At 47.0% G+C, this 71634-nt stretch overlaps 2 protein-coding genes across 2 annotated transcripts; one reads left to right on the top strand and one right to left on the bottom strand.

The window, feature by feature from the left end:
- Nucleotides 1–16608: 16608 nt before the first annotated feature.
- LOC120849498 (heat shock 70 kDa protein cognate 2-like) lies at nt 16609–18217 on the bottom strand. Its single transcript, XM_040221736.1, has 4 exons — nt 18066–18217; nt 17762–17963; nt 17213–17599; nt 16609–17061 (listed from the first exon to the last, which is right to left on the bottom strand). The coding sequence occupies exons 1-4, from the start codon at nt 18215–18217 to the stop codon at nt 16609–16611; spliced, it is 1194 nt and encodes a 397-aa protein (XP_040077670.1).
- A 26643-nt stretch (nt 18218–44860) lies between these two features.
- On the top strand, nt 44861–54826 carry LOC8051791 (U-scoloptoxin(01)-Cw1a). The gene is made up of 4 exons (XM_002434531.5): nt 44861–44889; nt 45681–45725; nt 45788–45825; nt 54144–54826. The coding sequence occupies exons 2-4, from the start codon at nt 45704–45706 to the stop codon at nt 54528–54530; spliced, it is 447 nt and encodes a 148-aa protein (XP_002434576.1). The 5' UTR covers nt 44861–44889; nt 45681–45703; the 3' UTR covers nt 54531–54826.
- The last annotated feature ends 16808 nt before the right edge of the window (nt 54827–71634 follow it).

Raw genomic sequence — 71634 nt, 5'->3', positions numbered from 1 at the left:
CCCCTGAGGCGCGTGCCAGGGCCCAGGACCCATGGAAAACGACAACGCGCGTGCAAAAAGCAAATTGGGTTATTGGGATATTTATACAGCGTGTACTTGGTCAGCCATTGAAAGTTGCGACGAGTCACTCGATGTAGATGAGCAATCTAGCCAGTGCAGCACAACCGCTAGCCTGGGGTCTTTAACGTGCACCACGTAGTAGTGATACAAAATGCAAGAATTGCACTATTCGATTCGTTCTAGACGCTCCGTTCCTAGTCGCAAATTAAACCCGTAACAATATTTTAAACAAACCAAAATTATAACAAGCACATCTAAAATAAATGATATTCCCAACATGCTTTCAGATTATTTTTTTTTCTTCCGTGTACATTAAGTTTTGTAAATGCCCTCCATAGCGTTATCGATGTGCAATCAATAGCATTTTGAAATACGCAAATTAATGTATAAATATTTAAATTCCTCAACCTCCCAAAAATCAAGTTTTGTTTGCGGCTCTTGAGCACTGTCACCTTGACCACAGTAATTCTGCGGCTGGAGATGGAGCTGCAAAATCTAAAAACGTCGAACAAAACGTGAGTGGTCGACGTTGCCAGCACGTCACGGACAGGACGACAAAGGGACGTCATTTATTAACTTCAGTTCAACGTCAAAGAAACGTGAGCGGTGGACGTTGTGAGAACGTCGTGCATCGACGTCGTGGGAACGTTGACGACGTTTGAGTTGAAATACAACGTCGTCACAACGTCACTGATTGGACTCTAATGAAACGTTATATAAGGACGTCACCTCAACATCGAAAAAACGTGATCGAAGTCATGCGGGACGTCACGGACGTCCGGGACTTTTTCTCGACGTTTCCACGACGTTTTGTGCTGCCTGGGGATGGTCTGGAGCGTGGTGGCACGAACGTCGCTGAGTGACGGGTCGACTCACTGCTTGTAGGGAACTATGTGCATTTATTTACACTTTAGTTACAAGTCCCAACTTGGGAAACCATCCTGCCTCGTCTAAAGTCTCGACCCCCGTCCCCAATTTCTCTCCATCAAATCCAAAGTCCGAATCCCTCAAAATCCTCTCCGCGCTCTTTTTGTAGGTCCGTAGGGGCCTCCTTTCCCCTCAGGAACCGACCAATCTCTTCAAATTCCGCCACTCACAGGTGGTACACTGTTCTCCAATGGTCGGCGAGCTGTCATCCTGGCGCCCTAACGGTCAAACCTAAATTCCTCGTAGAGTTGTTCTCTGCAATTTTCCCAGCCTGACTGGCGCCACCCGCTAAGTTATTGCATCGGGCAAAAAGCGACAATTTTATACAAAGCGGCAAAACCCTCTGCATACACGAACATTCGGCTATAAGCCACAAGCATCTTCCAGCGCGGGCTCTTTCGGTCCCGGTCCGAGCAGACCCCCGAAACCCGAGACGCTTCTTAACGACCGGCGGGGGGACCGCTCCCGCGTCGCGGCCGCTCTGGCCCCGCCGACCCAAACGTAGAAAGCTAAAAAAACACAATGCCGACGCAACTCTGGAAAGATAAACTTTCCTAACCAAAAGAAAACACCTTAATTAATAAGCATGACTCCTAAATACTTAACTGGAGTTACTAGTCTCACTTTTGACGAGGCGTAATTCATATGTTGATTATCCTTTTGGTAACCTGGAGTTATTGTGGCGCACTCGAGTTTATTTTAGCTGAAGGGAGGTTTGGTTTAATCTTTCTATTACTCGACTTATCATTGATAGAATTCAGATGATATAGTACAATTGCAATGTATGATTACACTTTTGATTACTTCCTGTTAATATTGCTCCAAATGATCGATAATGAACTCAGTTGACATTTCTTTTGATTGAGTTACTTTTAACCCAGTGGACTTGAATTCGACCGAAATGACATTCGGATGACTGTTTTGATTATTTTGAGCTTATCTTAATGCAAACTTATTTATTATAAGCCTAATGTACATTATGATTACTCTTTTGATTACTTTTAGTTACATTGATCTATTGGATTTCTCCTGTTTCACAATTTGGTAACTCTTCTGATTACTTTGAGGTCACATTTAACCAATTCGTCTTTTAAACCTCGATTCAAATTTGTATTACTCTTTTGTCCCAACTAATCTTAATTCGGCATAATTGACATTGTGATGACGCTTGATTATTTTTTGTTAATTTTGAACCAGTTGATTTATTGTGAGCATTATTGACATGGTGATTAATATTTTTTTTTCACTATTGACCTAATGGGCTTTAAATCCGCCCAATAAACATATTTGTGACAATTGAGTACTTGGATATGTTATTGCGCCACCAACTTAACTATCTTGAGCTCAATTTTCCTCGATATTCCTCTTGATTAATTCGAGTTACTTTTGACCCAATGAACATTAATTCGACTTAATTGACAGTGTGAGGACTCTTGATTACTTTGAGCTAATATCGAACCAATTGCGCTCTTATGAGCTAAAGTTACATTATGATGATTACCCTTTTGATTGGTTTGAGCTGATATTGACCCAGTAGTCCAGTCTGCTTAATTGGCAGTTTGGCGACTATTTTGATTACTTTGGGTCCTGATACAGCCAATTTAATAATTATTAGCCAAACTGATCGTTTGATTACTTCTTGAGCGCAGCTCTTAGGCGCTCGTTTCCGGCTTGAGCGGCGTCGCCGTCGCCGTCGGCGCAACCGCGCGGTATGGGTAAATTTCCCCGTTAAATCTAGCGGAAAAATGTCCCCGCTAAATCTAGCGGAAAGTTTCCCCGCTAAATCTAGGGAAAAAGTGTCCCCGCTAAATCTAGGGGAAAAGTTTCCCCGGTAAATCTCTCTTCTGCGCTCAGTGGTGTATGCTTCAGCAAGAGACGCTTAGCAACATTGTATGACAAGCAGCGAACCTCCTGGCTGGAGAGTAGGTCCCCTTCATCTCGGCGAGCGGTTCGAGGTTAAGCCGGTATCCCACTTGCAAAGATGTATACAACGAGCGCATACACATACACGGCACATACAAACATCAATACAACAGGACACTAACCCGATTACTACTTCCGAGCTCTGCGCTTCAGCCTTTTATACCCGTCGTTCTGAAGGCATAGATTTTCTCGGTGACCACCTAAGCAATAAATAATATTCCCTAGAGCCACTAAATGAGCTGCACTTAGTGTATCGGCACTCCTTTCCTCGGCGTTGTTGTGGGCGCCGCCATTTTGGCTTGTATGCAGAGCATACGCAACTGCCGATCGTCATGACTCAAAAGTGCGACTTCCTCAGCAATAGATTCAGTGTTAGGAAGGGCATGTAATATTGCTTTGCTCTGTCGCGAGCTGTTTAAACATTTGTGGAGGGCGGAAAAGCGCTTCTTGTGATTTCAGATAAAGCTTCAGATAACTGGAAACCATGATTTTAAGACACAATATGGCAATGTGTCGTTACTCTGAAACGTAGCTTATTTAGTTGCACTAATATAAACAGAATTCTGATATCTTTTTTTCATATGTCACACCTCTGAAAGTATTTTGAATGGCTCAGGGAATGAATTTGCTAGTAAAAAGTGAACGCGCATGCCGTAATTATTTGAAAGCCAATAAAATAAGCCGGTCTACTGCGGTTCCAAGCCATTTGTTGGCTTCCCCGCATGGCACGTCGTAGCCAGTTTTTTTATCATAGTATTTGTTTTTCTATTTATGCTGTCGGTGTGCGGCTGCAATTGTTGTCTTGAATTCATACACTCAGCCGGAAACGATGCTTCACAAGCAGAGGAATAGCTTTTCGATAAACATGAATGCACTCAAAGCCGCGACTTGCGGTTGGTGTTCAGTGCACTGAACTACGTGGTGGTGAGCTCAAAAACTTCTAGCGCTCATCCCAGCGCGCCACTTGGAGGGAAGTTTCTCTAGGAATCGTAGTATATTTAACCAGCAATAAATTGGATAGCTTTTTTTGTTGATTTTACCTACCACCCTCCCTTGCTAAAATTCCAAACTATGAATATACGTACTTTTACTCATATTTCAAGACTGTTCAGTCCTTCCCCCAGAGCGCAACCGCTCTCGGGGTGGAGAAAACGGGACATCGCAGACGACAGTCAACACTGGCCACTGTACGACACGAGCTACGGTTCAGACCAGCGTTCAAACATGACTATCCGCAGATCGATAGGTTGCACCGTAATTCCTCAAACGGTCTTAAACTCTTTAATGTAAAGTAGAATGTCCAACCTACAGCGACACCACGCCCCCTCCGATAAGGGACCGACCAGCGGCATCAATGCCCGACAGTTTGCATCTCATCTTGCTGTTAGACCAATGATACGCGAACATACGGTCACATCGACGATAATTTTAGTCTTCTGTTCACAGCGCACAACACTGCCGTCGCGATGTTGCTTCTTTGTAGCTGACACGCAGCAATACGAAATTACGTTGATTTCCGGCTGGCACTCGGCATCAAAACACAGTACTCAGCACGGAAGACACGGAGGCACCCGGCAGCAAAACCTGCCTGTCTTGGACGCAGTTTTCGCGGTTTCCATGACCGCGTCAACGTCTACACGACGTTCCGCGATCCGGAGGCGGCCATCTTAGCCCAGTGTGCGCTGCTGGAACTTCTCTGGAACTTCGCTGTTTATAGTGGCTTCGTTTGCTCGTTTGGCAAAATTAGTGGTAAAAACGTCAATGCGACCGAGATGTTCTGTACGTTTGGACAGGGAGACGGAATTACAGGCGGCCTTCGCTGCCGCTGAAGCTGAATCGGCTCGACAACGTCTATCAATCAACGCGCGCGACGTGCTCAAAAAACGAAACCGAAAGAGAATGAGGCGAGAGGGCGAAAAGTTTTCCCCCGTCTGCCTGGAGAAGAAAAACGTCTCGTTCCTCCCTTTCTCTCTTCTTCTCGCGTCCGCTTGGTGGCGCGTCAGTAAAGGGGAGGAAAACGGGCCGTTGCTACCCTTTTGCCTCCTTTTTTTTTCTTAAAGTGCGCATCCATCGCTTTAACTACATACACACATTGCAGCCCACGCGCCGCTATAGGGAAACCCATAGCAAAGAACCACCGGCGGCGGCAGAGCGGCAACTGCATGAGCACGCCCGCAATCCACGGCGCCGCGGCGCGCCCTAATGTTCCCATATTCCTATACTATGACTCATCCTACGATGAACTAACTAAAGGCCAAAGCCACGCGCCGCCAGGTTCAATCACGTTCCAAGCTAAACAGCTGACATGCTTAAAGGGACGGTGAACCGAATATTTCAGTGTCTATAATAAGCAGCGTACTATCTTTTCATGAGTCAGCAGCCGCTGGTGTGCGCGAGCACCCGCAACAAAATTTGACGTCATCATATCCCCCATTCAGGCTTAATAAGCTCGCATATGGGGATACGATGACGTCAATTTCGTTGCGTGTGCTCGCGCACACCGGCGGCTGCTGACTCATGGAAAGATACTGCGCCCCTTATTATAGACACTGAAATGTTCTGTTCACCATTCCACATTGATTACGAATGCACGGGTAATGCTCCTAATCGAAGAGCGCTGCATCATCATAGCTGTGCGTCGTGGCTTTCTATGCAATGTAAAAGTTCTGAAGCGCTATTCGATTCGAACCTCTGTCCGCCCATCCCCATCAGTGATCCGAGACGCGGGCACCGATACGTGCGTCGAAGCGAAATACCATGCAATTTCTAAGCGGCACGTGATTGGATATGGCACTCCGTAGCTTTTGCTTTTAGTCCCTCGTTTACGATAAGACGAAGTATAGAAGTAGCGACATTCTTTGAAGCGCCGACGGCGTGACGGTGCAGGTTTTAGCAAGCGAATTGCGGCGCACAGCAGAAGACTGGACTGAATGACGCCATTTTGTTCCAGCGGAATGTACTTTGTTATTTGTACTGGTTGCCGTTACTTGTAAGAATAAGTATCATGGAACTTTAGAGCGTCCTCCTCTCTGGCTCCGCGCCAGCTGTGTGCGTGACTTTGACGAAAACGAAATGGCTCGTTTCCACGAAAACTCGACGATGTCTGTCAGTTTGTCGGCGCCGGGGAGAGAGGGAGAGGTTGATTTGTGCTGACGTCAGCGCTTCGGAACAATGGGAGCGTCACGCGCGTCCCCCTCTCCCCGGCGCTGCCAAGCGAAGGACACCGCCGGGTTTTCGTCAAATCGTTCTAATGCCAACGGATTAAAGGCGTTTGCGACAGGCGGGAATCAAACCCACACCATTTAGAGTATTAAGCGAGTGTCTTTCCTGCATGTTACGACACATCTTTTTTTATCTGTCGTTTTTCTCCAGGCGATGTGTTGTCACGACACACCGGAGTGAGTTGAGACGCTATTTGGCGGGAAAGATCCTGGCGGGCATCCGCTCTGCTTCCGGCAGATAGCTACTTGAGATCCTGCCACACGTTTTAACGCGACAGAGTTAAGGAGCTCGTGTCGTAGATAAGCCAGTGTCGGTGACGTGACGAGAATATCCCGGACTCGAAGATCCTGATCTGTCGACAGGCATGACGGTGCAGCCACATAACCTCGCGCGGGAATTTCAAACAGCGCACAACGCTCACATCAAACGTGACGCCACGCGAGGGGTGAAAGCGATTAGGAAATATGGCATGTAATCCGAATTAAAGGTCGCCGCATTCCTCAAATATTGCGATCGCGTTCCACGCGTAAAAGTGAAACTTAGCCTCCAGGATTTTTTTTTTTTTAATCTCGGGTTAGCGTTGGTACCTCCATTCCAGGAATTGCTATCGGGTGTGCATGTCACCACGCGTTAAGCCAGTCGCTAAAGTAACCGATGAAGAGAGCAGAGCGGATTGATGCCATACGTCTCACGTGCAACACAACTCCCCCGTAATTTGCCGTGCATTTTATTTAGAAGTACATTTTTTATTTATGTTTCTTTATCTCGATGCAACTGTTTAACCGTATTTTGTATTTCTGTATCCGAATGCATTTTTGGGTGTATTGCTAGTATGGCTAAGCTTCAAGTATTTTTTTTTTTTTCAGGCTCCAAAAACGGGGATGTTCTTTACAGTGACTGCTCGTTTGTTGGTTAACAAATATCGCAAAATTGATGTAGATAACGTTTATTTTTTCGTTCCTCGTCTAAACTAGCGGGTGCATCCATCCACTCCTACTGGTTATGAAGACATTTGAAATGACTTCTTGACAAAATGTATTTCCGTACCCGTATTTCTGCAAAATATATTCCTCTGTTCCTGTATTCGTATTTTGAAATACTTTTTTATGTTGCAAATGTACCTAATACGTATCGCGGTACCTTTTGATAAATGTATTTGAGTGTGTGTACTTTAGGCGTCTTTGCCATCTATGCTAGTATTTCTATTTTCCAGCGTTTATTGGCGACGTGAGCGATCGAAAGCGTCGCAGTGGTTGGCCGGCCACGATTGGCCGAATGCTGACTATGACGTCAGCAAAGGATTCCCCATCGACGCAAATTAGAGCAATGTAAGAACTTCAATTTTTCACGCTGTTGGCAGTGTTGGTTTCAGGCCGCAATGATTTCAATCTTCCACCACGCTAATTACAGGCACCATCGAACTTGTTGTTCTCAAGGTAATGACATCATGAGAGGAAACCAAGGGAGGGCACCGCCAAAACATCTCGGCGCCAATAGGGTATTTCTGCCACACCCTGGCGCCCGGAGACTTGGGTCTAATTTTCCGCTACGAAGCCGGGAAAGTGGACAATGGTTCGGGACGCAGACACCGACGCATCTCCCGCGCGCGAGAAGCGTCCTCCCGCGTCGGTCAGCCCAAATGGCCGCCTCGGTCGCGAGAGTCACGACGCGTGGCGCCAACTGTTCCCAGAAGTGTCTCTCCGACGGGGAACCATCTCGACATTCGGGGTCCAGGCTGTGTCACCCGGAACACCCGCGGAAATTCCGGGCCCGTTGGGAATGCAAATGTTTTTTTGTTTTTTTTCTTCCTCCAAAGCGGATAAGTCACACGCACCTTACGTCACCCAGAGCCAGCGGCGTCTTTGGCCCGGACTGCTCGACACGCCGGTCAAGGGCGGGAAGAGGCATTTTGTAACAAACTCTCGCCTCGTGCTCCGAATTTCCAATGGAAGGGGTTCGAGTGTCGGCGGGGGCTGCTCGGAGGGCGATCCGTCGCCCTCTCCCGAGGGTGGCCCAACTCCCCCCCCGCTGCGTCGGCGTCCTTGGGCTGCGCACGTCGAGCACGAGGCTGCCAGCGACCGGGCTGAGCACGCACGAGCCGACACACGAACCTCGCAGCGCTTGTCATGCAGCGCGGTACGAGGAACTTGCCCTTTGCAGTGACCAAGCAACAACTGAGTCACCAGTTAACATAACACACGGAAGGAAACATTAAAGCGCCAGAAATACGCGACGTCTCGGAACACAGCTAGGAGTTTATTCCACGATCGAACCTTGTTATATATACTCCTTAGCCAACGCCGGAAAACTCCGTGTTGCTTTCGGAGAAAACGAGCGCGTACGCATTTGGCTTAATATCTGTCGGATTAACAATGCCTCGTTCTTTTTTGACCATAGAAAGTGTCTTTCTCCGCGATCGGGACGGGGATGCAAAGTTGGGAAGCCGATGCCGCGTAACCTTGGTCATGAAAAGTCAAGAAAACTTGGTCACGGCAGTGACGTCACGCACGTCAAAATAAATTTGAAGTTATTTTGAACGCGGAAATAAGTAAACAAATAAACCTGCGAGCTCTCATACGAGACAACGTACTCCTTGCAACGCGGTACACCTATGACGCGGCGAACATGCTATCGCGCCCACCACGGAGTCGCCGCCGGTTCCTGTGATCCCTGTGTGCTTCTTCTCGAAAAAACAAAATTTGGTATCGTGTGTTTGAAATGGCCCAATAGCGCGTCCCTGTTTAACTTAACTTAATTACCAAAAAAGTAATTCAGTTAAGTTACTGAGTATTGGCCTCAAAGGTAATTTGAGTAGAGTAGAATCACTGACTGAGTAGAAATTACTGACCACCGTAAAAAAGAGCGACTACTGTTAAAGTTACTTTTAGATTTTTTATGTTAACAAAAAAGTACATAGGTTTTGATGCGTTGGCAAAATTCTGCTCGCCAAATATGCTGTATATTTGGCGAGCAGAATTTTGCCAACGCATCAAAACCTATGTACTTTTTTGTTACCATAAAAAATCTAAAAGTAACTTTTGTTTTCACAGAAATGCTTTCATAGCTGGTATCTCCTTTTGCGTGCCTAATTGTTTTGTACTTTTTTTTTGTATTTTGGTCAGTGATGTACTGCGGATGTATCCTTTCTACCTTGAGGTTTAGAGCTGCCCGACCTTGCTTTTGCAGATAGTGTTTGCTTGTTTGCAGTGTTGCTTGAAGTACATATAAAACGTACAAAGTAAATGAGAGGTTATGTTCTTCAAGTGCAGAACTTCTATTACGCCGCGTGCAATGTACTAGAAGTAAAGTATTATAAATACAAGGTACTTTCAAAGTAAAGTGCAAGTACTTTTTAACAATCTTTCATTTTGCCCTTTCGTCCCCTATACAGTGTAGTTTTTCTTTTTTTTTTAACTGGTATGCATTTTTTTCAGGGGTAATCGGAGGGGCGTCAACGCTTTCGGATATAGCAGAAAATATTGGATAAAATCGCCACAAAAAGTTGTTTTACTCTCGCTGACGAACTATTTAACAGAGTCAACTTATAATGCACTTATTACTATGGGTCCTACAGCCGCCATTACTTCACTAAGAGAAATGACAAGATGACGTCTCAAAAGAGCGCGTTTTCACACGACGATACCGCCATTTTTTGTTTTCAAATTCTCTCAGCATGTACTTGTAAGTACATGCTGAGAGGATGTACTTCAACTGAAGTGCAAGTTTTTTAAACCTACTTGAATTAGTATTTTAAGCACACTGTTCTTATAGTACTAACTAACACTGCTTGTTTATTATCATTTTTTATGTAAACACGTTGTGGAAATTACTAAGGTTTCTCGAAAGCTCCTCGTATCTTGGAAGACCTGCATTCTTTGAGTTTTGGGAGGAAAGGCAAAGCAAAGAAGTTACCCTTGCGTTGCCCTTTAGCACGTGATTCTTCGAGTACAGCACAAACTACGGGAGCACCAGATGACGTTCAGAGCGGGTGCTGCATTTTGTGGCCACCCTTGAGTGGGAATGCAGTGTGTACATTTCCTGTAGTGGGCGAAAGTTCCCACTTCGGGGAAAAGTGGGAACAAGCCATTTCTTCAAATGCGTCCAGTCTCCCCGATTTTCGGGACAAAAAGAAACGTCAGCCTTCGGTGCTAATCCCGCAGTTACTCGACCTCACTTGCGACGTGTCTGTCTGCTATCCGCGCTTCATAGCAGGGTTGTTGCAGTGGGCGGTTCGAAAAGGTTAAGGGGGTTTCAGACAATCTAACCCCCCCCCCCCCTCCCTTTGGCTACGCCACATGCTTCCCCCTGTTTGCAAATATCAGAAATGATCTTCCAATATCCTATCTCTTTTTGTGCAGGAATGGTTGTTGATAAACAAACCTACCACTGAAATTTGAAAGTATTTTGCAATTTGAGTAGAAGTTACTGGGAAAAAGGAATCAAACTAAATTACCGATTACCGAAATAAAAATGTAATTGAAAGTTACTAAACTACTTAAAAAAGTAGTTAAACGACACTAACTTGAGTAGAGTAGTTGAACTGCGTACAAGTCTGGCGCTAGTTCACTCGGCCACCGATCCCCCCTTGGGACAAGTCTTTTCATTAAATTTTTATACAAACACTCATGGGCGATCACACCCACCTGTTTTCCTAATGAATATTTTTTTCCATTCAGCACCGTGATGAAAGCGACAATCTTACAGAAAGGAGTGATGAAATTTCATCACTCCAAGATACCCGTGCCTTGGTGCTCAGGTTGGAGCTGGCCTGAAACTGCTCGTAACTAGGTGAACATTTTCTTCGACACGGCTAAATTGGGCCAGCCTAGCTGAGGTAAAGCTCTGTCCTTGACAAGATACCGGTCAATTCACTTTATAAGTAGACAACACTCTTGCTAATTGATAATTTGTTTTATATAGATGAAAGTGATAGTTGATACTCTACCTGACATATGAGCTGCTTACTGGTTTTCTTTCGGTCTTATTGTGTGACACCGAAAATGGCATCGTTCCTCCATGCGCCCCTGTGTATCTTGTTTTCGCGTCCAGCCCACAGGCACGTAAAATTGGTGCCCATTCCATAAAAGAAGTAATAACAGGCTTCTGTGTTTCAAATGTACTTTATATGTCAGGAAAACACATTTGTTTAAATCAACTTCCAAGTAAAAAAAAAAAATGTATTCGTGGCTTTGCAAATTCCGGGTGCACGTGCCCATCCGGGATGAAAACGTCCGAAAACCATTTGGAGCCAATTTTCAGTAATGGGGATAGCCTTCACTTACGATGGACTATTATATTTATATCTAAAAAGGCTCTTTCTTGACGTCGTTACCTCTTGGGCCTGCAATTCAATAAATATTTACCTTTACCGAAGTTTAACTGTATGAAGTTCACATCGAGGCCGACTTGGATGACTCTACTTGAAAATATGGCAGCTGTTGAGCCGATTTTCGGAAACGTGTTTCTTGTTATATATTGGGCGCTCTGAAACACCGGGTCACAGGGTATATAAAGATTAATCATGCGCTCACATGATAGCCCTGAAGTCAAATACGCACAATGTACAATTCTTCGAAAGACTCCAATACACGTTGCCTTACTGCAAAAAGAAGGACATGGAGATGCAATGATATTCCTAATATAGATCACACTTGGGCATCATCATGTCCTAGAAACTTTGCTGAACATTGCCATCGGAGGCTCATATTATATTCGATTTTACGCGCACGTATATCTGGGCCCTCACCCGACAGCTCTGCTTCATCAGTATTGGGCTATAGCTATTCCTTAGCTACCGTACCCGCGAGACTGCTCCAGATTGAAAGACTCTATAATTGGACAGTTAATGCCGACTGCTTCGCTGATATGTTGCGAATACTGGGAGATTTCAGATAAGATCAACCAAAGGGTGGCTGGTCGACATTTCTAAATCATCTGATTTTTTTATATGCCATTGTCGAGTGTCTAGTATAAAGAAACTCACACTTAGTTTTGACCAGAAAAAAAAATTGGGGACTAGAAAAATCGTAAGGCACGAAGGGGTGGACTGTTGCATTAACGCGCACTGATGGAGGGGGCACGTTTGAAAGTGAATAACTAAAAGGATAAAGTTAGAAGAATTATAATACTTTTTAGAAACAAACTATGGGTACAGCTTGCTTGCAATATAAAGTAATAATATTTATTTAAATTTGATTTATTTGTCTAAAAATTCCAAACATGCCCTCTCGAACGACAAATGGCAAAGTTTAGAGGCTTGTATCTCATGAAATAATTTAATCATTATTATATAATTTGCAGGTAGTATTCTACTTAATATGGCTATTATTTAAGATATAAATAAGGTATCTGAGTGGTACGATAGTCGGGATATATTTAGGCAAACATGGGAAAAAATCAAACAACGAAAACGTCTGATGCAAAAACAAAAAAAAAAAAAAACAAAAACAAAACACCACCACCTTCGATTTTTTTTTTTTTAAATTTGGGTACCCTGTCATACTTTATTTCGGCATTCATTTCTTTTAAAGACATGTTGCATTTTTTTATTGAGAAAGAAGACACAACTCCCCAAAGTAGGGACCTTGTTCAAAGCCTACACTTAGCAGCGCCCTATACGAGAAGTGACTCTGAGTTCCAGATTCAGTAAACTAACACACACCTTTCACATATTTTTATTCAGATGAGGTCACTGACAACTAGAGAAATGGGTCACACACTAAAGGTGAGAAGAAACAGTGAAGGTTCGTTTTCTTCTTAGGATTGCGTCAGGGACCCGATGACTGGGAACGCCGATGGTGTGCGGATGTTGATGGTCTAAAAAAATGACTGAAAGGACTCCATCAGTGAGAGAGAAATAAAAAGAAACGTCTATTTACCGTACAGATTGAAAGGTGGCCCGACTGACGTTCTTCCCGGCCCTCGCGCGTCTCCTCTTCCTTTTCTTCTTTTTCCGATGTCTCGCTCGAGCCACAGTCGCGTCGCTCACTTTAAAGTCATCCTGCAGCGAAAAGAAAGACGAAACCGAAACTACAGTCACTGTACCGAAACCCTGCACATGTCGCGCCCCTGGATTTGTGGCTGTCATTTACGTTGACCTTCACACCTCCCCAACAAGTATAATTTTGGGGCCTCAATGTCACAAAATTATCACACAAAACAAAAAACAAAAAATGTCCGCACGTCATACACTGGTCAATTGCGCTCTGGTAAGGTGATTTTGAATGTGCCCGCCAAGGCTCTAAACACCCGTTACTACCAAAAATGCCTTAAGACTTGCATCGTATGAACTGAAACGTGCATATAAATAAAAATCCGCAAAGGCGTATGCGGAATATATGCTATAATTAAAATATGGCAACCAACCAATTCCTAAACATGTAGGGGCCCTACGTTTCGAACCGACTCGGTTCTTCGTCAGGGGCGACTGTGGCCGTTGAGGAGCGACGTTTTTCGATCTTCTTTTTCTTTTCTCAGGGATGTGGCGCATTTCTCGATCTTCTTCTTTCATGAATATGGCGAAGCCCGTTCACATACACTGTTGGTAAAGCACCAAGGCACCTATTTATGTTGCCTGGCGTCGTTTGAATATGCCAGGACTCGACGAAAAGCCTATGTCGGTTGTTAGTCTCTGCGTCGATAATGCTGGTGTTGTCGAAGTCAATCCGGTGGTCTTTGACTTCGCAGTGTCGTTGATGCTGCGGGATGTTTGATAAAATACCGATCACCTTCTGTCGGTATTTTATCAAACATCCCGCAGCATCAACGACACAATCTTTCAAGAGAAGAAGGAAGTGCGCTCCGGGCGCTTCACGATGATGAAAAGATTGTGCTTCTTCCAGCAGATAAGGGCAATTCGACCGTTGTCCTCGACCGGGATGTCTACGACCGGAAGATACACGACCTGCTTGACACCTCTGCTTATGAAAGTCTAAAAAAGGATCCGACACCGCGAATCCAGGCAACACTGAGCAAGATCCTAACTGAAATTTTCAAGAAACATCCAGACTCGAGGAGTCTCCACCTGCACCTCCTTTGTAGGAATGGATCTGCGCCTGGTTTTTACGGCCTTCCCAAGATCCACAAGCCTAGCCTTGCTCTCCGGCCCATTGTGGACTTTAGAACCTCACCACTTCGAGCCGTGTCGAACTATCTTCACCACACCCTCTCTCCTCTCGTCGGAAAAACGACGACTTATATCAGCAACTCCAGCGACTTCGTGGAGCGCATCTCGAAATTGAAGGTGAGCGCTGAGGAAAGCCTAGTCTCTTTTGACGTCATCTCACTTTTCACAAGTGTGCCGGTTCCCCTGGCAGTTACAGCTGCCAGGAAGGCTCTCGAAAAAGACAAAGACCTGCACAACAGGACCGCCCTTAGTGTGGAGGAACTGTGCCGCCTACTTGAGTTCTGCCTCAGCAACACCTACTTTAGCGTCAAGGGAGAGTATTTTAAACAAGCCAGCGGAACCGCCATGGGCGCATCTGTCTCCGTTACCACGGCTAACCTGTGCATGGAAGCCATTGAGGAAGAGGCCCTGCAGTCATTCGCCACTGCGCCCAAAATATTTGTGCGGTATGTGGACGACTGCTTCTGCATCCTTCAAAGATCTGAAGTGGACAGATTCCTCTCACACCTCAACTCCATCGAACCGGCTATCCAATTTACAGCGGAACTTGAAAAAGACAATTCATTGCCTTTTTTGGACGTGCTCGTAAGAGAAAAAGAAAATTTGAAGTTTTCAGTCTACAGGAAGCGCACGCACACTGGACGTTATCTCCAGTTTGATTCCTATCACCCAGCCTGCCACAAAGCATCGGTGGTTAGGACACTGCTGTCTAGGACGAAGGCTATATGCTCCTCTGAGGATGACAGAAGAAAGGAAGAAAAAACCGTCCGTGCTGATCTGAAAAAGAACGGATACACGAGCACCTTCATCCAACGCGTTGCCCGTCGTCAAGCTCGAGGTCAAAGACAACAGCAACCACAAGCCTGTACGCAGCCACGCCCAACCTCGCGCATCTGCGTACCCTACATCAGAGGAACAAGCGAGGCGCTTGCACGCGTGCTAGCCAAAGAAGGAATCCGCGTAGCCCACAAGCCGATGTCCACGCTTGGATTACTCATGCCCCGTCCAAAAGATCGCCCTCCGAAAGAAAAAACGCAGGGCGTGGTTTATAAGATCCCTTGTGCAGATTGTCCAGCCACTTACATAGGCGAGACAAAGAATTTTAATGAAAGAATACGCCAACACAAAAACGACGTTCGCAAGCTCGACCACGAGCGCAGCGCAGTCGCCGAGCACTGCGAAGTCAAAGACCACCGGATTGACTTCGACAACACCAGCATTATCGACGCAGAGACTAACAACCGACATAGGCTTTTCGTCGAGTCCTGGCATATTCAAACGACGCCAGGCAACATAAATAGGTGCCTTGGTGCTTTACCAACAGTGTATGTGAACGGGCTTCGCCATATTCATGAAAGAAGAAGATCGAGAAATGCGCCACATCCCTGAGAAAAGAAAAAGAAGATCGAAAAACGTCGCTCCTCAACGGCCACAGTCGCCCCTGACGAAGAACCGAGTCGGTTCGAAACGTAGGGCCCCTACATGTTTAGGAATTGGTTGGTTGCCATATTTTAATTATTGTATTCCCCAACCAGAGAGATTTCTCTCAAATGTTTAGTTTCAGGAACATATGCTCTCTCTAGGCCAGGCTACTTCCCCAAAGCACGCGACCGCTGTCCACTGTTTGACAAAAAATCCAGTGACAAATCAGTCGCTTCTTTTTTTCTGCGGTCCGTGTGGACCATGTGGACCTCGCGCTCCACAGGCTGGTCCATCTCGAAGGCTCTCAGCTGCGAAACCCGGCCCTCCACCGGGAGCTCTGTGACCTTGGCCTGCTTCTCTTTTGGGCTGGGCCAATCCTCCTCCTTGACAGGTTCGCCCTCGGTCACTTTGTCGGAGTCTCCATCCTGGGTTGGGGGTGCCTCTTCGCCAGTCGCCGCCCCCGCCACCGCTAGGTAGCCATCGTTTGCACACCCAGCACTTGCCTGTCGACCGTCGGGCTTGCGGTCCGAGGCGGACACCACCGAGAAGATGTCCCGCAGGTTCCGACGCACTTTCTCCTTGATCCCAAACGCCTCGCCCCCGGACGCGGAGACAACCTTGTTCACCGTGAAGCTGCCCGGCTGCAGGTCCGCGTGGGTCACCGCCGCCTCCTGCGGGTACTTGGCCTCGAGGTTGAAGGGCTTGCTCCGGTAGAAGGTGAACGTCTTGCTGAAGGGCAGCTGGTGCCAGCGGGAAAACACCTCTGCCCGACTTTCCTCTCCCTTGCCCGGGTCGTACCACAGCTCGATAGGGTAGAGCTGGGCGTCCTCCACCGCAAAGTCTCGCATCTTGAAGATGGGTGACAGCATGGCACACTGCAGGACGCAGCCCCGGACCACCGCCTTGTCCTGGTGCAGTGTCATGGAGGGCTACCGCTGGAACAACTTGCGGACGAGCTGCTTGACCGCCAGCGCCCGGATGCCACTCCCAACCAGCTTCACCGACTTCACGTCCGGCGGCCGCAGCCCGGCCACCGTCAGCGCCCACGCCATCGTGCGCTCGGCTCGCGCTAGCAGATCGGTGCACATGGTCTCAAAGGTCTTCCGCTTCATCTTGCCCGCAACGTCCCGGTCGTTTTTGAAGCACTCGATGTTTAGCGGCCAGTCGTGCGGGTTGGTACCCATCTGCTTCTTGAGCCTCTCGCACTCGGTGATGAGGCGCATGAGGGCGCGCCAGTTGGTGGCCACGTCCAGCATGTAGCGCTCCTTGAACTCCTGGACGAAGTAGCGCAGCAGCACCATGCCGAAGTCGTGGGGCCCGACTCCATCGACGGTGGTGGCCAGCATCTTGAGTCGGTCCTTGTTGAAGACCACCAGCACCACCTGGAGCGCCTATTGGCTCTTGTCCACAAAGGCCACCACGCGCGGTTTGTCCTCGGGCCGATTGACCTTGTAGAAACCGAAGCTGAGCGCCATGGCCGTCGTCTGCGACCTCATTACCTTCGTCAGTAAGCGCGTCTTCAGCTTCACAAACCATCGGTTTCAAGTCAACCCTCCCGCACGCCAACTTTAGGCTGTCGTAGTCATCGGGCGTCAACAGCATGTCTATGCCGTTAACCAATTGTTCAGTGACGGCGCACAAGAGCGGCACCTCTCGAGGGGCATACACAACGTAGCTTGTGGAAAGGGTCATCGGTATATGGCGTAAAACGGCGCTCACGCTGTCCCCGAACGCCCCAGTCAGTGTCACCCTTCCGGCCGACCCCTTCATTTCAGGCGCCACCCCTTTACGCACTACGCTAATCTCCGCTCCGGAATCGATAACCGCCTGCACCATCCTCGGTCCGCATTTCACCTCCACTCTCCGCAAATCAGCGCGCGTACCATTCTGATTGACATTTATGTCCTGGTATATACTCTGCTGGGATGGTGTTAAATTTGTTCAGATGTAACCCACCACGGAGTTATTCTTCAAGTCTCGGTCCCGCGCTTGTTTACTAGGACAGTCACGGGAAAAATGTTCCATACCCTTGCAATTGAAACATTTCACCCTGGATTGGTTCGAAATTGAGCCCGGCCCTACCTTATCATGCTTTTTCCCGACAGGACTGGACCCTCTTTTCTTTTCAGACTCGCGGTTTTTCGCATATGCAGAGTTGTTGCGTTGTTTGCATCGTTCTCCCTCTTCAAAACGGTCAGCCAGCGCAGCCACCTCTGCTGGTTTAAGCCATTTTCCGGTCTCATTTAGCGTAACATAGGTCTGCATGTCGACGGGCAAGGAATCTCTAATGCGGTCAGAAATCATTAATGCTAGCAAGTCCTCAAGAGAGTCGATCGAGCGACTTCGAGCATAATACTCAAAGCAGCTCTCAACCCGTGTCGCAAACTGAGTCCAGGATTCTTTCTCCATTTTAGTGGCTTTGAGAAAAAGCCTCCTGTAGTCAGCCGGCGACAGTTTGAGTTCCAAGAGAACTCGCTCCTTAACCGCACCGTAATCACTCGCTTCGCCGACAGGCAGCTTATTCACCAGCGCCCGCATGCGCTCCGTAAAATAAGGTCGCACGAGCGAACCCCTCAGGCGCTCAGGCACCTCATATGTCGCAAAGACATTTTCGACACCGTCGAACCAGCTTGGTACGAGCAGTTCGGACGACGGGTCAACACACCCTTCATGAGCCTGGAAAAGCTAAGCACCTCCTCCCTCAGGTTGAGTTCTGCGCCGCCTCCACTGGTTCTGGGTCTGTTTTCCGCACGAACTCGCTCTAGTTCAAGCTCTAGACGCACTAGCCGTTCTTTTTCTCTTACGAGGTCAATTTCTCTTTCAATCAGTGAGCTACTCGATTGGCCATCCCGGACCCCTTCCTCGTGCGTCCCCACGGTCGCCGCTGGTCTACTCTGAGGTGACGGTTCACCTCGCTCGTCGACATCGTTATCGTAAGCTCCATCCCGAACCAACGAGGTAACCGGCCTAAGCCGTTCCCCACTGCGTAACTCCATGGCGGGCACCAGTCAAAATAATCACCTTACCCTTGAAGGTCGACAAGTCCCTATGGCAAGCACACGCAGTCTGTCGATCGGGACAGTCCAGCCCGATAACGGTGTCCGAGTCGTGTAGACGCTTCGCAGGGCTTTGGGTCTGCAGCACTTCCGAAGCCGCGTCGACGCGAAGTCTCGGCGATCCAAGTCTTCTTCGTTAAACACGGCTGCCGAGGCCCAGGAACTTGCCGCCTCTCTTCTTGTTGAATGGAGTCGCTGTCCGCTGAATCTGCTGAGTCGTTCCAGCCGGCGGGGCCCGCTGACGCAATCCTGTCGACTGCGCCAGTGAAGGTTCGTTTTCTTCTTAGGATTGCGTCAGGGACCCGATGACTGGGAACGCCGATGGTGTGCGGATGTTTATGGTCTAAAAAAATGACTGAAAGGACTCCATCAGTGAGAGAGAAATAAAAAGAAACGTCTATTTACAGTACAGATTGAAAGGTGGCCCGACTGACGTTCTTCCCGGCCCTCGCGCGTCTCCTCTTCCTTTTCTTCTCTTTCCGATGTCTCGCTCGAGCCACAGTCGCGTCGCTCACTTTAAAGTCATCCTGAGCGAAAAGAAAGACGAAACCGAAACTACAGTCACTGTACCGAAACCCTGCACATGTCGCGCCCCTGGATTTGTGGCTGTCATTTACGTTGACCTTCACAGAAACTATATACAGCATTTTACTGTACAAAGAGATATCATATTAGAGACTAGTGACTCGAGAAAAGATGATGCAGTGTGAAGTTTTACATTCCGGTATAGTTTATATTTAAAACAAAAGAAACAACGTTACTTCAACACACAAAAATAAAGATAGAATACTAAAATTGTTCAGGTTAGTTATGTATTTCCAGGGGCAAACCATTTCAGTTGAGAGGTGCCACCGCGCGGGACTGTAAGAGCTTCGATACTCTCGGTGTACGAATGGAATGTGGCAAGCCGAGATATTTTATCCTACGCGAAGATAACGTTTCGTGATTCTCATATAGTGATCAGGTAACGATTATAAGCTATCACAAAGTAGAATAGTGGGCTAAATACCCCGCGAAGAAAACTGTGATAAGTAAGATAACCCTGCATTCAAAATGAGCAGTCCTTGGGGCATCGAATTCGACACTTTACACTAAGGCTTTCTTTGATGCACCTATTTAATAAAGTTTCTTCTAACCAGATCCGGCTGTTCGTGCTACATATATGTCACAGGCTCCTTCTGTTGATGACTTGCACAGCCGCCAGGCGTGCCAAGACTGAATGCCAGGAAAGGCGCGCACCGTCAGCCACTCTTTTTTTTTTTTTTTTGACGATACCGAACAAGCTTATTTTCGTCCAGATGCGCAAGATGCACCCAGTTTCTCAAATAGAACGCTCACCATTGTCCTGGCCCTTTGAACTGCGTTTATGGAGCGTTCTCTCAGGTTGTTCAGCGTGGCCTGGTGCTTCACGAGTCCGCCAACTCCGTCGCATGCATTTTCCCATGTCCAGATGCAGAAAATAACTACTGGGCTTGTGGGCAATCGTTCTGTGCAAACTGGTGAAGCTGGTAGAGCCAAGCACGTGAGAGCGACGTCATCACACAGGTCCTCACTGATGATAGCAACGCGGTTTGTAGATTTTCTTGTCGTCACTACACATGTAAATATCGTAAATATTTTCTTCAGTGGTATGCTTTAACTATCTCAGGAAGCACGATGGTCCAGTTTTCAGCAAAGTCAAAATGAAGGACAATGCTCCCGCGTTGCATGCAGCTGCTTTTCATCGTAGATCGCTTTATCTTGCGTTTGTCGGATATGGTAGTGAAATATCCAACTTTCAACCGTTACTTGAACGACTTTTAGGAAAGTTTCAAAATCCAATGTTTTTTTTTGTGTTGTTTTTCGTTTTTTTAACAAGGTCGGCCGTACTTCTATGTTGTAAGCACAATCTCTTCATCCTCTGGGACATGAAGTTCCTCGAGTGTAAGAACTGACCTTTTGGGCAGTGATCACAGTCCCCTTAAAGGCACAGACTTGTTAGTGGGTCGCACAGAAATGCCGAGTTCATTTCACCAGTGTTGAATGTAGAGCCTGTAACGTTCTCTATAGCGGCAATACAAATGTAATAATTGGCGCAGCGCACGCAAACGCACACTTCCTGGTGTGGTACACATTTGACGCATCAGGGCGCAAGGAATAAAGCTTCGTTAGCCCAACGCCGGAATCAGGATGCTTGTCTTTGTATACACGAAAGGCCTCTCGGATTGAGCGTGTCAGGAAGTGCTTTGGCACAAACGTTTTTTCCCCGTCGAGCATGACAGAGATCACGTTCTTCTGGTTCGGACCTTGGCGCGAACATTGTAGCTCGTCTTTCGTGAAGTACTCTAGGGCAGCAGGTAAGGTCTCAGGGCTCAGCTTGCACCTCGTGTAAGGATCCGGCTCATACCACGCGCCATGCTTTTCCTCACTTAAAATGTAAACACTGTCGCCATGTTAAGCTTTCCTAGGTTAACATGGTGACCATGTTTACGCTCTATTGTATTTAGGCGGGGCTCGAGTATTTGGGGGTTCTGCTCTCTGTCGGTCTGCCTTTTTGTGTCTGATATTCGCCAGCGAAGTCAGCGAGTGGGATGGCTACAGGCACGACTGCTCAGTAAACAGGCATCGACGGCCATATTTTGCTGGTTGAAGCGAACCCCCTCATCCTTGACAGCGAGCGGGGAAATGCGAAAAAACGATTGTATCGGCCGTTTTGCGAGAACTAGCGACGAGTGTCGTCTGCTACTTCCGTCAACTATTGCGCCATAATCGTGATCTTCGCGAGGAAATTATTGTTGCTAGCCACAGAACACTTCCATGCAGGAAGGGAATGCTTGAATATGTTTTTATTCTAGATATAAGTCAGGGATATTTATAAAAGAGAGAGAGAGAAGGAGATAGAGGGTAAGACAGAGGACCATATAGTGCCGTAGAAAAATAAAGTAACCAAAGTTTCCAGTGGCCGATGGCAGCAGGATCTTTTCTCGCATAACTAGTTCGTAATATGATAGCTCTTCGTACACAGTAGTTTCTCCTCAATTTGAGTGTGTTAACGGTTTCTATAGTTATCAATGGCCTCGTTTGAATAAAAATATATAAAAGTGTGCTGGTGTCATGAAACTGGAACTCAGGGTCACTTCTTGTATAGGGCACTGCTAAGTGTAGGTTTTGAAAAAGGACCCTACTTGGGAAAGCGGTTTCTTCTCTCTCAATAAAATAATACAACATGCTTTTAATAGAAATGAATGCCGAAATAGAGTATAACAGGGTACGCCAATTTAAAAAAAAAATTGAAGGTGGTATTTTTGTTTTATTCGCATCAGAAGTTTTCGTTCTTTGATTTTTTCCCCATGTTTGCCTAAATATATCCCTTTTATCGTATCACTCAGATACCTTATTTATTTTTTAATAGCCATATATAAGTAGAATATTATCTGCAAATTATATGATAATGATTAAATTGTTTCATGAGATACAGGCCTCCAAATTTTGCCATTTGTCGTTCGAGCAAGCATCCCATTTTTTAGACCACCTAAGACTGTGTGGAAGAAACACGACGACGTCTCAAGCATGTTTGGCAAATTTTAGGAAAATAAATAGAATTTCAATCAATATTATTACTTTATATTACAAGCAAGCTGTACCCATAGTTTTTTTTTTTAAAGTAATAAAATTCTTCTAACTTTATCTCTTTAATTATTCACCTTCAAACGCGCCCCTTCCATCAGTGCGCTTTAATGCAACTGTCCACTTGTTTATGCCTTACGATTTTTCCTATCCCAAAATATTTTTTCTGGTTAAAACTAAGTTTGGATTCGTTTATAATAGACACTAGAAAATAGCATATAAAAATATCAGTTGATATAAAAATGTCGACCAGCTACCCTTTGGTCGTTCTTATCTAAAATCACCCTACTGCATTTAACCAAGAAACTGCTTTTTCTTATAAATTGCTTGCACTTGACGTGATCACCTCATGGTGGTGGTCATTGCCGCTTTTTCATGCGGAGAAAAAAAATAATTTGGTGGTGGGAAGTCTATGTCTCGGAAGGCACGCGATCAGCGGCAAGGCCACTAAAATGGCAGCTGATATTAAGTCAGTGGAAGCCATCTTGTTGAGAGAAACAAATTCTTCTTGCTGGGTGCGGCGTTGTGAGGAGCGGCACAAGCTTTTGGCACCATAATAACGCGCTTTCTGGCACGAATGATAAACTAAAAAAAAAAAAAAAAAATAGTGTCAGAAAAGGAAAAGCGAAGGGTGTGCAAACAACGTAGTTTCCGGAGCCACACTATCTGGGGCCCTAATCTGCACACTTGGCGAAAAAGTCGGCGAGAAACTCGGCGGCTATGACTGGCCGGTGCCAAGGTCAAGTGCGGCGTCGGCCAATCAGGGCCGCCAGATTTTTCGCCGCCTTTTTCGCCAGATGTCCAGATTAGGACCCCTAGGCCGTGTTCCGAAATTTACTCGGTCTTACTCCAGGTTTTGTACCCTTGGCGTTCTAAAAACTACCCACGTCCAGCGTTTTCAATCTGTGCTGTCACGTCATACGATCCGCCGGAGTAACTCGGTTTCATTTGGGTAGGATTTGGAACACAGCCCTGGTCTGGGTTATACAGCACGTCCCCCCCCCCCCTCCCCCTCCGCTCAAAAAAATAAATAAATAAAATAAAATGGTAGAGTGTTTTTTTCCACCGCAAAATTACACTAGGCATCGCCGAAAGCTGATTCTCTGCCCAAATGTCGTGCTAGCGGCCCGAAACCTGCAGATGTCAAAGTGAGAGAACTAAACCGTCGTCTAATTCAAGTTATTTTCTGAAGATTTCAATGGGGAATGGGGCGGCCATCTCGGCAAAAGGCGCCATTCAGCTTCATGTACTTGAGGGCTGATCGTCGGCTGTCATTTTCCCCCTAAACATTTCAGGAAATCACTTATAACTTTTGAGTAAGCTTAGGTAAGGGTTACTTCTAACACGTTGACATCTAGCTCGAACCGCTGAGCTACATTTGGGCAAACAATGAGCGTTCGGATATGCATACTTTATTTTTGCGATGTAAGAAACCCTGCACTTTTTTTTTTTTTTTTTTTTTTGGGGGGGGGGGGGGGGGGTGTTTTTTAGAGGTGGTGCTGAAGAACATGTACAACACAGTATGTTTCTAAAACTACCTTTGCCCCTTTTTCTCTGGCCTTTTTCTGCAAATTGGGCAATAATTTTTTAAAGCTGGTAGGAAGAACTTGAGAACGGACCTCTTGTGAGACTCAGAGCACCCGCCAACGTGTCGCTAATGGGCTTAGCTTCGCAGATTTTGAAGACTCTTAGCGAAACGTCGTCTGTCCCTGCTGGGCCAATGGTATTTTCTTTTTTTTTTTCATGTACCCCTCGCCCCACCTCCTTGTACAGAGTTGTAGTTGTATGTAACGTGAGGTCCGGCTAATAAGTCTCATCAAGTCGTTTCAATACGTTTCTATACTGGGTGACAGCATCCTGTAGCAATTCAGAAGTAAAAGACGCATCTTTAGGTGCTTCGGTGCTACGTTCATGTTAAATGGGTCGTGCAATGTTTTTTTATACTTTCAGTACATATTCTGTTTAGAGCTAATCCTTGACGCTGATAACTCGGCAGATTACGCATTAGCTTTTCTCTCCACAAAGTGGCAGTCGCAGAAAAACCGACAACCCAACAGCGTTTTCCCTCAACTTGCAAATAAAACAAGTGGCTACGCGATCTGGCGCTGATTATAGACCTCTCTAAAAAAGGGCTCCTTGCTGATTCAATTTTCATTAGCTTCGTTCGAATTAGCTACCCCTCCTGCACCGCTGCAGAAAAGTGTAAGGCAGTGTACTTCCGGTATGTGTATTAAGATACGACCGGAAGTACACCGCCCTACACTTTTCTGCGCCGGGGCAGAAGGGGCAGCTAATTCGAACGAAGCTGGTGTTTCGTGCGTATGGCGCCTGATGCTCGCTTTCCGAAGCGACGAACATGCACGTACTGGGCTGAGGAGATCGCACGCTGGGCTGAGGACTCGGAAATACTGGAATGTTGAGAACCGCCACTGTCCATCATAGCCACGCGCTGGGAATGGCAAAGCATAATTACGGCAAGGGGTGAGCTTCAGAAATTGTTACTGAGTTTGTTCGGTTCCATATTTGATTGAACGCGACGCACTACTCCTCTTGTTTGCGTTACTCCGATTGTCGTGAGACAGTCAAGTAGGTCATGGCGTCTCTTGACGCACAGTGCGAAGTTGTGACGTCACGTGGAGCTACGCTGCCAACAAAGGTATTGGATGTACACTCGTTTTCACCCCAAGAAAAAAGGAAGTTTTGCACACTGTTCATACGCCGTGCGAAGTCGCTCTTAGAAGACTTGGTTCTCTGACGAAGGCGATATATTTTTGGCGTTTGAAGTGTGTACGTCTTGGTAAGATAAAATATATTTCATCTAAAATACACCTTCATAAATCTTTACTCGACATAAAGGGGGAAATTAGTAATGCTACGCGAGGACCCTAACGAAAAATCTTATATGTATAAGAAATTTCTTTGCCCAATAAACGGATATATGATTAAATAAGATCATATAGGAACAAACGTGAGCATATGATAACGATATAAGATTATATAACAAGTTATAAAAAACTAATATGGAGTTACTTATAACTTTTTATACAATCCTATATTGTTCGTATGCGTTCTTATAATGTTCTGTATGCTCTTATATGATCTTATTTGATAATATGCGTTAATTGGACAACGAAATTTCTTATATAAATAAATGTTTTTAGTTGAGGAGCTGGACTTTTTTTACAATTGTTTTTGAGGTGAAAACGACTATAACGTTGAGTCTAAAGTTGTGGTTTAAAGAGATGTAAAAGCGTAACGCTATGCGACGATTTGGTGCCGTGACGTATACCTTATCACATCGCGTAATATCGCGAGACACGCGTCGTCATATAATTAATTGGTTTGCCGAAATAAGCATGCCATGAAGTTCCACCATTTCTCACTCGTTGCAATGCTGTATACGGCAATTTTCCGATAGATATAAAAATATCGCTGTAAATTATTTTTTCAGCTAAAATCTTCAGTCCGTGGGGAAAAACACACACACACACACACACACACAAAAAAGAAGGCTGAACGGTGTTGCAGCGGTTACCGTTAGTTGGTTATTTCCGTTTCAGTTCCGGTTTAGTTTTAAGATGGTGGAGACGGTTTCGGTTTCGTTCGGTTCGAGTACGACTAAAAATGACGGTTTGGTTCCGCTTCGACACTATGGGACTCTTGACATTCGTTTTGTTCGGTTTATTGTTTACCGTGCAGTAGTTTAAGTTTACCTCGTGTTCAAACATATTTTTTTTGTTCAATTGATGCTGTGACTAACAAATAAATAAGTTTCATATCATACTTTTCGCAGCGAAGTTGTATATGACTCACAGGTCGAATTTCTGAAATGTTTTCGTCCTTACGGAAAAAAAAAAAAAAAAACCTTCAGGGATTGAAGCGAAAAGTGCATACATCACGCATAGAAACTACAGCACACCATTCGTTTCAATGAAGGACAAGCACAGAACAAGCATCCGAACCAAATGATTGCCGATAAGGCGCTCCTGATAACAATGCGAAGCACGTTGCGCTCACCGCATACGTTTCTCGGTAAAGAATACTGTTGCGCAAGCTGCCGCGGCGACGGCACCTTGCGACGTCGGAAGTGACGTCACCAGCCTTTCATATTTAAAAAAAAATTCGGTACAGTGCATTTACTTTTCTTTCGTCAGAATTTGGTGTAGACCCTTTTGCTCTTTACAAGTAAGAAATGCTTCCCGAGTCCCAAACGACTCCCGGTCTCTCCGTCTTTGCAAGCCTGTTGAGCTTGCTTATGTCACCAGTGCTAGAAAGCACCAATGCTACATGGAGAACAAAGTTGGAGATTTAACGAAGGCCTTCGACTGTACAGTATTCCATCTGGGGGGAGGCAGGTTGGTTTACAAGAATACTCGAAACATTTTAACGGATCTCGCACTCCTTCGTTCTTTTGGCGCCCATCTGGAGAAATGGTTGTCATCTACATTTCAAGCAGCGGTGTTAAGGTGGCCTTTGTTCAGTCTTTTTATAAACCGGAAGTTCTCTGGGACGTCAAAGACTAGAGCACCACCTTGCGGCGTTTGCCATAATAAGGGTCTATAGCGCAGTAGGCAATCGTTGCAGGTGGTATATCACAGCTTCGCTGACCAACCACCTTCACAGCGTGGATTGGAGCCCCAATTGTTTTTATTGAAATACAAAACAACTGCCCATAAAAAGCACAAAATAAGTGACAAACGTTGAATAAGAAAACATATCGGGGTTATTTTTGCGGGGAAACTTTGATTTAATTCATCACAATAAGAATTGTCCGATTTATGTCAAGATTTAAGTCATCTTGATTTTTCTTCCCCACCGTAGCGCCGGAACGTATCGATGCTACGATGCCGGCAAGAGTGATCCTTCTTCTCGAACCCGTTGAAGAAAAGTGGGAGCTTTTGAAAGGCAGCTCCTATTTCAAAGAGGGAGGAGAAGAGAAGCCCGCTACCTTGGAGTTAGAGCAACGCGTTCCCTTCACGCCTCTGGAACGAGTAATGTCTACTTTGAAAGCGACTGCTTTACGGGCGGTACTTTGCAGAGATTTCGATTTCGTCGGTTGTCGTCGCAGCGTGCGCGAAGAAAAAGAAAAAAAAAAAAACTTTTTCTTTTTGTTCTTGGAGCGAGGCCAGGGAAGTTGTTTTTTCCCGTCGGTCAAGCACCGCGAAGAGAGAAGAGCGGAAGGCCCCTGCATCCCGCCAGTGGCGACGTGGCGAAGGGAGAGTCTTCCCGTCGTCTGCTCGAAAGACTTGTTTTCAAACATTCTTCGCGTTACGCGAAATCCCACTTTGGCAGTATTCAGTTGCTACGCGTAATGTTGGATTGTTTTAGAAACGTTGCACCGCGCTCACCCACTTACTTGACGCGTCACTGAGTGCTCGGGAGGTCGTCAGTGGCATCCACGACTGCCAACCCCGACGGCTATGAGAATTGAACACGTCGCACATCCGTCACCAGGTGCCTGACGGCACCATTCCACCCGCATTGCGTGACCGCACTTTCGTTTCTTCGCACATTGTGGCCGAAAAATACGACTTTTTTTAAGCAGGAGTAATGGTATTTGGCCGAGCTTTGTTTAGTAAGGCGTACATTTAGGCCATTGGTCTTTCTCTATGTATTTTGGTCGGAAATCAATATGCGAGTGATATTTTGCTCGCGGTTATGCATGCGTTTCCCAGCCGCGGTCCGGCGACGCGCTGCTCCCTGGATTGCGGGACTCGCGAGACTCGAGCGGGAGCCGAGATCCACGGGCAGGGCCGCCGCGCACCCGCCGCGGCCGCCGGCAAGGGTTCGGCCGCGGCGTCTCGCGCGATGGCTGCCTACGTGCGCCCAGAAAGGCTCGGCCGCTTCGAGCGGCTCCGTGGGAGTTGGGCCACGAGGGGGTGCCGTCAAGTTATCGTAGGAAAACACATCTCACAGAGACGACCGACAAACGAGCTCGCTTTGTGCATCGCGCGCACTGAACGCGGTCCGCCTTCCTGCCGAGGCGACGAGCGAAGCGCCCTGTCACCGCACAGGCGACGTTCTCTAGCCAACCCCTGGGAAAAGACGCACCGGAACCTGCTTTTTCCACTGACCATTTGACCGCGAATCACGGAAATGAGCTTTGGCGACAGGGTGGTTCTTGGAATGGAAAGTTGTTAGCGAGTTTTGAGCCGACGCACGTGACCAAGCGCATGGTCTGGCATGCCGTAAGGAATCACCGAGGAGCTAGGACACTGCAAGTGACGTACAGTAGGGAGGCGCTCACACGCTCAGAGTCAGCCTCAGCAGTCCCGATACCTCAAATATCCGTACTCGATAACGATACGATGGAAGCTCAAAGGCATTGGATACAGATGTTGGTGTCATCGGAACGATCTACTAAAACTCATTACATCCGCGGTGTGGAGGACAAGACGAGCGCTAAGCACTCTGCGTTTTACAGCGATAGCTCTTACGGGCTCTTGCCACCACCGGATATGGCGTCCGTTGTTGGTGTTGTAGTGCGCAATGCAGGGCGTCCGTCATCAATGTTGCGAAATCCTTACAGAAAGAGCTCCCACCGCCCGCGGGAATGGGTCCCCTGAGCGCGAAGCGAGGGCTTTCCCACTGATCTACGCCAAAGCGTTAACAACCCGTTTGATACTTAAACCATTTTTTTTTAGTTTTATAGTACCCGATGCCCACTGCACGCTCTCTCCGGAAAAATAAAATTAGCCGATAACAAAATGCAGCCGTAGCACTGTCAATGCCTGGAGCTAGTGCCACTAAATAAGCTACGCTTCAGAGTAACGACACTTGGCCATATTGTGGCTTAAAATCATGGTTGCCAGTTATCTGAAGCTTTATCTGAAATCACAGGAAACGCTTTTCCGTCCTCCACAAATGTTTCAACAGTTCGCGACAAAGCAAAGCAATATTACATGAGCTTCCTAACACCGAATTGAATGCTGAGGAATTCGCACTTTTGAATCATGACGATCTGCAGTTGCGTCTGCTCTGCACAAGCCCCAATATGGCGGCGCCCACAACAATGTCAGGGAACGGAGTGCCGGTACTCTAAGCGCAGCTCATTTAGTGGCTCTACCTGGAGCTTGTACCGTGAGGCTCGCCTTCACGCGCTTTGGAAACAAAAGAACGAAACAAAGGTGTATGAACAAAATGGTCAGATGTCTATTTTGTTTCGAAAGCTTTTGTTCACGTACGGTACGTCCACGCACGGTGCGTGAACATTACCTCAGGACTGCTGATCTTTGCTGGTCAACGCTCGTAAGGCACAGACATGTACAGGTTACCCCAAAAAGTAACTAAATACCTTTACTCGTTACTCGCTCAAAAAGGAACTAGATACGTTACTCGTTACTGAGTCTTACAAAGAGCGCGTTACTACCTGTTACTTTGACGACCGGAATGCACATGTGCCTCTTGAAGTTTTCATCAGTTGCTTCCCCCCTTTCTTGAGAATTCATCCCTGGCGACGCTGATGAGTCGTTCTACTAACGCCCACGAAGGAACGCCAGTGTTGTGCTTCAGGAGGAGCTGAGGGGGATTTGCCTCTTTCTTTGCTTCTCTCGGCTTCTAAAGTTCCAAGTCGACAATGGGTTTTCTGCCCTCACGTGTTGGCAACCTCCGGGTTTACATGCGGTCTGTACACGATCCTAGAAGGTTCAACCAACGAACCGCATTGTGTTCGCTGGGGGAAGGACGTTCCCAGCTGGGTCATTCCATGCCAGACGAGACGCGACATTTTTTTTTTATGCCTGGGATATGTACGAACAAAATAGTTAAAAAAAAAAAAAACTTCTCATTTTCAAGAAATATATTTTTTATGAAAAAAATTAATTTGATGTTTGCTGATATGCTCTCAATTTCGAGAATTTCCGTACAAACAGTATGTAGTTAAGAAAAACATTGTAAAAAGAAAACGGTCGCTTACCACACAAATTTAGGTGGGCGCCTAATTACTTAATAATATTCCCCATCTTACATTAATATAAAACTCCAAAAATAAGACTTTATGAGATTTCTTTATTTTTTTTAGTCAACTTGAATTTGGGTATTAGCTGTGATACTTTTTTTCTTCGTTCTCTTACGGCTAATCACTTAATTGCTCGTATCAAACCTTCAAAGCCTCGTTTTGTTGCGTTCTAATTCAATTCCAAAATCTCCAGTTAATGGAGAAACGGCCATGTTGAGAGCCATCAAATGCAATGTGGGCAGCGGTGCCCGGAACTTTCGAAATAGGCAAAAGTTAAATTCACCTCATCTGTACAACATATCAAAAAATGAGAAAAGTACTTGTTGTTGCTGCTGAGAAATGATGTTTTAAAGATGAGCCTCTCCGACAATGCCTCCAGGCACCCGCGGCCTCGCTGGGACGCACGACAGCGCAGGCCAGCGAGGCGTCAACGACGTGACCAGTGCTGTAGGCGTTACCGAAAAGAAGGTAACGAAATAGGTTACTCGTTACTTGCAAATAAAAGGAAAGCGTTATCGACCTACGCTACCTCAAAATCTAAGGAACGCGTTACCGTTACCGATAAAAAGTAACGCACGTAACGTTAGCGTTACTGTTTAACTATGAGTTAACATGTTTTACTATTTTGACGTTAGAGGTACGCATAAGCGCCATACTTCAAGAAACATTATGTTCATGCAGAAACTGAACATAATTATGTTATATTTTTACGGCTTCACCCGAATACTTATGAGAAAATACACAAAGACACCAAAAACTCACAAATTGACGTGGCATGGCGCCTAGAAACACGCAAAAAAAAAATTGAAGTGTACTTTTTTTGCGTTTTGGGGAGAACACGTGAGGAGTAACGTGACTACGTTACATGTTACTTGAAGTAAGCAATGCATATACGTTACCCGTTACGGGTTTGAAAGCGTTACGAATACGTTACTACGTTACTGAAAAAAGTTACACGTTAGCGGCAACGCCGTTACTTCTAAGGCGTTACCGCCAACACTGGGTGTGAGATGCCGCCGCAAGGTCTCCAACGCACATCTGAAAAGTTAAAACACGTTTGATTCAGTTGAAGTGGGCGTTATCCTGATTTTCATGCATCCGTATCCTCTTTGGGTTACGTAATGATACTGGCGGCTTAAGTTTCCTCTATACTTCTGCCCAGGTAGCACCCGACGAACCCAGACCCGCATCGTCTGCTTCCCGAGTTTCGGAATACGTATAGCGCGTCGACCTCGTCTGTCGTATGTCCAGATATAGAAACAAGTCAGACCGGATAGCTCTTCATCGATGCAAAATGGTAGCGGTGATGTCGCTTCTCCATTAAACTTAAATGTATTTTGATAGAGCATGTAGTGCAACCAAAAGCAGTGTAATGATGAAAAAAACATTTCACTCTTTGCGGCAGACGCCTCACACCCCCGAGGTTCCGAGCATGTGCAGTATTTTCGACTCCGGAATCCACTGGAGGCCAGCAAAACATGTCTCAAATTCTGAACTCACGGGTATTTTGAGAGGCAGTGTGTTTGATAAGAGGTGGGAGTTACACGGGTGCCGTCTTCGCCATCTGAGTGCCAGGCTTGGCGAACATTAGATGAGGTAATAAGCGTCATGGTGAGCCGGTTTATTAAACAAATTTTTGAATAAGTTCTTATTAATGGTGCCATGGCTCCTGTTGCAATTTGTTGTGTTTTAATAGAAAACTAATGAAGGACGAAACACCCAATTCGTTTCATCCTTTTTCTTTTCTCGGTCAAGAGCCGCTCGTGGATACACACAAGACACAACACAATCCCCCCTCGAAGAAAAGCACTTTAAAGGGAGAACCTGTCCGGGGGATTCTTGCTCCTAGTAGACCTTCACAGAGTTGGAAGTGCATGGTTGCCGTGTCTGTATCACCTTCTCTAAGCTCTGCGCTACCTTCGTGCGACTGTGATTTGGCTGAAATATATACTCGCGACAATCGCGATGAATTCCAGTATCCTCATCCAGAAGTAATAAACGTGTTTTGACCGACCGCCTCCTGAACTCGTTCAGGTTGACCAAACGATGGTGTTCCCTTAGGTTGGTGCGTGGGAAGCTTCAGTCGTACATAATTTCCCACACTCTTTGCAAATGGTCTTGATCTCCGCCTATCGTCTCTCTACTGCTTGCTTCGTCGCTGATAATCGGCGATGCGTTGGCGGAACTACTGCATCTCGATTTGAACTGGTCTCTAAAAACTTGGGAAACCGACGATGTCCATTCGCGTCCGCATTCTACATCCATGGAGCATAGTTCAGCCGGGGAGAGTTTTGTCTCCGCATCTGGTGTACTCCGGTTGGCACCCAAAAGCTCCGATAGGCTTACACGACTGTTGCTTTCTTCATGGATGATATTCTAGATGTACCCTTTTATAAGTTGATTGAACATCTTAACCTTCCCGTTTGCCTGTGGATGGTAGATGGCAGACCGATGATGAGAGATTCCTCTTGAGTTCAGGAACTCCCGGAATGTGGAGGATAGAAACTGTGGACGATGACGGGGGAAACAATCGCGTCCGGGTATCCTTCTCGACTGAAAATTGCTCCTAGAAAGTCGAGGACAACTCCAGCCTTCGCTCGAGTATAGAAATCGACCTCCGGCTACTTACTGTAGTAGTCCACCAAATTGTAATTGCAAATCTGAATTCTGAGGGAAGTCTGTAGAATGGTCAACCAATGTCAATTCCTAGCTGTTTCTATGTACCTAATATAAACGGCACTGCTGTCACAGCCGTCTTGTCGGTTGTATGACACGTGTTACTGTCTTTGATGCAATTTTCTACTTCAATGTCTATACTGGGCCACCAGAAGCGCTGACGTACACGCTGCTTGGTTCGCATAAGTCGCATAGGTGGAACCAGCACTTCCCCCCGTAGTAGCAAGCCGTCCACCAAAGAAAGTTCTCGTAGCTTGTAGTGCGGAGGCAGTATTTAGTCCCGTTGTTGTTCGAGTCCCCATCCCGTGCTGATACACTGTATAACTCGAGGCAAATCACGGTCTTACTTTGTTTCCGTTTTGACCTTCTGTATGTCTATTGAGTAGACGTTGCGTACGAGGCAAGTGAAATCTTTTTCATCCTCACGTGTTTCGGAGAGGTCGGGACAATTCGTTGCAGTCAGACGAGAAAATGCGTTCGCCTCGACATTCTCATTTCCCTTGTGATAGTGAATTTCATAGTCATATTTTAGAAGTCGCATGGCCCATCTGGCTGTTCTCGTCGGTTGTTGACCGGTTCCCTGAGTAGAAAGGACGGTAACGAGAGCTGGGTCTTGAGCGTGAAATGGCGACCGAAAAGGAAGACGTGCCATTTCTCGCAGGCCCACAGACAGGCCAGAGCTTTTTTTTTTCTTTTTTTTTTTCTCTCGTGTAGAGTAGTTGCGCTCGGCGCTAGAAAGTGTTCGCGATACGACTGAGGCGGTGTGTATTATATCTGGATGTACTTGTTGCAGAACAGCACCCAGCCTATAACTTGATGCATCCGCTGTGACGACGGTAGGGAGTGTCACGTCAAAAGCGATTAGTGGAACACAGTTCCGAATCAGTTCTTTGACTGAGGTGAATGCTTCCTCTTGCTCTTTTTGCCACTGGAAGGGAACGTCCTTCGACAGGAGGGCATGCAGAGGCTTCATAATGGTTGCAAAGATGGGAATGAATTTCAGGTAGTAAGTCACGAGACCGAGCAAAGATCTCAGTGATGTCACGTCTGTGGGAGCAAAAGCTTGCATGATTGCCTCGACGTTATCTTGGCATGGCTTTATTCCCTGAGAAGTCGGCTCATGTCACAGGAATTGAAGTTGCAGCACTGAAAAAATTATTTTTTTTTTGTTTAGTTGCAGGCCTGCATCTTGTAGGAGGGTTAGAACTTGTCTTAGTCGGGCGTCATGTCATCGAGCACGTCATCGAGGTAGAAGATGGAACCCAGAGTGCCTCTAAGGATGCAGTCGATCATATTTTGGAAAGCAGGGGCAGCGGGAGCCAGCCCGAAACATACCCTGGTGAATCTTAATATACCTTCGTCCATCACGAATGCTCTAAGGTCCATACTTTCCTCAGCCAGGTCCAACTGGTAGTACGCTGAGGAGAGATCTAGCTTGCTGAAGACCTTTGCTCCTGAAATTTGGTGGAAGAGTTCATTGGGACATAAAAGAGGATGAGAATCCAGAACAACTGCAGCATTTGGCTTGCGTAAGTCTAAGCATAGCCGTGTGTCTTCATTCTGCTTCCATGCAACCTGAATGAGGGATACTCACTCATATGCATCGATGCGCTCACTAGCACAGGAGGATTCCAGCTTTGCCAGTCTTCGCAGTTTTTGCAGTACTGGACTGACGGCAGATTTCGTCTTCACCTTGTGGACAAATCCTTTGGCGTGGCCTAGACCTTCTGAGAACAGGTGGTGGAAGCCTTTGACAAGCTCTGGAAGATTTTTCGCGGAAATCGTGGCCACCACCTGTCCCCTGTTCGGAGAACCAAAACCAAAGTTAATGTCCAGAGCTCGTAAGGCGTTCAGCCCAATTACAGCTGCGCCTGTTTGCATGACGTGAAATGTGCACGTGTCATTCCTTCCGGCGAAGTGTACAGGTTAGTCGAATTTTCCCAGAATGTGAATGTCCTCTCGAGAGTAATCAATGAGAGCTGTACTCGATGGTTCCAAAGTATATTCGGTAGACGTTTTCTGGAATTATCGATACCGATGATCCCGCATCGACAAAAAGTCTGATTGGATCGCGGGACAAATGTATCACGCAGGTAATGAACTGTTTGGTGAAGATAGTAAGAACTTTAACTTGTTCTCTACTTCGCACGTGGGATTTGCTTGGAAAACTGTCTGTTCGAGGAGAACTGTCCCGTCTTGTGGCATTTCCTGCACTCTTGATTTTTTGCACGGCATTTAGGGTGATACGCCATAAGTGGCAATGAACCACATTTGTACTTTCAGCTAGATGTAGCTCCCGGAACCTCTGGTTTATTCTTGACTTTAATTTTCGCCACTTGAGTACCGGAAACCACTTTTTTGGTGGGGAGTTTGGCTTCCTTAATCGCCTGCTTAACTTGAGATGTGATAGCTAGAGCTGTTTCTAGCGAAAGCTCAGCCTCCAGGGGTAGGCGGTTTCGGACTTCGGGATGGCTCGTTTTCTCAACGAGTTGATTGCAGATCATTTAATCTGTCATGACCCCAAAGGCCTCGAAGGACCGTCACGTACTCGTGCACTGTCTCGCCGGGTATTTGAGTTAGGGAACGGAAAACAAATCTTTCAGCCGTTTTGTTGATGGCCGGCATCGCAAGCTGTTGGCACAGGTGCCGTCAAAACCAGCTGTCGAGGTAGCTCCCGAGATACTTGCAGGTGCACCAGGGGTGGCTACTGGCGCGTTGGAATGTTCTTGCAGTTTGCGGTAGGTCCGTTGACCCTCAACTCCAAGCGAACTCAGTAGGCTGGCAGTCCTTGTGTCGTCGTTCATCGCCGACCCGCTGAAGTGATCATGCACGCTTCGAAAATTGCGTACCATTCGTCCCATGGAATCGCAGGTTTGCCTGCACTCTTAGAAAAAAGAGTCACCATACTCCTCCCTAAAGGGAGGAACGCTCTTGACACATATGTTCATTCAGAAAGGGAGAAACTTTCGTCCTGAAAGCAGGGGAGCAAAGTTCCTCCGTCGCCTGCATCTCAATATGGCGGCCCCGAATCCAGCAAATCGAGCTCAATAAGGCTGAACGAGGACGCTACGTCTATTGTACGGGGCGAGAGGAGCAGCAAATAAAGGCGTAACACGAGCTTCCTGCCAAGTGTATTTATTTCCGAAGCCGGCTTGCCCCCGCACAGGTACAGAAACTTGCGTTTCGAAAGCAGTCACTCAGTCTTCTCAATGTCAGCACTGCGATGTTAAACGGAGACAGCCCGTACCCAGTTACTTCACCCACTTTACGCCTTACCTTTGCTATTCCTGGAGCCACAATTCCTTGGTTAACTGCACATCATGGAGGAGTGGTAAACCATCCGCGAAACCAAAAGCCGCTTTCAAAAAGAGCAAATTCAAAGCAGCCTAGTTGTACGGTAACCATAAATTACGGCGAAGCGTGAGAGAAAGTTAAATCGCTTGCTACCCGTTGGCAGGGTCAAGCAGAGTAATTGTAAGTAGCTAGGTTAAGTGGCGCTAGGTACCGCTCAATTCATGTGCTACAATAAATATTTAAATTTTCTCACGCCATCAATACACTTTGGGCGTTCCGGGCACATTTATTACACACACATGTAATACATTACGCATACGCCTAGCATCAGCCGAACATATACATTAAGCGCAAACAGATGCACGCACAACAAACATCAATAGAACATCACACTAACCCGATAACTACTTTGTACACTAACCCGATAATTACTTCTGAGCTCTGCGTTTCCGCCTTTTATACTGGTTGTTTTGAAGGTACGGACTTTATCGGTGACCACCCTAAGCAATAAATAATATCCCCAGCATGTTGCCTTTTTTCAGTAATGTCCTACCTCTGAGAGTATTTTGAACGGCTAAGGAGGTGAATCTTTTAGTAAAAAGTAAACGCTTATGGCGTAATCATTTGAAAGCCAATAAATCAAGCCGCTCCACTGCGGTTCCAAGTCACGTGTTTGCTTCCCCGCACGGCACGTCGTAGCCAGTATTTCTATTGTAATATTTGTTTCCATTTGTGCTGTTTGCGTGCGGCTACAATTGTCCTTTTGAATTAATATCTGTAGAGAGGGTATTCACTCAGGTGGAAGCGAAGCGTCACAGGCAGAGAAATCACATTTCGATCAATTTGAATGCAGCCAAAGAGGCGCTCATCCCAGCGCGCCACTTGGAGGGCAGTTTCTCGAGGAATCGTAGTAACGTATATGTAAACAGCAACATAAAGGATAGCTTTTTTTGACGACTGTATACCTACCATTCTCCTTTAATGCTAAAATTCCAAACTGTAAATACGTACTTTCCGTCATATTTCCATGCTGTTCAGTCCTTTACCCACACTCAGGGATGGGCAGTATTTCAAATACAAGTATTTGAAATACGTATTTTAAATACTTTGTGCATTTTCCATTTGTATTTAATTACAAATTGGGTAATGTATTTGACATGTGTATTTAAATACTAAAACGTGGGTATTTCAAATATAATTGTAATTAAATACAATTTTGTGGGCGAAAATACATTCCTCAAATTTATTGTCACTGTCCAGAGCTGGAAGAAAGCTACGTGTTGCACCGAATGCAGTGTCTCTCAATCAAGCACAAGCGTTTAGTGACTTTGTGATTACGGCGCTAGTCCAGGGCAAGAATAGTGACGAAATTGACGTTCATAGGCAGACTGGCTAAATACGTGCCTGTGAAAACTTGTGATGCTTTCCAGCCTGATTTCCATCCATATTTTTGCCTGGAACATTCTAAATGCGCGGGTCGTCCATATTTTCGTAACTGGTGCGAGTTGCAACAATAAAAAAATCTCTAGCTAGTGCTGCGGGTCTCGGTCGTATCGGTTCTTTGTTGGTCTATACCAAAATGTAATCGACAAAAAAAGCTGCTTGAAGCTCCGTACTTTTTTCACCTATTACGTCCAAGCTGATTACATTTTTTTAATTATATTTCTATTACGTTACTAGAGCCTCGCACACTAACTCCTGAGTGTGCGATGCAAAATTAAAATGAGGTACCCAGAAACCCGTTGCAGGTGCCCTGAAGTCGCTGACGCAAATTTTGAGGAATGTATTTGGAAAAGTATTTGGAGGAGACCAAATACATTTGGTTGTATTTGTATCTTGTATTTAAATGCTTTTTGGAAATGTAATTAGATTTGTAATTAAATCCATTTTTGACGAAGTATTTTGTATTTGTATTTCGATACATATTTGCATGTATTTTGCCCATCCCTGCCCATAACGCCAATGCTCTCGGGGAGGGGACAACAGGACATCGCAGACGACAGTTACATTGGCCAATGTACGATAGGAGCTACTCTTCAGACCGGCGTTCCAACATGACTACCCGCACCTCGATATATTGCACCTAATCCCTCAAGTGGTCTTAAACGTTCTAATGTAAAGCGGAATGTCAACCTGCGACACCCCGTCCCCTCCGCTCACGCCCGACCAGCGGCATCAATGCTCGACAGTTTACGTCATGTCATCTTGTTACACCACTGATACGCGAACACACGGTCACATCGGCGACAATTCCAGTCTTCAGTTCACAACGCACAACACTGCCATCACGATGTTGCTGCTATGTTGGTGGCACGCAGAAATACAGAAGCACGTTGATTGTCGGTTGGCACTCGGCATCGGAAAACAGAACCGAATTCAGCCAAACCTGCCTGTCTTGGACGCAGTTTCCGCGGTTTCCATAATTCGTCAACGTCGAAACTAGGTTTGTCGCGAACTTTTGTCGAACCGAATTATTAGGTCGAACAATCGGGGCCGACTGGTTCGACGAACGACCGAACTTTTAACCAGATTCAACTGGTTCGACTTTGTGGACAGTGTTGCCAGACATTGATACAATCATGTCGAGGTTTGTAGAATTTTTTTTTATGCAAAGGGTTATTTTTATTTTATGATCAGTTGCAATTAACAGAAAAATAATTCTAATCACTGAAGAAGTTAATAACGTAGTTTGTTTTTGTACTGTATTAACTGAAAGAACCAATCAGTGATGCCCTTAATTCATCACTTAGCCCTCACCATCCAATCCGAAGCCAACTGGCCAGCCTGTCGCGCACGCGCATGCATAGTAGTCGAACCGGAGTCGACCCTTTGTCGAACTTTTCACAACAAGGTCAAAAAAGTGGAACCTGGCCGAACTCGAACCTCGACCGGTTCGCGACATTCCTACTCGAAACTAGGAGTGTCGCGAACCGGCCGAGGTTCGAGTTTGACCAGGTTTCACTTTTTCGACCTTTTAGTGGAAATTTCGACGAACCTTGTATTGTGGTTTCACTCGTGTGCGCATGCGCGACAGGCTGGCCAGTTGGCTTCGGATTTGATGGTGATGGCCATACATGGGTACATTACTTCCAAAATGTAATTTAATTACAATTACAATTACATTGCTTAAATTGTAGTTTAATTACAATTACAATTACTACTACGTGAAAAGTAATTAATTACAAGTACAAATTAATTTTAAAAATTAAAGTAATTACTTTACAATTACTTATTTCGAAAAGCGGTCTGACTTGGGCCATATAACTTGAAACAAGTTGTATAGAGTGCAACGTATTTATTTGTTAATTCCTTGCCCCAATGTTTGAGGAGGCTTAAGCATCGCTGCATAAATGCCACGTATTGTACTTTGCTTTTATGAATTTTGTTAAATTCACAATAGAACTTGACAGTTTGAGGCAATGAAGTGCTACGTTCTTATATTTTTAATAAATAATAATAAATTAGAAAAAAACGTCAGATCGCTAAAGAAAGAAATCGGATGATAGACTTTCGTTAGCCAGGCAAATAAAAATCCGACAATTAGTCACATAGGAATATTTTACAAGTGTTAACATAAAACAAAAATCCACACGCGCTAATACGACCACATTCACGTACAAACATCATGGTATTGTAAATTATTTACATTGAGTTGAAATTATAAGGGGTCAGAAATATATAAGGACTGAATCGGGGCTCGCGAATCATTGGCGACAATATTCACTGGTGCGAGGTCAATCTCCAAAATGCTTATGCAAATACTATCTGAAGAAAAACCAGCAGGAAATAAACTTGAAAATAATACAAAGATACAAATGTGCGGCAGTACTGGAAGAGGGACGTAAAAAAAAAAACAAAAAATTCATAGACAATTAAAATTTATACCCTCAGCTGAAAGCTGAAGCTCAATTTCTTTCTTTCAATATGGTGGCGTGCTTACGCTATTGTTCTCTGCTCGCACCGCAGACGGCGCTACACGGCGCCGTTGAGGTAGACTCCAAAGAGAATTGTCTCCCAGCCCGCAGTGTAAGCAACAAAACAACAAACAATGCGACGCTTTTATGTTGTGCGTGTGTGTGTGTGTGTGTCTGTGTGCGAGTGTTTCACCGAGAGCTAGGCCGCTTGTACGGGCGCAGAAGCCAGTGTTGTACGGAACGGCGTTCCTGAAACGCGTTCCTTTTACGAGGAACGAAGGAACGCCGCCGTTCCATTTTGCATAGCTGGAACTGGAACGGGAACGCGTTACATTTTTACTGGAACGGAAAGAGTAACGGCGTTCCTTTTTTTTTCGTCCACTGGGGTCATTTTTATTTTGTATCGAACAGGGAAATGTTGAAAGTACAAAAATAATATCTTGACGAAGTGCAGGGTCTCGTTACCTTTTTGGCTACTAATCTTGTAAATTATTTTGTGTGGTCCTCGCTTGCTAACAGTTTCGGGTGCAGGAGAGCTGGTGGACATTGATTCTTTTTTGAGTGCCCGAAACTGCGGTACGAAACGCAAAACGTTTAGTCGTAGGAAAAGACAAAGAAAGAGGGGTGTTTCAAACTCGCCTACTTTCTTTGGTTCCACAAATCCTCATACACCTAGAAATCTAAAGCCGACTACAGCCACTTGTGAACATCCATAACGAGCCCTACAGTTACAAGATCACAGAGTGCCAGACATCGAACGCACCCTTGTATCCCGAACATTGGTCACCTAAAATATATACACACACAAGACGAAAAGATTATTTCTTCTCTTGTCCCCCCACCTTCAAAATGAACAACAAAGCCAACCTTACAAAGAAGTATTTGTAGTTTTTAAGACTGACCTTCCAGAAGCCCTATTCTCTCCTCGACTTGCTCGTCTTGCGGACGGCAACATCGAGAAGCAACTGTTGTTAAGTTCGAACAAGGGACTTTGTTCAATTGAAACGTGTGAGCTTGGTGTAAAACGCTCGTACAATGTTGGGTAAAAGTACATTCGGCTCGTCTTAATCGTCCACTACAAACATGAATATGGTTAAAAGCTGAGATTTTTAACTTGAATATATCAACAAATGAAACCCTGCTTCCGCTTGTTTTCTTCTCCTGTTGCCCTTCCATGACGACATACAAACTCGTATGTTGACTACTAATGGGATAGACAAAAAAAAAAAAACTCCTTGATTTAACTAAATACAGTAATAAGAAAAATACAAATGTAACGTATACGTAACGGTACGTTCCATTTTTTAAAATGTAACGGGAACGAGTTCCTTTTTCACACATGTAACTTGTAACGGGAACGCGTTCCAAAAATCAGAAGGAACGAGGAACGATCTTTCGTTCCTTTTTTTGAGGAACGTGTACAACACTGGCTGAAGCTTTCAGAAAGTTTCCGTCCAAGCCCCGAAGTTTTTCAAAAGAAATTGTAATTGTGCCTGCAATATTGCAATTACTGACGCTAGAAAGTAATTAAATTACAATTACAATTCCTTTTAGCCGAAAGTAATTAATTACAATTAGAAATTACCAAGAAAAGTAATTAAATTACAGTAATCCATTTACTGTAATTGAATTACTACCCAAGTATGGGGATGGCTAAGGGGTGAATTAAGGGCAGCGTTGATTGGTTATTTTAGTTAATACAGTACAAAACATCAAGTTATTAACTTCTTCAGTGATTAGAATTGGTTTCTTTTAATTGCAACTGTTCTTAAATCAAAAACACCCTTTGTATAAAAAAAAAAAAGAAATACTCCAAATCTAGACGTGCTTCTACCAAGGTCTGGCCACACTGTCCACAAAGTCGAACCGGTCGATTCTGGTTAAAAGTTCGAACGTTTAATAAAATTAGTGGTAAAAACGTCAATGCACCCGAAATGTTCTGCACGGTTGAACTGGGAGACGGAATTACAGGCGGCCAATTCGCTGCCGCTGAGGCTCAATCAACTCAACAACATTTCTTAAACATTGCGCGCGACGTGCTCGAAAAACGAAACCGAAAGAAGTTGAGGCTGGAGGGCGGAACCTTTCTCCCGTTTGCCTAAAGAAGGAGAAAAAAACGTCTCGTTCCTGCCTTCTCGTGTCCGCTTGGGGGAGCGTCAGTAGAAGGGAAGAAGACGCGCCGTTAAAACCTTTTTACTCCTTTTTTTCTTAGGCGTCCGTAGAAACGGCGATGGTGTATCGACCTTCATGCTTGAGTTGAGGCTTGGTCGACTGCGCCAATCGTTGTGTCTTAATGGAAAACGCATGGACAGCTGGACGAAACACCAACTCGTTCCATCCTCGTACTCGGCCCGTCCTCCTTTTTTTTTTTCCTAGGCTAGGAGCCGCTGCGAATGGGTAATAGTGCGTTAGATGCTACTTATCGACCAGGTTTCGCATTTTTACTCCCGATTTTAAAATTTCCCGTTAAAAGATTGCCACAAGCCCTGCTCACAATGACTCTTAGAAGAGTGACGTAGTCGTTTTTATGACGTCGCCCCTATCTCGGCAGCGCGTCCTTGGTGGATGTGACAACGAACTTCGATACATCTTAGTTCTATCAAAATATAGTTAAGTTCAATGGAGAAGCGACGTCACTGTTATCATTTTGCATCGAGGAAGAGCTATCTGGTCTGAACTGTTTTTATGTCTGAGCATACGACAGACGGATGTCGACGCGCAGTACGCATTCTCGAACTCGGAAAGCAGACGATGCGGGCCTGGGTTCGTCGGCAGTCGCCTGGGCAGAAGTAAAGTTAAGACGCCAGTATCATTACGTAACGCAAAGAGGATACGGATGCGTGGAAGTCAGGATAACGTCCACGCCAACTGAATAAAACGTGTTTTAAGGAAAGCATTGGAGACCTTGCTGCGGCGTCTCACACCGTTGACGCATCGCCGGCGAACACCGGCGTGCGTCGCCTATGAGGCGGGCGCCTAGAGGAATGGTCGGAGAAGCTCATCTTTGAAAAATCATTTCTCAGGAAGAACAAAGCGTACTTTTTCTAATTTTTCAACGTTTAACATATCAGGTGAATTTAACGTTTGGCAATTTCGAAAGTTTTGGTTTTGATGGCTCTCAATGTGACACATTGCTTTTGATGGCTCTCAATGTGACTGTTTCAGCATAAACTGGAGATTTTGTGATTTCATTAAAACTCAACAAGACGAGACAGAAAATTTACTAAGAGCAATTCAATTATTATTCTTAAAAAGATAACGGAAGAAAGAATTGTAGGTAACACCCACATCCAAGCTGACTAAAAAAACGAAGAAATATATTAAAGTCTCTTCTTATTGGAGCTCCTATCTGGACTCAAAATAGCGTCTTTCAATCTGTGTAGTTTAATGTAAGATGGGGCATATTATTCTGTAATTAGGCGCCCACCTAAATTTCTGTGGTAAGCAACCGTTTTTTTTAAATGTTTTTCTTAACTACATAGGTTTCATGCAAATTCCCGAAATGTAAAACATGATGTCAGCAAAAATACAATTTATTTTGTCACACAAAAAATAATTTTTAGAAGTTCAGAGGCTTCTTTATACGAAATAATTTTTCCGTACATAGTATCCGAGCCATAAAAAAAAAAAAAAAATGCCGCGCCTACTTTGGCATGGAATGACGCAGCTGTAGAATTGGACTGATTGTTCAGGGATAAACTATACTGCCATACTGTTTAGTTGTTTTTTAGGTTGCCCATCTGCTTTTGTCGCAATAGACGCATACTCAGGTTAGAATTAAAACGAGGTTCTTTAAACGGTGTTGTACACGTTACTTCTCAAAGGTAACAAAAACCGTTACTCGTTACTTGACTTCAAAAGTGACTAAGTATGTTATTCCTTCCTTTCCTAAAAAGAAAACAACTAAATAAGTTACTCGTTACCGAAATGAAATAACCACAGTATGAGTAACGCGTGACGCAGGCACGTAGCCAGGATTTTGTTTCGGGGGGAGGGGGGGGGGGCGCCCATGACAAAATGCTTTATGAGGGGAAGGGGGAGAGGAGGTCCCAGGGCTAAATGGAAGATTTCAGGGGGGGGGGGGAAGGCCGGGCCCCATGCCCCCCCCCCCCCCCCCCCCCCCCCCCCCCCCCCGTGGCTACGTGCCTGGCTTGACGTACATGTCTGGTAAGGGAGGTGCCATTTCGGTACATTTAATCCGTTTGGAGACGGAACAAAGGAGAAGCGCCACACTAAACCGAGGTCTTCAAAGTAGCTACACCGGGTTTTCTCCGAAATAAAATTTCCCAATGATTCGAGCTGAACACTTGGCGCGCGAGCGGCAGTTCCAGAAATGCCGGGAGCACGCCGCGCACTCTCCCATGTCCCCAGCATCCCGCCCGAGGCGACTGGTGCTCCGCGCACTTTCGCCGTTTCTGGGAAGGACGTGCGGCGTCGCCCGCGGGGCCGGACCAGAGCCTGGGCGGTGGCGGGGCCCTTTCGGAGGTGTACCGGAGGTGTACCGGAGGCGGGGGTCGCCGGGTCCCCGCGTCCGAAGATTGCGTCATTCCCGATGCGGCACGCTCCTCGGCGCTGGCCGAGGGGGCCGTCCGTCGGAAGGCTAACGCAAACGAGACTGACGACATTTTTGCTCGGCCGGCGGGTATAAAAAGGGCCGCTGCTGGAGTGCAGCCTCACCGAAGCTTTTTCTCGAACTCACACGGCGTGGTGAGTTGCTCGCTCAGTGCGCGGGCTCCGCAGCCCGGGACCGGGGGGCATAGGGGTTCTCGCTCGTGTTCGGACCCTGGGCTCGGAGCTTCCTTTGGAGGCTGCCGCTCCAGACCTCGAGCCGGACCGCTTCACGCAGAGTCGATTCGTGACCCGCGGGTGGGAAACGGGCTCAAATTGCCATCTGTGCTTAGATGGAACAGCCGAATCTTCGAGGGGCCATTGAAAATTTGCTAGTAACCGCCAAACGTCCAGCCAACGCTCTTCTTCGGACCTCAAGCAGAGCTTTGACTGGAAATGCATCCTTCCCTCGGGGCCCGATTCGCGGCTACACTACCGACGCGGGAGTGGTCATCCGCGAAAGGAGTCCCCAAGCACACCGGCACGCGGATGAGTACCCCGTCGAAAACAGTCTGGCAGTTGCTTTCATTGCGATGCCTCGGCGATTCCGAGGCAGCGACCGTTTTCGGACTGTCCAGCGAAGCATTCGATCCCCGCGACGCATATCCCGGAGGATACCGTTCACGCACGCGACGCGCGTTTGGCTCGATGCCTTGGGTGTGCCGTCGATCGCTTTTGGAAGCTGCCGCGCACTTCGGGCCGATACTCGACTCGCGAGGATTGATCGTGGCGGTTCGACTGTGGCGCTGAGCAGCAGCCTAAGATGGGAGGCACTCGGGGCGTCTCGAGCCGCTTTCCAGGCGCACGAGAAGCTCGCGGAGCCCCCGCGACTCTCACGCCGACCCATTGCGGTTGAGTGCTACAGGCGTCCTCTTTCTTTGTGCCCGCAGGAGCTGAGAGCAGAGGAGGGACCATGAAGTACGCCATCATTGTCGGTGAGTGAAAGCGCGCCCCGGTGTGCTGGACTGAGCTCTCACCTCGCTCCTTTTTTGCGCAGTTGTCGGCTGTATCGCCGCCGCCTTGGCCCTGCCGAGGGTGAGTGTCTTCTGCCGTACCCACTCTCGCTCCGCTAGACTCGGCCGTGCGTAGCACAGTGGCAGCCCCCTGAGCATTAGTCGCGTAGAACTGCGCTTAGCAGGGTACCATGTCCAAACGAGTGTCCCTCTTTTTCGAGACTCTGTGGAAGGACAGTTGGACTAGTGCGCTACAACCGTCCCCAGAGTCTGCATCACACGGTGCATGTTCCTCGCACGATGGCACGTCGAAACCGACAGCAACCCCTCGTGCGAAGGGACATCACTTGGCGTTCGAGCTCAGCAGCCGTTTGAAAGAGAGAATTTTTAATGCGCATTTGTTTTGGCAGCCCACCTTCCACGGGTAAAATTCTGCTCTATATCACGAAGCGAATACGCATGCGCGAGAAAGTGGTAGATGGATAATTGACAAGACAGAACAAAACGCCGGAAGTCCTCCAAGGGGAATCGAATCCAGGAACCTAAGATGGTGAACACGACGCCCAAACACTACGCCAACGGGGAGGCTTGTGAAAGGGCAGTTATTAAGTAGAGTATATTCTTGTTCGCCATCAGACACCGCGGTACGAGCAAGAGGGCTCCTCAGCCAAGGCGCTATCGAACTCGAAGAGTTGGTACTTGTGTCCGTTATTGTGCAGAGATCAGACAACAAAGGGCCCAACTTTCGAAGCGGGTTTTTGTATATAGTTCTCATGGCGAACGTCCAAAATACATTGCATGAACTAACTTGGATATGCGGAGAGGAATGGGAGATCTTGAGCATGAGTTTTAAAAGTGACAAGGATTAATGGTGTTTAACGGTGAAAAGAGGAAACCCCTGAAAATACAAGAAATTGTAATATGCAGAAACGTGCTGATATCTGAAGGTATGGCTCAATAAATGAAGGACACATCTAGAGGAACACGAAGGAAACATAAGTAGGAAAGGGAAAGTAATTTAAGGTATTTTAAAACTCAAGGCAGTGGAATTATATTAGGCATAAAGTTGTCGGGGTATAATCTTTTCGCAATGGAGCATGAGGTTGGAAGTTCAATCAAGACATTCGACAAACAAGCGTGGGCAGATTGGCACAGTATGGGAACACACCAGATGACGGGGTACATCGGCGTTTTTTGGGATCCTTAATGAACAAAACTAAATTGAGGATACGAGGTAGGCACGGATACATAAAAACGTTGAAACGCAAATTGAACGAACCGAACCGAAAGTTGGCATGTAAATACCTACAACAGAAAGGAAAACGTGAAAGCGAAGATGGGAGAAAAATCTGCTATAGGAATGTCCAGGCCAGAAAAAAACCAGGGGAAAAAAAGAACGAAAAAGGAACAGGTGTTTGATCATTCACGGTGAAGCTAAGTACTCTTTGACGCGAGACCCTAACTCTTAAGGATAAAGACATATAGGGTTAAATTTTATTAGGTACAGATATATGTGGATATCGAGACGCTAGAACATGTTGTCAAGTGCACGGGGCTTCGTCCTGCACTTTCTAAACGGGCAACAGATTTGGCGGGAATACTGGCTTTTGCTGGCGAGGAATGACGAACGTAGGAACGAACGATCACAACACTAGGTAAGAAGATAGGCAGAGAAGGTATCGCTATAATACGCAATATAATGATGGGGTAGATAATTTAATGAGGTACCTAATTTATAATGAAATCCAAGTGGAGGGACGTAAATATTTCTAGGCAAGGTGGCGCAGCTGATCAGCTCGGCGACGACGACGTCACTTCGGTTCTGCGTAATGACATGCAGCTTACCTAGCCAAGCTATACATTTTAAGAAGTAAGGGAAGCTGCTCCTTTCCTTTGCGTTGTTGATATAGTACAGCGTTTGTACGAAATATCAGTTGGTATTCATAACGCTCGTGGCTAAGAACCAAATTCCGCGCGTACTTAAAGAGCGCGTTCAGTGATGGCCACTGGGAGACTCCGCAAGGCGCGCAGCTTGGCTGCGTTGCTATATTTTTCTATAGTCGGATGCAACCTGAGAACAATCTTTTAGCTCCACCCACAAGCGCATTGCGCCCATCTGAAGTGCCTCCGCCGTCGAGAAAGTAGTTCGCTAGCAACGTTGCTTTTTCTTCCTCCAGGAAACCTGTCTTAAACTACTACAATATTTATTTAATTCATTCAGGACATTTAAATAAGTTAGAATACGTTTTTGTCAACGAAATAGCTGTTTAGTAAAGAAAGAAAGAAAGTCATGTCCAATGTACCGTCTTCACAATTCATTTTCTGTCCAAGATACTTTCTAACATACCGTCTAACATACCTCTCAGCAGTGCTAAGCCTCGCGCCCGCTTCGAAATTTTCGTTGGCGATAGCGTCGCTAGATTCTCACGTTGTCGCGCAAAAACTGCTGCCAACGCAAGCCGATACCATCAAGATTTCGTGGCGTAACCTCGGGCACGTAAAACACGGTGCAAAAAAGCAGAATAATTATCACGAGAAACTATAGCATCGCGTTGCTAAGGCCAGCAGCCATGTCGAGCTTTTTTTTTTCAAAAGGATCGCGATTGGTCCACAGAATCGTGACGTCATGAAAACAATTGGCTGGCGTTTCTCGGCGTAGGATTACATTTTCCTCTGAGAGGAATTTCCGGTTTTTTCTTAGCTTGCAACCGACTATAGTGAAAAACAGCGCGACTGGAACGAGAACAAAGAAAATAGATATAGAGTACAAGCACTTGTACTGTCCAGAGCCGTTTACACTAAGAGGGTCTGGACAATGTGTGAAGCTTGTTGCTCGCTAGAACCAGCGGATTTCGCGACAACGCAAGGTCGCGTTTCTTCTTTACCTCTTTTATTCCTGAGAAATCACATATAATTCTTATAAGTCAGGGCCCCAAAGTGGCGAATGAAAGTAGTCATCCCCCAGTTGTCAGACTATGCTGCAGTGGTTGCCAGACTGTCAAAATCTTCTTAAGGAGGCCAAGCTCTCTCAGTATAAACGGCTCTGGTCCTGTCTATATATCTTCTTTGTCCTTGTCCTAGTCGCGCTCTTTTTCACTAATGACTCCTACCAACTCGCCCAAACGTCCATTCTATATTTTCTTGGTTTTGCTCGAGGAAATGAAAACAGATGCTATACATCGAAGGAGGAAGTTAAAGTAATGGAGCATCATTCATCTAAGCCGCGCTGCAAAGGTTTTGTAGGTGGGTGTCCTCCCGGACTCGTGTAACGATGCTCAAGAGTTTGCGCGGTGGCTAATTAGCTATAAAGCAAGGTTAATTTAAAAACCTACAGTGGACGTTCTTGCATGTCACCTGGTGGAGAGCCTTCATTCTACACTTAGGAGGCGCTACTTTCTGGGACCATAAGTAGCATTTGACTTTTTTTTTTTTTTTCGGTAGCGCAAAACAGCCCAACCTGATTGCATAGTTTACGCACAGGAGCACTAATATACAAAAAAAGAAATACACTGGAGACTCACCGAAACCGCTAAAAAAATTAGAATAAGAAAACGCGCGAAGCAGCTTTAACCACTACTTTACACAACGAAGGAATGGCATAGAAAAGAAGCAAAGCACAGAGGGTACGTCGTAACCCAGTGTTGCTAGAATAAGAGCTACCCCGCTGGCTGCCAGCTTAAGAGCAGCTGGTCGCGTCTTTAATATCGGTTTTAGCGGAGTAGGCGGTTTCATTTTAACCCACTATTTTTGGCTGTCATCATACTTCGTGCCACTGAAGCGATACCAGTCATTTAATTTGATTTGATTTTTGACCGAAGTTGCCCTTTAGGGGGTGAACAGATTTAAGTTTACGTAACCTATCGCAAAGATTAGTTTGTGTAGACTCTTTCACTTTACTCAAAGTTATAACTAGAAGTACACAAATCTACCGTCGCTCTGCCAGTTCTCGTTCCGTCCACACATGATATATAAACGTCGAAAATTGAACCAATTCAGTAATTCACATACAGCTAGCCCCAAAGCGAATTAAGCAGCGTTTTAAAACATCTATTTGGGAAAGCTGCATTTTCTAATAATTGCTAAAGATGCTATTGTAGATTTTCGATCCTCCCCACAGCTGCAATTCACCATTTTAGAAATAAGTGACGCCCCCTGGCAGAAAACGGGGTTCGAGAGTTTCTACGATGAAACAATGCGAGCGTTAGGAAGGGGAGAGGAGATGAGGCTCTGAACAACATTGAGGGCGAAAAGATAAGCCGCAATAGGCACAAAAGGGACCTTAGGGTGGCCCAATTTAGGTCATTGCAGCTGAGCCGCTTTCTTGGTTGATAGAGTGCCCGCGCTCGTTTGTGCACGTGCTCACGGATTTTCAAACCATAACTTTCTGAGCCGACAATTTTACACTTCCGTTCTCGCCTCAGTCAGTAAAGTGCTTTCCCGTGATTGATCGAACTCCAGTCTTTTTGTAATGTCCTGTTTTTTGTGACATGTACAGCGCTTACTTTATCTTGCATTCTTCCTTTTCACATGTTTTATGTTGCTTTTTAAATCTTTTTTTTTTTTTTTGACTGAAGTAGTCTGCTCCGTTCCATCACTAGTGAGTAGGCATTTAAATGTCAGCTTTCGGGTTCTGTTCGTTCTTTTTGTGTTTAAACCTTTTTATACCTAACTGCTCGTATACTTTCCGTGCTTACCGCGTATCCTCCATTTCAATTAAGCTCTATTAAAATTCCAATTCACCAATTGCCTTTCTACTCTCAAAGAACGACCAGACCATGTCCCCTTCTACCCCCTCATTTGCTGTGTACACACACACTCAGAGTCAATCGATGCACGCTTTTTTGTCGAATTTCCAGTCCTGAAAGGGAGGCCGAAAGAAATGTTATTGCGTTTCAAAACATGCACAGAACTGTCCCTTCCGCGATGCCGGCAGAGCACGACCCCTCGAACGCTGGTTGAGTTTGATCGAGTAGTGACCCCTTAAGCCGGAGTCACGCTGCTTATACGTCACACAGAAGACAGTCTGCATGCAGATTCGAACGCGAATCACCGCAACATCAGTTCTCCGAATGCCGCATGGGAATGAGTTCAAGGAGAAAGCTTGGCACGCGTCCTTCAAAGCACGGATATTGGGGTGACTCGGGTTCGCAGACTGTTTTTTGTATGATGTATAATCAGTGTGACAAACTTTTCACAGCGCGCACATGCGCTCTCATGGCGCGCACTCTCCCGTCGGAGCTCTCTCGTTGTGCGCTCTCGAGTTTTACAGCCCGGCTCGCCGCCATGGATCATGTCCGAGTGAGTTAAAGGGGTACGGAAACGAAATGACGTGAGCGCGCAGCTCGCTACCCCTCGCTTCAAAGTCGGCCAGCGAGAAGCGCTATGCGTATCGCGCTCGTGACGTCAATAGTTCTCGCGCGGTCAATCGGGTACTGTAGTTGCGAGCCGTGCCGCTTGGTGGCGTCAACGCGTTACAGTTTCTAAAGCCCCTTAACGTTTTAAAAGTAGCGCAAGGTACTTCGATGCACGAGGCACGGGCAACGTGCAGCACTTGGGAAGATCATGGCGGCACAGCGCAGCACTGAGCTATAGATTTCAGACGCCATGTTCTTCCCAGAAGTGGCGCGCGGCACGTGTCTCGACTCTCGAGCATTTGCACAACAATAAATGGCGCCACTTTTCCCCGGATAGAGGGGCTTTAACGATTTCGCCTAGTGCTAATGTCTGAGGACTGTACGCTTGTCCGTAACATCATTTGCGGCCATGCCGGCATTTTATGTGCCACGAGCGTTTGCTTCAGCGTGTTAGTTTCGCACCGCACAAGTAGTGGCTCGAGGGAACAAGTAAGTAGAAATTACCGTCAGTACCCAGCAATGGCGACAGTTGCAAGCTATGTATACAAGGCACTCACTTAGTGCCATATTTGAGCGCGCAATTCACAGCGCATCCGGGGGAAGGTGGGGGGGGGGGGGGTTATGGTTGGCCTGGCAGAGATCCCCGCATTCTCAGATCAAGCTCCCGCTTAACGTCTGCAAAGAACGGCGATCTTGATTGCGTGGAATGCAGATTCCGGAAGCACCGTGGAAGCTTTAATATATACACCGTATACTTCGTGCACCCGTAAGCTGAGACTGCAGCCAATGCCACGACCACGAGAACTCGAGGTCGCTGCTTTGAAGCGTTCTTCCGCAGAACGAGCGCTCGCGCTAGAAATGCATGTCTCAAAGCCAGGAGCGCAGGATATAGCTCGCGCTTGTAGCTCTGGCTACAGTCTCAGCTTGTCGGTGAACGGAGTGTAGTAAACGCGTTAGCGTTCTCCGCCAAGTCACATTCAGGGCTACGTACAACTCCACGAACGAGCCACACTGCCGCGAACTGGCGCTGCTCCTTAGGAACTCATGACGTGACGGTATTACAGCGGAGCTTCACAGACCGCCACCAGACGCAATTTCGAAATCATTTTATTCGTTTTCAAGTTAGTTTTCTTGACATCTGTGCCTGTAGCCCAGAAACACTAGTCTAGGCTCGTGTTTCTGGGCGGCCGGCACAGCATGAATCAATTCTAAACAAAGAAATAAAAGAGCAATCATTTCGTTTCCGTGCCCCTTTAAGGCTGGTTGACCGATTTAGTAGGTTACCTTATGCTAGGAGAGCTTATGTCTGCTTTCGTCCAGAGTCGTCTGTGCTTCGCCCGAAGCGTTCGCAACCAAGTGAAATAGTTTTGCACGCGCATGCGAAGCGCGTATGTCTCGATGATTCATGACGCAACGTAAGAAAACGTAAACAAGTCCCCCTGTGTGAATAAGCCTTTTCGTATGAGTGACGGAAACATACCTGGTCTCGCATGTCGCGTGCCGGGCTATCTCCATGAACTGGTAGCCACGCTTAATATAAAGCACATATGTCCCGGTGACTTGTGCCGTAAGCAGACGTAAGGTATCGTATCGTAACGTAACGTAGCGTAACGTAAGTAAACGGGGCTGTGCGAACCAGACTTTATTTTGGTACAAGAATTTCGTATGTGCGTTTATGCAAACGGGGCAGCGCACGATCTGTAGAATGGGGACATCCATTGGCGATCCGCGAACAAGATAACGCGGATTTTTTCTTTTTTTGGCTTATGTTGTTGCGTTATGTTTTCTTGTTTTTTTTTTTGTCTTCTACTAAGATGTTGACAGACATCGATCTCTTTGTAGAAAACCAATGGTACGACACTCGTCACGTGAAACCAATGCCTTTGCGAGGTCATTCAAATGCCCATGACGACAGCTGTTTCTGCTCGTCCCCTTAAATCTCGAAGCCATTGGGAGATTTCGTCTCCTCAAGACGGGCGCCGGCAGACGATCGCCAGCGATGCAATTTTCGATGGGCGACGCAGTCAGATGTTCGAGTTTTCCCCGCAGCTCCCGAGTTGTCCACTACAGCCACTTTTGGTCGCAAAACTTGTGTCGGCGACATGTCCAAAAATCTACACAAGCCAAATTTCCCTCTGTACTGGCCCGAGCTGGATTTTTCGGTCTTCGAAATGCATTTCTCCCTTTCTCGCTTTCAAAAGTTCTGTTCCTTGTTGGTTAGCTCCGGGACTTTTGAAACGCTGTTAGTCACTTTTCTCCAAAGTCCAAGTTTTGTCCGATGAAATCATTATTTTGGTACTTTCAGGCGTTCGATGAGCCTGCGCCTTCCGCGCCAAAGCAATATACAGCCAGGTCGCGGTCAAAGGTTAAGGGGGAGCGGCAGATCACGGACAAAACGTTCTGAAGCGTCAGACGATAACCACGCGGTCGTTCGCCGAACCCCCTCTCTTTTTGTTTATTTTTTGCGAGACAAAGCACAGACCGACCCTTCCTACATCCCTTCGACAATGGAGGCCTTGCCGAGAAGCTATATTGGGCGCCGATTGGCTGCTATAGAGGAACACGTCGAAGCTGGGGACGTTGAATGTTTTCACTCAAAAAGCAAGAAAAAAGACGGATAACGACATTGAGACGTTGTCTTTCCTCGTTTATAAACCTCTGCAGTTCTTTTTAGATGCCCCAGTGTTGGGTTAATATCAATATGGTAGACTTGTTGCCCCCGATGGCCTGCACGCAAACTGTTTTTAGTGGGTAGAAAATAATTGCTTGGAAGAGTGTGTAACGCGGGGACCGTTTTTGGCCCTCCCAATCACTCCGCGCTCTCCTTCCTCTTATGCCGTGACGTGCGCTCTCGAAAGCTGAGCCCAGCCAACCCCAATCGTTTAGTCCAAACGAAACCGGAATTAGTATTGCGGCGTTGGCTGCAAAGTAATCAGAATGTTTCTTCCATTCCTCGAGTACTCAGTAGGACTCTTTGAGCGAACCTTGGAACCTGCAGGCAACCCCCGAGCTGTGTCAGACTGCAGTAATTTGTATCTTCCCGCAGGCGAAGCGTGCCGCCTACGAGCTCCCAGACGGCGCCGAGCTAATCGTGGGGTCTATCAAGACATCCTTTACGTGCCCGGCCAAGATCGGCTACTTTGCCGACGTGGACAACAACTGCCAGATCTTCCACGTGTGCAACGTGGTGCCCAAGGACGACGGTAGCGCCGAGGTGCAGCAGTACAGCTTCTTCTGCGGCAACCAGACCGTCTTCAACCAGTTCTCGCTCACCTGCGCCTTCCCGGAAGACGCCGTGGCGTGCAGGAGCTCGCCGGACTTCTTCTACCTGAACGACAGGATCGGCCAGGAGAAGGTGAACCTGCACGACGAGAGCGACGTGCAGCGCGCCCTCCCGCTCATTCCTCGCTACCAGCAGCAGTTCAAGGCCTGAGCCAGAGACTCCCTTCTCCTGCTCGGGCAGCCTTCCTTCGCCGCTTTGCGCGGGCACGCCCTTGGCTCCACTTCTCGGTTTCCCAGCATTCTGTCATGGTTCGACGAACGAACTGCCCCTCTTCATCGTAGATGTACATAAAGCCACCCGGGACCTGTGTATATATTTCAATGGGAGCAAAGCGTGCAGCCCGCTCAGGTCTGCCAGCCCCGTCTTCTGTTTTACTGCGAGCTTCGCCTCCCTTTTGCTTCGTGTGTGTAAACCCTTTTCGGAGCAATAAACGCACAGTACATGCACCGCTTTTCATGTCACGACGCTCGTCGACGCTCGAACAATTGTCCGGAGTCAAGGTTCGACAACATGTTCGCCAGAACGAGAAGAAGCGACTAGCACGAACACGCGACCGCGGTTTGTACTTCCTTAACTTCTCACAGCTGGAACGTGGTTGCAAAAACTGCATGTGGAATGCGTGGGGCACCAGTTGGCGCTGAGCGATGGGTTTTTCCACACTAAACTATAGTAGGGAAATACTCGCCGATATCTTGTTCACGCTAACCACACAGTGCGTGAGTTTCATGTTGCAACCCATGCCTTGATAACGCTATTTGGAGGCAAACAAATTCGTATAAATATCAACGGAGTGTATTGAAACCATACACAAATATTTCTTTGATAGGTGTATCTATCATCCTCAAATATCAAGAGTATGAGTTTGAAACAAAATCTAAGCCTATATGCACAAGGAGGAAAACGGCACAAACCTTCTGGTTGAGCAGAGAAGTGTCTGAATTTTTGTTTTCTCGCTTTTCTCAATGTACGCTAGTATTGTCCGCCGCGATCACGGGCGATGTCTACCGGGTGCGGTGCTTTGTTGTGCCTGAACCGGAGTCCCCTGTTCAAAATCAAAATCTCTTCTATCATCGTCATACCGCGCCAGAAACCCCTCAGGGGTGCGCCGTGTCAGAGCCAAACGCGCCATATGACGCCGTGTTGGTCGGGAACACGCTTCACGCGGTGTTCAGAATCAGGAGGAGCGCCTGCTGAGGACCAAAAACAGAGGTCCCGAGCCCATCCGGAAATGACATGATCCCCCAGAGATGTCTCTGCGCACGTGACTCGGAAGTACTCTATCGCCGATGCACGAGTTGAGAGGCGCCGAAAACTTCAATCTTTGTCATTTTTTAAACTGAAAATTAGTGCACGGAAGCAGAAATGATTTTCTGTTCTTGGGTCTAGCAATGACCGAGACCAACTCCCACAATATTAGGCCAAAGTTCGAAAGCCGTTGCACCACCCCTTTAAACATATTAAAAAACCCAAAATAATCTTAAAACTTCACAATTTTTAGCCGATGTTTATATTCGCAAAACCTGTATAAAGGCTCGACCACACTAGCGACGCGGGGGCTTCCCACCCGCCGCTAGCCGCCGCGGGCTGCCGGCCAAAACCAGTTTTCACCCTCAGCGGCTCCCTGCTCTGCGCCGGCCAGGCGACCCGCCCGCGAGCGGTTGAGGGCTAGCCGTTTCTCGCCGCAAAAGAAAGGAACCAGTGGGAGGTGGCGTAGGTAGTAACGTTGTGATGTCATGACAACGCGCAAGCCGCTATTCCGAGCGTCTTTCACGTTGCAAAGGAGCGTAGCATAATTTCGTTTCGTCTGCAATTCCCATTTTCCCCAATGCTTCTCCCAGCGGAGTGCTTCCTCGAAACTGTGCGACCTTTCTTTTTTGTGTATGACAAGAGGCAGTCAGACTACCTAGATAGGGACGCTAAGAACAACCGCTCAGAAATTATCGGAGATAAATTCGGCATAATAGGTGAGTTTCTCCGTGGCACTTGTTACATGTCGCCTGCGTTGTGACATATGTCGTGTTGATTTGGCGACAATCTCGAAAGTAGCCTTCATCTCTGGCGTGCAGCCGGGGCAGCGAAGTACTGACCTGTCCCTCGGTGTTTCAGTAGCAGCAATTCGACCGGACCCCAACCTGCGCCTCCGTTCCTTCAGAGCGCCGCGACGTCGCGAGTTCAAGGAACAGTCTAGGATGATCACATTCACGCTGATCACCAGGTCGTCATCGATACCTGGCATGTAGGCATGCGAGTGCGGTTTTGACGCTGATTTATGCGAAAGATGAGAGCCCAAAAACGGAAGAACCTAACGAAGAAGACGACGAAAGGACGGGAAATCCTACGGTGGCGCGCGCGCGATCACGAAAACGCGAGAACCAGTGCTCTCACGTGACTGTAACTCCCGAAAAAACGGAGGCCAATGTGGCCTCCTCGCGTTGGGACGCCGGACTCCGGTGCCGCCTAGCGGCGCCGACCGGCGGCGCCGTTGCCGCTAGTGTGGTCAGGCCTTTAGGGTCTCGCGAGGAACGATGTATGCCCGCATTTCCACAATATAGAAGCTTATCCTTGATCATCAGTAGATCCATCTGTGTACACTTAAATTTAACTGGGGTACGGATTGCTGATTGTATACGTGGAAAAGAGTCAGCTGGGCCGCCACCATACTGCGTAGCGAGCTTTTCTTTTTGCATTTCTTGTCACCTGTAGTTTAGGCTTTGTCAACGTTCAGTGGGCAGGTGAGACGAGTGTTTCCAATCCACGATTTGCAAAATAGTGCGTGCCGCCTATCGCGCAACGCCGGAAGCCTCCACATTTTGGGTGCGAGGCTGGGAAGTGGTTGGAATACCACTAGGCTTCGCGATGCATAGTTTGGCTTGATACATGTGGGGCGTAAAGTTCGTGCGCGCAGTCTGTTCCGAGCGTTGCCCCAAGACACAACTGAATACTGTGAAAAATTTCCCCGGGAGCGTACGAAAACGACGTACCCGTGACAAAATGTGCGCTGGAGATCCGTCAGTGCTCGTTCGGTTGCCATTGGTGAGCCGTCCATGTTCCTTCTCCTCACGACAGCTATCCAAGCCTATCTGAGCAGAATACAGCCTGCCGCAGACGGAAATCTAAAAAAAAAAACAAAAAAAAAAAACTTGGCGTTCTCTTTACCATGAAAGTGATTCGCGAAACCATACGAAATACAGTGCGCCGGCATGGCGACAAACAAAAGCGACTCGCGAGCTTTCTTCGTCCTCGCTCACGGTTTCTTCTACAGTGTAGTTTCTTCGCTTCCGCGCCTCTGTCGCAGCCTAGGAATAACCGGCACGCCTATTTGTTTTCCAACCAAACAGGGGGCGCTAGCAACACGCTCTGCTTGCGCATGCGCAGCAGCTTTTTTGCAAATTGTGGATTGAGTATAACCTGGTAGTTGGCGTGGACGTGCTAAGAGCATGTTATGTACTCGTGTGCCTGTTCTCCTTATAATTTTGTGGAAAAGAGGGTGATCGATATGTTGTGTCTTTAAACAAAAAAAAAAAATGGCGACAGGTTTCTTGCATTCGAAGGACTGAGATTGGCGGCTCCCCTGCCTCTGCAAAAGCTAGAACACCTGAGGTTGCGCGAGGCACACCCAGGCAAATTCTTAAGCCGGGGTCACACTGCTCATTCATCATACAACCGACAGTCTGTATGGAGTATGACGCAGTATGCAGTATGACACGAGTCACCACAATATGCGTGGTTCCAATGCCGCGTGCCAAATTTCTCCTTGAACTCACTGCAATGCGCATTCGAAGCACGGATCTCGCGTTGACTCGCGTTCGAATCTGTATGCAGACTGTCTTTTGCATAATATATAAGCAGTGTGACGCCGGCTTTGGGTTGCAAGCCAAGAATAATATAGTCGAGTCTCGGAGTTACGTGAGAGGTCATGGAGCACTGGTATAGAGTAGGCGAGCGTTTGACGCACAGGTGCCACGTGCAATATAGGGATGATGTTGAGCCTTCCCACTTGGTTTCCGCAATGCATAGCAAGGCATCGTAAGGCATCGCAAGGCATTTATGTTCCTGGTAATTTTTTGTTCAATTCTAGACACGTGCATATTTCACCGTAAGGGTCCGATCTATAACTACCCAAAAATAGGTGAGACTTTATATTTTCTACTGGTTCTCCATGTAAAGATAACTTTTAGTATTTTACAGGTGAAATAGAGCACTGCGGATTTGGTCGAAGACATGTCCATTCCATGCTCTTTTAAGAACGAGACAATAAGGTCTAGACCGTTCTGCAATGATGTTTTAACGGTGTCGATAGAAATTGTTGACGCCCAGCTGTGCATATGACGTCTGCGTAGATATAATGCTGTAGTTCTTGTGGAAGGATTAATTGATTCAGAACAGCGTTAAAGGGAAGCTGAAACACTTCTTGAAAAAAATGAGTTAGAGGTGAATTCTGGCGTATTTTTATCCCGTGAATCTGAATATCACTTTTGTTTTCCCCGAAGATGCAACTAAAAGCGAGAAAAAGCGAAAAAACATTCGACCAGTCGTGACGTCATACTATGATCTTCGGGCCTCCAAGCGCGTGTCGCTCGTGTGTTCAGCGCGCGCAACGGCAAGCTTGCCAGGTATATTTCCCCGCACTGACACCAGTGGTGACGTCTCTTTCTGACCTTTCTGAAAATAGCAAGAGTGCGCGTGCAAAGCTTTGACAGGCGCTGAAGATGCGCGAGAGCAGATATTCCGAACGCTCCTAGTTTGACGTCACGCCCCGGGAAGGAGGGGCTTCGGCGGTAATTTAAAAATTAATTTCTGAAGCCTCCGTGCACCAAATTGAAAAATAATCTTGATATTCCTGATCCTGGAGGTAGAATGAAGGCCATTGAAATGTTTTTTCTCAAATAGAGAACCGCTTCAGTTTCCCTTTAAGGGAGTGGGGCTCAGTACGCTGCCCTGAAGAAAAAAATTGGGTTCTGTGTATGTTTATACAGCCTAGAACTTGGTCTGCTTCAACGGGCGACGAGTCTCCCAGCTGGAGATGAGCAATTTAGCCAGTACGGTACAACCGCTAGCCTGGGGTCTTAACGTGCATCACGCAGTAGTGATACACGACCGCACGCCGGTACGATGCTCATCCAGGTCGAAACGGGCAGGGGTGCGAATTGAGCCCAAGAGCCAGGCACGTAGCCAGGGGGGGGGGGGGGGGGGGGGCACGGGGCCCGCCTTCCCCCCCCCCCCCCCCCCCCCCCGAAATCTTCCATTTTGCAGGGACCTCCTCCTCCCCCCTCCTCCTCATACAGCATTTTGTCATAGGCAGGCCCCCCCATCCCTCCCCCCCGAAACAAAATCCTGGCTACGTGCCTGCCAGGAGCCCTGGGTTCTCCAGCACGAGCTTTTTCCGAGCGGGTGTGCGCTAGCCCACTCGGCCACATATCCCCCTTACGCTGCCCTGAGGAACAGGATTAGGGAGTGCATGTTCCTGGCCTCTACCTTCGTTTATGTCGGCAATAATCTTTCATTCCTTGAGAAAATCTGCTAATCAACGCAGAGTACGATCTCAAACACGGAGTTGAAGAAGGCCATGTAAAGCAAAGCACGTTTAATGTCGAGAAATATGGTGGGCTACGGTAATGTTACCTCAGCTAATTCCGTGTTCAACTTGAGGAACGTTTTCATATAGTGAACAAAGTCCTCACATGCTGGCGTTGGGTCTAAATCAAGCGTGCTTTCGGAAGCCTCGTTTAGCGAGCGATTTCGACAGGAAGTAGTTTTTTTCTGGTGTTCCTTAAACAAAACAGTCAAGCTCCCAGTATCTGGGATGCGCTCGACGGAAACCCTTAAACCACGTACGTCGCTATTTCTAATATACAGATTCTTCGTTGTCTGCACCCACCTCGGCGCACTATAAGCCTATTCTTTGTAGTTAAATTCTTAATTTGACAAATTATTATTAAAATAGCGGCAGTAACCGAACCTACCCCATCCTCCAACCCGTCACTCCTTGCGGCGACGATTGAGGTATTTATTTACTGTATTTATTTATATTGTTCACCCCAAGTACGCGGCTTTAACAGCTGTGGGTTATTGGAGAACACTCAAACACTCATCACGACTACAATACAATAGACGTTCAGCGACGTCTACTTATAATAAAGGGACAGAAATAGCACAAACATCCAAAATATTATCTAGCACTGAAAAAAAATTAATGCTCAGCACTCAACATTCAATACTTAGCAAACGTTTTAGAACTACCATTTGTCAGTCCATTTTACACATATTCAGAAGGGCGCTCTCGAATTCATCTAAACAGTTCGACGACAAAATATTTTGTGTAAGATTATTCTGATCTTTTACAGTTCTAGGGAGAAAAGAAAACTTATACGCGTCAATATTACATTTGGGCAGTTCAAACTGATTAGTGCTAGCTTATCTCAGTTCTCTCGATGCGCGAGGCCTTAATCTAGAATCCGGGTCAATGTTATAGAGGTGATGAGAAAACAAAGAAAAACTTTAGTCGAGCGATTTTTCGACGGACAGAAAGTAAGGGGAGATTGAGGCTGTTCAGCATATATGTGACAGAATCAAGTCGCTTGTGTTTGGATAGAATAAACCGTACCGCCCTTCTCTAAACGTTTTCGAGTTCACCAATTTGATTTTTTTCTATAGGCGGGTCCCATACCGACGCAGCGTACTCCAAGGTTAGCCTAATATACGTTGTGTAGGCCATTAACTTCACTTGAGGCGGAGCACAATTCAGATTTCGTCTTAAAAGCCAAAGCCTTTTCATTGCTTTGTGGCATATATCATTTATGTGCTATTTATGGGCTAGGTGGTGCAAGGACGTCACCCGATTCAAACGGTTAAGCCGTTCATTCATCCAGCACAATGCATATCTACACGTGGATGAGTGGACACATCAGTCAGGGGCGTCTCAAATTGGTTAGGGGTATTCACGCGGGGGAGAAATCCCTCCCTTTGGTCCCCGGGATGCGCATCACGTGGGAACAACGTCACGCTTTTGCGAGGAGCCGCGCTGACGTAGACATCCCAGGGGGATGGGGAAGCTTTTGCGCGGGCTGCACAAACGTTCGGAGTCGGTTGTTACTGTTTGTCACTCTGGTGGGACTCGGGCATAAGCCAACAAGAGGCCACGTTTTCTGGAGCCGATTATATGCCTCCAATGTTCATCGTAGCTGGGGTTGGCAAAGCAGAGGTCACGTGATGAGCGGCACGATTCGACACAAGACCCGAATGCTTGTCGAGGCACTGATTGTACATGATGATTGAGAGCTGAGACTGTGGTTTGGAAAAACAGAAACTCGTGAAGTAGGAAGAAAAAGGTATAGACAACGTCTCACTAATTGTCACGAGCCCAAGCCGAGTGTTCACGCAGTGCTCGCGTCCAATCTATCAGCTGCATATGCATATTGTCACGATGAGAAATCCTCGAACGATGCAATACCCATCTCTACTTCATTAAGTTTTGCGAAGGAGAGACCGATGAAATAAGTCCGCTTTTATCCCCGAAGCTACCCCTCCCCAAAGGAGCTTCCTCTCAGTGGTGTTGATGGAGAGTGCAGCTGGGTCACAGTAGTGCCTGTTAGCTTGTGTAAAGTGAGAAACATTGCAACCCAATGTCGTTGCAAGGCCCCATCAAGGGAGATTGACACGCTCGGCTAAAACAGCGGATACGCGGGCCGATGAAGACCACATCACGGGGATCGACTCATTCGAATTGGATTCCGAGGCGAGGAGCCGGGACAGTCCGAAGCGAAACGTGTTTTTCTGGCAGGGATCGCTGATCCAGAAGCGCGAGTGACCTCGACGCCGGCTACGGAAAACAAGCACCCAAAGACGAACGCGAAAGAAAAGGACGCCACCTCACGTGCTTCCTGTCTCGCGTATATTCCTTTTTTATTGAGATAAAACCCTCATTTCTTCGCCGCTCAGTCGTGCAGTGCGGTTGATAAAAACGGATGGATTCACTTGGTATCGTCATTTCTGAAATGACCGACTCCACGCTTGGACCGAATCCAGCTCCGTTCTCTCGAAGGAGCCGAGGTGCCAAGTTGCGAAGGAGTTCGAAGAAGTCGGTGCTGTTGGCGCATGGGCTGTCTGGTACTACTTTAGCCACACGTCCCCCCCCCCCCCCCCCCCCCCCCCGCTTTAAAAGAAAATATGTATATACAACAGCCGTCAGATGGCCAAAACACATACTTTTCGTGTACGGCTCGTCAAAATATTAGGCACTGGATAAAATCTGCCATCTGCGATAAGTCCTTATTTCGAACTCTTTTTGTTCACGTTCCGCCCATTGACAAGCACGGCAAAAGAGCCAAAGTACGCACCTTATCTCGACGCACCCCGTCTCCTGCCACAAGAAAATGTTCTTCTGCAATAGCCACTGAATGTCAATAAAAGCACAGGCTAACGCAGCACTTAAAGCCAGCTACAGCCGCGCCATCTTCTGGATACCATCTGCTACCAACGCGCAACGCTAGATTGCGCTCCAAGCTAGGGTGCCTTAGAGTAACTGTATATGCTCCGCTTGCGGAGCAGAGTACCGCAATGGTGCCATTCTGGAGCCAAGCACTGCGGGAAGCCAAGGTCGGTTTTTGCAGGGGACACGAAGGCGCAGACGCGAGGCGGCGTGCTGTGGCGTGCTGTGGCGTGCTGCGGCGCGCTACGTAAGGAAAATAGTGCGGCTGACGAGAACGCCGTCCCCTCGCTTTTGGACGAGAGCGACGAGAGGGACGAGAGCTCGCCGACTCGCCGAGATGGCCGGATGTGCCGACCGCGTATCACTCCGCGAGAGTTGCAGACGCGAGCTACGCGATCGTCGGCCGTGTCGTCTGCTTCCCATTCCTTGGAAACGGATAACCTAAAACATCACTCGCGTTATAAAAAAAAACAGGATTGTATTGTACCCAGTTGACGCACATAGTGTTCAATGACTTATTAAGCTTTCGGTTCGTTCGATTTTAGTTTAGGATCTATATCTTGCGAACTCAAAGCGGAAAATATGTTCCCCCAAAACTCGACGCTCTGGAAGGCCGCTTTCCCGCACGAATGTGGGATCCAGTTCTGCGCACGTGACCACTCCTCCGCCAATACGGAGATGGCGGCGAAAGGAAAAGGAACGCGATACTCTGGCTCTGCAAGCAGAGTCTATACAGTTACTCTAGAGTGCCTCAATGTCCTTCTGTTTAGGGTGATGCCACCCTTTCTGGTACCCGATGCGGACAGCACGAGCTCCCGGGGAAAATACAAAGAAATCGACGAAAACAAAATGTTGCCATAGTACAGTCAGCGCCACAAACGCGTGCAGGGACACGCTCTTTCACGCCCTTCTGAACAAAAATAAAAAAAAAATAAACGTGTGGGACAAAATGGCCAGATGTCTCCACCCTAAACAAAGCGCACCTGAAGACACCCTACTCCAAGCCCTATAGGGAGTATTCACTGGCGGCCATAGCTGTGTGCGCGAATGCTGCGCGCGTGCTGACGGCGAGCTTCCACAGTTCTTTTGCAACGTGCATTCCGCACCATCAAGACTGTCGGTCTTAGCAGCCTATTGATGTGAGCTCGTTCTGAGCATGCGCTCTAAACCCCACCCACAAATATGGCGTCCGGTGAATACTCCCTATTGGCGGCGAGATGTTTTGGTTGCGCCTCCTATGGTTACCTTTCATGACGTCATTACCTTGTGAACAACAAGTTTGAAGGTGTTTGTAAAGAGCACGGTGGAAGCTTGAAATCATAGCACTCTCAAACTAACACTACCAACACCGTCAAAATTGAAGTTCTTCTATTCCTCTTATTTCCGTCGATGAGGAATCCTTCGCTGACGTCATAGTCAGCATTCGGCCTATCGTGGAAGATTGATCACAGCGACGCTTTCGATCGCTCACGTCGCCAATGGGCTTCCAGACAAATCGCGTGCTCGCCCCTTCCTTCGCTCCGCTCGGGAAGAATTGATGAAGAGAGTTCGAGCAGACCGTGCGCTGGGGAGAGCGGGGCCAGCGGGCGCGTGCTCAATCCATGCTTCAAAGTGACGGCGCGAGCTCACGCTAGCAAAGTGTAGCTCTAGCATACGGCTTACTAAAAGTCTCCAATTACTTTTATTAGATTGGCTAGAAATGGCTACAGATGGTTATTAGTGTTGATAGTTATGAATACAAGTGCACAAATGTCAGTAATAGTGACTGAAAATCATGTATAGCCCTTTCAAGCCAATCTGACCAAAAACATATTCCAATAGCTAATAATATCCACCTGAAGTTAATCACACCCTTGAAAAACCAGTGCCTCAGAAGTGGAAATAACAGTTGCTAATAGTTATTCATTGCCAAGTGAAATTGATCGGGTCAAGAATAGTTCTCAAGAACAATATGAGGTGCTTGAAGCCAATCTCACTAATAAAAACACGAACAACACAATATAGTTTAATTTTAGTTAATTATAACGACTTGAAGGTGACCTAACAGATAAATAGTAAAATAACTAGAAATAATTATTCATGACCTCAAATAGGCATTTAACTAAACAGGGTCCATATGCAAACAAGTTTACTGACCTGCATATAAACTTTCTGGAACACATCAATTAAAACAAAAGTGCCATAACCAAGTGTTTCTCAGTTTTAATCAGTAACTATGTATTTTTTAACAATAGTGTAAGGGGGGAAGACACTGAAGCACGTGACTGATATAAATGTAATTTTCGGCACCGAGTCGACCACTCCTCGCCAAGAGATGGCACCACTTCTGTGTTAGTCTGACGGTATTTGACTTCATTATCGCTCCGCAGCCAATAGAGAATTTAGCGAGTTTTTGTAGACCGTGTTTACCTCTCCGCTACCCGGAACTCTACATCCAAGGCCATCGGCGCGCAGGCGCAGTGGCGGTTTCTTCGCAGCGGAAGGTTAGCGGAAGGGCGCGGTCTACTAAAACTCCCTTTTTAGTAGACCGGTTTCGCTCTCTCGCTCCGCTCTATGGAAAGCGCAGTCACCATTGCGATTGCGCGGCCCGCTCTGAGATTTGAGCGTGGACCGTCAGCTCCGCTTTCCTCGCCGTTTTAGGAAACGTGTTCCAGGCTCAGTAAAGTTGAGTAGATGGGGTTTTTCTGAAAGGGCATTCAAAATGGGAGCTCGCCACTTTAAAGCATGCTAGGGAGCTCGCTTGGCCCGTATTAACCTCGCGGCACTAAGATGACTGCGCGCACTTCGTTTGAAACGGCCTCCTCGAGAAAACGTCTCCCGGTGGTCGAGCACCTCTAGCTGCTTCGGAAAATCGCTGGCCGCAATCCTTTCGCGGCCCCCGAACGGTGAGAATAGGTGCTGCCTTGTCGAAGCCAGCGGGCGCGATTTTTGTATGGGAGCAATCCGCCAACGGAAAGATGCTTTGTTAGGTTACTTCAGGCAGCAAGACACTGCAAATGCGAGAAGGTGAGTACTTAATTCGTATCTCTACTTCTTTATTTTCCCCCCAAAATTAGCGGTTTCTTGTTCGTATACTTCGGTTTTTGATAGGGTACCTTGATGTTTATGTACACTGCGCGACACCGTTAGCGCAAACAATCAGTCCCCTGTTTTGTACGTTTTTATCGAGGGGCTGCCATCAACCTATTCGTGTGGAAGAAAGCGCTCGTTTGGGGCACTGATCTGAGCACCAAAATTTGAGCGCTCTTAAAGGGGCTAGTGTGCAACAATATTTGGTGGGAACGTTTCTCCCTTCGCAACATCTTACTCGCACTGGTGGGCCCTAAGCATACTCAAACGCAACGCCACTGACCAAGAAGCGTTTTCGTTGCGGTGGAATTCCAAGGATAAAAGCGGACCTTTTCTTTCAGTCTCTCCTTCGCAAAACTTGATGACGGAGCTGCGGGGCAATGCAAAATTTGATGACGTAAAGTGGGGATCGGAGCACATTCAAATGACGATATTTCAGTGCGATTCACAGATTGGACCCGAGCACTGCGTGGGCGCTCGATTTGGGCTCGTGATAATCTATAGCTCCAGAAGCATTCGGGTAGTGACCCGTGTCGAATCGCTGCAACGACGACAATAGCCGAGCCATAACAATGTCTGGAACTCAGCGCGTGTCCTGTGCTTTGCCAACCCCAGCGCGTGGCTATGATCAACATTGGCGGCATATAATCGGCTCCGGATCACGTGGCCGCTTGTTCTGGCTGCGAGTTGAGGGGGTGAACGCTGCTCGTTTTTCTTTAATTTTTTTTCTGGGACTCCTATTGCGTGGGGTAAAAGCGAACGCGTGTTTCATAGGTCATTAACGCCAGGGATCCGTTCTAAGCGATATTTGCGCAAAGTACAAAAATTGTTGCATCGCCCCTTTAATAGCCGTCAAATAAATAAACTGCGAATAAAAGCGCCTTTATTGTGTTCGTTTTAACAGTGGCGCGCAGTGCACGGGTCTACCTCGGGGGATGACATGAAACCATTTTGCTTTGCTACACTTCTTTTTCGTTTTCTCTGGTGCATTTGAAAGTGCGTTTTTCGGCTCGAGCTCCTACCTAGTTTCAGCCTCACTTGTGCTTTCGGTGTTTTCTATAGGTGCAATGGAAAGCCACGCAATACAGGCTACTTTCACAACGCTGAAGCCGACGGTAACTCTCTAATTTGATTAGATGCAATATTCACAACCACATCTGAGAAGTAAAATGGCAGTTGTTAGTAAATGTTATTTTATTAAAATTTTTCTAGATGCCTCTCACTATAGTCGGACAGGTATTTCGCTCAGTACAAAAGCTTGGATAGGATCAAATGTATGCCCATTACTTGAAAAATGTAATGGATTACAATTACAAATTGCCGAGCCTCAAATGTAATGGACTACCGTTACAAATTACTTTCACTGAAAAGTAACAGAATACTTTACTTGTTACGTTACAAATTACTTTCCACGTTACTTTTCCCGTAGATTCACCAAGAAAACAATTGAAACAATATTGATGTTTTCAAAAATGTTCTTAAAGAGTACTTTCCAATTCTCATACCATCGCATTACGGTATTCCTTGCAAAAATCAAATATTGTATTTAAGAGAAATAAAACCGTAGGTGCACTTCGTTCACCTGTAAGCTGAAAAGGCAGCGAAAGCTGCAAGCACCACCCGCCATCCCGCTAGCTTATGGGAAATGATCCCTGGAATTCTACAGATAAAGCTAGCGGTGCGAAGGCTCAGTAGCAGCGTCTACCTCCGCTAGGAGATTTGGAGGTGAGGAACCGATCTACGGAAAGCTCCTTTCTAAAACGGGCCTTTCAAGGGTAAGCGCTGCGTCTTAAAGCTGCATGCGCTCTCGTGCCTGTAGCTCTGACGCACATTCAGCTTATGCATTCTTGAGGGCGATGTATAGAGCGCATGCTGAGAACGGAGCTAACATTAATGGGCTACTAAGACCGGCAATCTTGATGGTGCGGAAAGCACGTTGCAGAAGAAATCTGAAAGCTCGACGTCAGTAGGCGCTCAGCAGTCACGCACACAGCCACGGCCGCCAGTGAATCAGCGAGGTGTTTCGTTGGCGCCCTCTTATGGCGAGGGGTTTCGGTGGCGCCCCCTTATGGTTCCCTCTCGTGACGTTATTACCTTGCGAACAACAAGTTGGATGGTGTTTGCATAATGAGCGAGGTGGAAGCTTGAAAACATAGCGCTCTGAAACCAACACTGCCAACACCGTCAAAATTGAAGTTCTTCCATTCCTGGAGGGGAGGAAGCAGCAGCGCTGCTGGAAGTATACCTGGAAAATTGAGTGGCCAGTAGAAAACTAGAGCATGTAACGTAAAGCTGCCGAGCGAAACTTGCTGAGAATCCCAGAAATGAAGGGTGTTATAATTAATTATTTTAAAATTTCCAAGTGAAATGATGAACGTAACAAAAAGGCACGTTACCTTTATGTGCGTCCGCAAGTTGGATGAGGGTGGCGATGTGGGTTAGTTGGTTCATACTGAGGAAAAGGCAAACAGCGCACAGGAAACGGGGACTCAAGGAAGTGGAAACAGGACAAGCGCAGGGCTTGTCCTGTTTCCGCTGTTTGCCCTTTCGTCGCAAATTAGAGTTGGTCGCCCTTGAGCATGAAAGGATCTTGAGTAGTGGCCGACATAGCAGACATTCGAACGTCACATTGATTTTATCTTTCACGCCTTTAAGTGTGAACATAGGTGCAAGCTGAGGCCAGGGAGAATCGAGCCCTCGTTCCTCCACGACGCTATCGCTTCTCATTTATTTCCGAACTGCAGAAATCAGGAGTATATATTTTTTTTTAAATTTTTATAACACCGAGAAGGGCACGTCACCTCCGCCGTGTGCAAAAAAAAAAAAAAAAAATATATGTATATATATATATTGTTAATTGAATACGTCAACTTCCTCCGAAGAGAAGTTGAAACCAAGGCTGTGCTGTGTAGGTGTCACGTGACCTTGGATTGGGGGCACAGCGACGCCCAGAAAGCGTATCACGGGCTACCTCCAAAGAGCCGGATTGGCTAGGATAGCACGAAGGGGGGCGTCCGCTGCGTCCGGGCCTAAGGTGAAACGGAGTATAGAAAACTTCTAAGCGAATATTTTATACAAGAATTAAAAAAAAAAAGTCAATGAGAGGTTAAGAAAAGTCTACGAGGTAGAGAGGAGAAGGCAAACGCAAGCTTGGAGTGGAGAGGAGGTATCTCCTCTCTGTTTCGGTTTAGGTCATTTTGGCAAAAAGAACACAGAGACAACATTTTGTGCCGGAGTCTGGCTGAAGACTGAGGTCTCGTTTCTTAAAGATAGAACAGAAATGAAAGCAAGGCGCCTCGGGAACCAGGCGTTCAGGTTAGGCGCGAAGCGGGGAACGGGTGTCAGGGCTCCGCGCGTACGGCCCTTCTCGGTCGCTCTCAGGGACTTGGGAGCTCGCGAGCGTCGGTCTGCTTCCGTCTGCTTCCTCCTCTCCAGCTCGCAGATTTTCCTTAACTCGTTGACCGGTTTTGCCTAGAAGTGAGTGACTCCAGCACTTCTAAACCCTCTTGCAAAAAAAAAAAAAAAAGAAAGAAATAAAGAAAAATTGTAATGGGTAATTGTGTCATCGATTACTGCCAAGAAAGTAATGGAATTACAAGGATCGTTACTCGTTAAAGGATGTGATTGAAGCGTTACGAAATTACAGTAGCATGTAATCGATTACAAGTAATCCATTACTTGTAACGCGTTACGTACAACTCTGGTATAAACATACACACACCCCAAGGTTTTGAAGGCGAAGCCGATCCACCTCTTCTCCACGCACCCGAAATGCCGAGAGAGGAAACAAGTGAAAAGAAGGTGACTACCCACTACATCGCGTCTTGCGCCGTCAATATTGGTCTAAATTTTTTTTCGCCCAAAATTATTTTTTTAAGACGTGTGTCCCAACCAAGCTGTTAAAAACAAAACGAAAAACATTTTTTAAAAGGGGTTTTAAAGGTACTTTCGTGCGTTTCTTCGTTTCAAATCATGAGCGAGTAGGCTCTCAGTACTCCCCGTTTTCGTCCCGTGTTGTCCCGTGTCGGAGGCTTACGCATTCGCAGAGAAGGGCGCGCCTGAAGCGTGCCCTTGCATGGGCCGACTGAAGCAGGCGTCCGCACATGCCGCCTTTCCCAGTCGCGGTCACCTCGCTCGCCAAGAGCACCCAAAAAAGGCCGAGTGGCGCGGCAAGTGCGAAGGTCGGCAGCGAGAGCGCGGATGATGTACGCGGGATATCGGCCGCTGGTCAAGGGTCAAGGGGAGCAACGGGGCTGATGCGGGGAGGGGGCGGTCAGACGGGTTGTCCGGCCGAGCGTCTTGGGCGATGGCCCAACGGAGCCTTTGTCAAGCCGGGGAGACGCTTGCCGTCGTCGACGGAGGCTCGCTCGGATGGCCGAGGAGAGCGCCACTTAGAACGTTTCCAAGCCCGCTTCCAAGCGCTCATTTGTGCAGGTGGCACGAGGTGGGGCTCCGAGTCACATCTCGTGTCCACGAGAAAAGTGGGTCTCTTCCTACGGGGAAACTGGCGACTCGGCAGGGGGCGATCGAGAAGCGGTTAAACGTACTGCAACAAAGTGGCGGATCCAGTGCACTTTTGATCGACGGAGAAGGGCTTACGTGCGCCAAATATGCCCCAAAGCGTTTGCGGAAAAATGTCCCTCCCCGGGTTTGGGGAGGGTCATTTTGCGCTTCGTTCGCGAAATGCACATGTGGTGAAGTCTGACGAGCAGGAATTAAGCTCATTGAACCTTCGGACATTGTGTGTGCCACTGTTAGTGTATTCGCACGCCACATCTTTTATCTTCAGAGAAAACCCAGTTCATCATAGAGCTGTCAGGAAGAAACACCGCGAGAAGGAGGATGCGCCTCAGAAACTCGGAGCCATCATTCGCTCGGCGCAGTGCTGTTGATGGTGTTCTTGCACGGCGGTGTTTCTCTCCGAGGAGAGAATGAAACGTAATAGAGGCTCGAGGCCACGTGAGCCCCGTCACGAATGTTCGCTAATCGCCCGAGCCCACGGGGAGCCCCGGAGAATCTCCGACCGGCCACTAGAATATCCGTCGTCGCGCTTGGAGCGTCCGGAATCCGGTGCCCTTCCTTAATTGGGGAACGGCCAGCAGTGACTCGCGCTTTTGGCGCTGTTTCATTGGTTCAATATTAGTTCGTGGCGTCGGCTGCGTCTGGGCTTAAGTAGAAACGAGCGCACTTGCGGGCTAACAAAATCACGAAGTGCACGAAACAATCGAAAGACCAATGTTTTTCGGTGCAAGAAGCGACGTGAATAAGGTTGGACTCCTCTCGGAGCGGTAGAGTAATTTGTCCACCTGCGAGTGAATGTCCGATGCGGAAGGGGCGCTCGGTGCCTTCCGACGGCCCCCGTGCGCGGAGGCCTCCCGAGGCGTGAGAAGCGACGCCCAAGGCCGGCTGCAGCTCCAAGGGTCGCGGTTCAAGGAGCTCGCCATCGCTCTTACAGATACCCCTGTTCTTCCGCGCTTCGCTTCTGCTCGGGGCTGCTCCCGTCCCGAGCAGACACTCCGGCAGTGTTGTCCCTTTAGCGCTTTTCCCACTAGATGTTGCGCTTTTCTGAGTCGCGGGAGAAATGGCCGTTTGGCGGGCGCTGGGATTTTTAACGGCTTTCAAGTAAGCATTATTTTTTTCTGGCGGTGTTAGATCTTGTCGAATTTACATTTATAAATCACAAATAAAGTAATTTCAGTGGTAAGTCTTCGCCCACTGGCAGAAACATTGCTGTCAATAAGAGCGATGCTTGCGACG

This window comes from Ixodes scapularis, unplaced genomic scaffold (genome assembly GCF_016920785.2).
Source record: "Ixodes scapularis isolate PalLabHiFi unplaced genomic scaffold, ASM1692078v2 PGA_scaffold9__187_contigs__length_104089568, whole genome shotgun sequence".
Taxonomy (NCBI): Eukaryota; Metazoa; Arthropoda; class Arachnida; order Ixodida; family Ixodidae; genus Ixodes; species Ixodes scapularis.
Note: the sequence above shows the minus strand (reverse complement) of the source record. Positions and strands in the feature narration are given on the sequence as shown.

Coding starts and splice junctions, on each gene's coding strand:
- LOC120849498 (XM_040221736.1), bottom strand. CDS start 18,217: ATGCGGGCGCTGGTGAATAAGCTGCCTGTCGGCGAAGCGAGTGATTAC. Junction 17,964..18,065: donor GAGAAAGAATCCTGGACTCA/GTTTGCGACACG, acceptor TGACCGCATTAG/AGATTCCTTGCCCGTCGACA. Junction 17,600..17,761: donor TCGGGAAAAAGCATGATAAG/GTAGGGCCGGGC, acceptor ACACCATCCCAG/CAGAGTATATACCAGGACAT.
- LOC8051791 (XM_002434531.5), top strand. CDS start 45,704: ATGAAGTACGCCATCATTGTCG. Junction 45,726..45,787: donor GAAGTACGCCATCATTGTCG/GTGAGTGAAAGC, acceptor TTTTTTGCGCAG/TTGTCGGCTGTATCGCCGCC. Junction 45,826..54,143: donor CCGCCTTGGCCCTGCCGAGG/GTGAGTGTCTTC, acceptor ATCTTCCCGCAG/GCGAAGCGTGCCGCCTACGA.